This window comes from Panthera onca, chromosome X (genome assembly GCF_046562875.1).
Source record: "Panthera onca isolate mPanOnc1 chromosome X, mPanOnc1 haplotype 2, whole genome shotgun sequence".
NCBI lineage: Eukaryota > Metazoa > Chordata > Mammalia > Carnivora > Felidae > Panthera > Panthera onca.
Genome location: NC_138357.1, coordinates 130,416,203 through 130,485,385, shown reverse-complemented (window position 1 = coordinate 130,485,385; position 69,183 = coordinate 130,416,203). Strand labels below are relative to the sequence as shown.

Below are 69,183 nucleotides of genomic sequence, written 5' to 3'. Positions count from 1 at the left end.
CCATCAGCAAGGAAATGGCACCCAGGACTCACGGCCCGTGGGGGCGTCACTGGCGACACCGGGTCGAGATCCCAAGCTCGCCCATTTTCTTTGAGACAGACGCACGACAGCTCAACTCAATTCCAACCGTGCCCGACGTGGTCACACTGGCTCGGGGGGAGGGGGGGGGGGCACAGGACAGTTCCTGCCAGTACAGTAACACCACCTCAGACGTTCCTGTTCCTTTCAATCCCCCACCCCCGTTCGGACACAGCAACCAGGCCTCCCCTGCCTCTTCGGGCTACGTGTCCCTACGTGTCCCCTCCTTCGTTGTGCATGTTAGCATGACGAGCTGCACCATCATCGAAATATCGGAAAGGCCGTGGCTTTCCGCAGACCCTTAAAAAGGAACATTTCCATTAAACCTGCTCTTCTGTGAAAACAAGAACCCCCTAGTGACAGCCGGGATCCATGTGACGACCCTTTCGACACCACGCATTCTGAATTTCTCCTGGAGAACATACTGATAACAGTCTGAACAGGAGGGGCCCTCCCTTCCAACAGCCCACCTCTCACCCTCCTGGGCCCACTGGCCTCTGCACCCATTTCCCACACCACATTCGCCAGCCAGCTTCTGATCCCCAAGCGGGTCCTGGGACCCCCAGGGACACACCCAGGCTAGCAGCACAGACTTCAGAATCCCCACCCGCCCCCGGCCGTCACCAGGCCAAATTCAGACGCCCAAGCAGCCCTGGGGAAGAAGCCCAAGGTCAGCACCACGTGCCCAAGGCAGAGTATGGGACCCATGCGACTGAACACGAACCCCCGTAGCAGTGTACGACCTGAGTTCATGGACTCAGACATGCCAGGCAACGTTTGAGTCTCCTCCGAACTGGCGATGACTCCCAACGCAGCGTCTGGGGCCCCTGAGGCCGAGTTGCAGACCCCCAGTGATGGGATGAGACTCTCAAAGCTCCGCCTGGACCCCCAGGGCAGGATGTGGAACCCCGGAATGGGCTTGAACCCCAAGGCAGGATGTGGAACCCCCAGGATGGGCCCGGACCCCCAAGGCAGGATGTGGAACCCCCAGGATGGGCCCGGACCCCCAGGGAAGAATGTGGGACTCCCGGAATGGGCCCAGACCCCCAGGGCAGGATGCGGGACCCCTGGGATGGGCTTGGACCCCCAAAGCAGGATGTGGGACCCCTAGGATGGGCCCTGAACCCCAGGGCAGGATGTGGGACCCCCAGAATGGGCCCAGACCCCCAGGGCAGGATGCGGGACCCCTGGGATGGGCTTGGACCCCCAAGGCAAGATATGGGACTCCCCGGGTGGGCTTGGATCCCCAAGGCAGGATGTGGGACCCCCAGGATGGGCCCGGACCCCCAAGGCAGGATGTGGAACCCCCAGGATGGGCCCGGACCCCCAGGGAAGAATGTGGGACTCCCGGAATGGGCCCAGACCCCCAGGGCAGGATGCGGGACCCCTGGGATGGGCTTGGACCCCCAAAGCAGGATGTGGGACCCCTGGGATGGGCCCTGAACCCCAGGGCAGGATGTGGGACCCCCAGAATGGGCCCAGACCCCCAGGGCAGGATGCGGGACCCCTGGGATGGGCTTGGACCCCCAAGGCAAGATATGGGACTCCCCGGGTGGGCTTGGATCCCCAAGGCAGGATGTGGGACCCCCAGGATGGGCCCGGACCCCCAAGGCAGGATGTGGAACCCCCAGGATGGGCCCGGACCCCCAGGGAAGAATGTGGGACTCCCGGAATGGGCCCAGACCCCCAGGGCAGGATGCGGGACCCCTGGGATGGGCTTGGACCCCCAAAGCAGGATGTGGGACCCCTGGGATGGGCCCTGAACCCCAGGGCAGGATGTGGGACCCCCAGAATGGGCCCAGACCCCCAGGGCAGGATGCGGGACCCCTGGGATGGGCTTGGACCCCCAAGGCAAGATATGGGACTCCCCGGGTGGGCTTGGATCCCCAAGGCAGGATGTGGGACCCCCAGGATGGGCCCGGACCCCCAAGGCAGGATGTGGAACCCCCAGGATGGGCCCGGACCCCCAGGGAAGAATGTGGGACTCCCGGAATGGGCCCAGACCCCCAGGGCAGGATGCGGGACCCCTGGGATGGGCTTGGACCCCCAAAGCAGGATGTGGGACCCCTGGGATGGGCCCTGAACCCCAGGGCAGGATGTGGGACCCCCAGAATGGGCCCAGACCCCCAGGGCAGGATGCGGGACCCCTGGGATGGGCTTGGACCCCCAAGGCAAGATATGGGACTCCCCGGGTGGGCTTGGATCCCCAAGGCAGGATGTGGGACCCCCAGGATGGGCCCGGACCCCCAGGGTAGGATGCAGGCCCCCCAGAATGGGCCCAGACCCCCAAGGCAGGATGTGGGACTCCCAGGGTGGGCTTGGACCCCCAAGGCAGGATATGAGACCCCCAAGGAAGCACTCTGGCCCCCAAGGCAGGATGTGGGACCCCCAGGATGAGCTCAGACCCCCAAGGCAGGATGTGGGACTCCCAGGGTGGGCTTGGACCCCCAAGGCAGGATATGAGACCCCCAAGGAAGCACTCTGACCCCCAAGGCAGGATGTGGGACCCCCAGGATGAGCTCGGACCCCCAAGGCAGGATGTGGAACCCCCGGATGGGCCTGGACCCCCAGGGAAGGATGCAGGACCCCCGGAATGGGCCCAGACCCCCAAGGCAGGATGTGGGACCCCCGAGATGGGCTTGGATCCCCAAGGCAGGATGTGGGACCCCCGAGATGGGCTTGGATCCCCAAGGCAGGATGTGAGACCCCAGGGAAGCACTCGGATCCCCAAGGCAGGATTGGGACTCCCATGGCCACACTCGAACTCCCAAGGAAGGATGTGGGATGCCTAGGGGAGCACTTAGACCCCCAAGGCAGGATGTGGGAACCCTCCTGGAGGAGGACTCAGACCATCAAGTCATGCTGTGGGACCCCCCGAGGGAACTCCAACCCGCAAGGCAGGATTGTGTTCCCTGCAGCTGCATTTAGACCCCCAAGGCAGGATGTGGGGCCCCTTTCTGGGGAGCACTCAGACCCCAGGTCAGGATGTGGGACCCCCTTCCAGGGAGCACTCAGACCCCCAAGACAGGATGTAAGGCCCCCTAGGGCAGTACTAGACCTGCAAGGCAGAGTTCAGGCCCCCCGAGATGGGCTCAGACCCACAAGGCAGGATGTGGGACCCCCGGGATGGGCTCAGACATTCATGGCAGAATGTTAGGACCCCTGAGACGGGCTCGAACCCCCAAGGCAGGATGTGGGACCCCGAGGACACGCCTGGACCCCAAGGCAGGATGTGGGACCCCCCGGGATGGGCTCAGACATCCATGGCAGGATGTTAGGACCCCTGAAATGGGCTCAGACATCCACGGCAGGATGTTAGGACCCCTGAGACGGGCTCAAACCCCCAAGGCAGGATGTGAAATCCCCGGGATGGGCTCAGACCCCAAGGCAGGATGTGGGACCCCCGGGATGGGCTCAGACATCCACGGCAGAATGTTAGGACCCCTGAGACGGGCTCAAACCCCCAAGGCAGGATGTGGGACCCCGAGGACACGCCTGGACCCCAAGGCAGGATGTGGGACCCCCAGGATGGGCTCAGACATCCATGGCAGGATGTTAGGACCCCTGAGACGGGCTCAAACCCCCAAGGCAGGATGTGGGACCCTGGGGGAGCGCTCAGACCCCAAGGCAGGATGTGGGACCCCCGGGATGGGCTCAGACATTCATGGCAGAATGTTAGGACCCCTGAGATGGGCTCGAACCCCCAAGGCAGAATGTGGGACCCCGAGGACACACCTGGACCCCAAGGCAGGATGTGGGACCCCCCGGGATGGGCTCAGACATCCATGGCAGGATGTTAGGACCCCTGAAATGGGCTCAGACATCCACGGCAGGATGTTAGGACCCCTGAGACGGGCTCAAACCCCCAAGGCAGGATGTGGGACCCTGGGGGAGCGCTCAGACCCCAAGGCAGGATGTGGGACCCCCGGGATGGGCTCAGACATTCATGGCAGAATGTTAGGACCCCTGAGATGGGCTTGAACCCCCAAGGCAGAATGTGGGACCCCGAGGACACACCTGGACCCCAAGGCAGGATGTGGGACCCCCCGGGATGGGCTCAGACATCCATGGCAGGATGTTAGGACCCCTGAAATGGGCTCAGACATCCACGGCAGGATGTTAGGACCCCTGAGACGGGCTCAAACCCCCAAGGCAGGATGTGGGACCCTGGGGGAGCGCTCAGACCCCAAGGCAGGATGTGGGACCCCTGGGATGGGCTCAGACATTCATGGCAGAATGTTAGGACCCCTGAGATGGGCTCGAACCCCCTAGGCAGGATGTGGGACCCCGAGGACACGCCTGGACCCCAAGGCAGGATGTGGGACCCCCCGGGATGGGCTCAGACATCCATGGCAGGATGTTAGGACCCCTGAAATGGGCTCAGACATCCACGGCAGGATGTTAGGACCCCTGAGACGGGCTCAAACCCCCAAGGCAGGATGTGAAATCCCCGAGATGGGCTCAGACCCCAAGGCAGGATGTGGGACCCCTGGGATGGGCTCAGACATCCACGGCAGAATGTTAGGACCCTGGGGGAGCGCTCAGACCCCCAAGGCAGGATGTGGGACCCCGAGGACACGCCTGGACCCCAAGGCAGGATGTGGGACCCCCAGGATGGGCTCAGACATTCATGGCAGGGTGTAGGACCCCTGGGGGAACACTCGGACCCCAAGGCAGGATGTGGAAGCCCCAAGGGAGCACTCTGACCCCTAAGTCATGACGTGGGACCCCCAAGGGAGCACTCAGCGCGCAGGCAGGATGTGAGACCCCCACCACCCCAAGGCAGGATGTGGGACCCTGGGGGAGCGCTCAGACCCCAAGGCAGGATTGGGACCCCCGTGGCCACATTCAAACCCCAAGGCAGGATGTGGGGACACCCCCCCACACCCCCGTGGAGGATTCAGAGAGTCAGGTCATGACGTGGGACTCCCAAGGGAGCACTCTAACCCGCAAGGCAGGATGGGGACCCATACGGCTGCACTTAGACCCCCAAGACAGGATGTGGGACCCTGGGGGAGCACTTTGACCCCCAAGGCTGGATGTGGGACCCCCAAGGCAGGATGTGGGGCCCTGGGGGAGCACTTGGACCCCCAAGGCAGGATGTGGGACCCCTGAGGGAGGACTTCGACCCCCAAGGCTGGAAGTGAAACCCCCCCCTGGGGCAGCACTCAGACCCCCAAGGCAGGATTGGGACCCCCATGGCTGCACTCGGGACCCCCAAGACTGGATGTGGGACCCCCCCCGGGTCAGCACTCAGACCCCCAAGGCAGAATGTGGGACCCTGTGGGAGCACCTAGACCCCCAAGGCAGGATGTGGGACCCCCTTCTGGGGCAGCACTAAGACCCCCAAGGCACGATGTGGGATCCCCCATGGGGAAGCACTCAGACCCCAGGACAGAATGTGGGGCCCCTGAGGGAGCAGTCTGACCCCCAAGTCATAATGTGGGACCCCCGAGGGACCACTCTGACCCGCAAGGCAGGATTGGGACCCGCACGGCTGCACTTAGACCCCCATGACAGGATGTGGGAACCTGGGGAGCACTCAGACCCCAAGGCAAGATGTGGGACCCTAGGGTCGGGTTTGGACCCACAAGACAGGATGTATGACCCCCTAGGGCAGTACTAGACCTGCAAGGCAGAGTTCAGGCCCCCCGAGATGGGCTCAGACCCACAAGGCAGGATGTGGGACCCCCGAGATGGGCTCAGACCCACAAGGCAGGATGTGGGACCCCCGAGATGGGCTCAGACCCACAAGGCAGGATGTGGGACCCCCGAGATGGGCTCAGACCCCCAAGGCGGGATGTAGGACCCCCGGGATGGGCTCAGACTCCCAAGGCAGGATGTGGGACCCCCCCCCCAGGGCAGTACTAGACCCGCAAGGCAGAATTCTGGACCCCCGAAAAGGTCTCAGACCCCCAAGGCAAGATGTGGGAAACCTGGAGGAGCACTCAGACCCCCCAGGGCAGGATGTGGGACCCCCCCCCCGCCAGGGGAAGCCTTCACACCCCTAAGGTAGGGTGTGGGAACCCTGGGGGAGCACTCAGAGCCCCAAGTCATGATGTGGGACCCCTGCGGCCTCACTCGGACCCCCAAAGCAGGATGTGGGACCCCCGAGGGAGCACTCCTATCCCCAAGGCTGGATGTGGACCCCCGAGACGGCACTCGGACCCCCAAGGCAGGATGTGGGACCCCCGCGGCCTCACTCGGACCCCCAAGGCAGGATGTGGAGGCACCCCCACCCCCGGTGCAGCCTCGGACCCCCTCGCAGGATGTGGGACCTCTGCGGGGGCACTCAGGCCCCCAGGACCAGACCAGTCGGATCTGCGGGAAGATCCCGCTCGGAAGCCGGAGAGAGACGGGTGTGGGGAAGCGCCCGCCCAGGGTCGGATGCCTGCGCCTGCCCCGCTGGCGGCACTACCCGGCGCGGGCATCCGCCCCGAGCAGGCTCCGCCGAAGCGAAGCTAGCCCCCGGCGGCGGAGTCCCAAGCTTTGCCAGCCCGGGACCGCTCGCGCCAATCAAGCGACGGCGAGCACGTGACGTCCGGCGGCCAATGGGGAGTTCGCATGGGAACACGCCCCCCCCCGAGGCCCCGCCCCATAGCGTGCCGGCCGGCGCAGGATGTGGGCCCTGCGGGCCGCCCTCCGCCCGGCGGCCTGGCTGCCTCGCGTGGTTCTCGGCCGCCGGGCTCCGAGACCCGCGCCGCCGCTGCTGGTCTGCCCCGAGCGCGCGTTCGCCGCCTTCGACCCCGGGGACCTCAAGGGGCGAGGGGGCGGAGGACGGGGCCCACCGGCTGATGGCCCGAGAAGCCGAACGGGAGAGGTGGAGGAACCGGAAGATGCCGAGGACGAGGAAGAAGAGGAGGAGGAGCTGCTGAGGAGGGACCCTTTGCTGCCGGTGGGGACCCAGCGCGTGTGCCTGGTTCACCCTGAGGTCAAGTGGGGACCCGGGAAGCCGCAGCTGACCCGAGGTGCGCAGGAACTGCGCCGTGGGCGGGGCCGGGGACTCTGAGAGGCGGGGCTTCCAGGGGGCGGAGCCTCGGGAGAATCGGGTTGGAGCTCAGTGGGGGGGGCGTGGCTGTAGGCACTTGAACTCGGGAGTGGAGGCTAGGGGGGCGGGGTTTTCGGGACTGACTGGGGGCGGAGATTGGGATGGGCGGGGCTTCCAAGTCCACAGCTCCGGGCAGGCGCTCTCGGGGCGGAGATTGGGAGGGGCGGGGCGTCGGGGGCGGAGACTCGGAGGACTGGGGCTGAGGGGGCGGGGCGCCAAGCGCAGCACTGAAACGCCCCCACCCATCTCCCTAAACCTGCTGGAGGCAGCCCCAGCCCCCTGCTGCCTGGCCCTGTCCCCTCTCTGCCTGCTCCCTGGTTAAGCCCTCCTCTCCCCTGCAGCGTGTGTTGTGTCCTACCCGTTCTTTCCTGTAAAGAATCTAGCAAAAGTCTAGAGCCAGCGTGCCCCGTCTGTGTGTGTTCGTGTGTGTGTGAGACGGATCCTTAAGTACCTTACTGTGCAGCATTTTCATGTATGTAACCACTGAATACTAAAGATTGCGCAAGAAGATGGTCATCGTGCATGCACTTTATACCCGGAACCGCAAACCCTTGTCTGCCTGCCCTCTCGAGGGCAGCTGCCTGGGACCGCCATCGTCCCCCCCAGTCACTAACAGCCAGTTAGCTGGAGGCTCGGGGCACAGCACGCACTCACGGCAGAGAGCCACCTCCTGGGCCCACGTGCTGCGGGTGGGCGAGAACGTGGTTCGAGGGTCTCAGCAGAGCGGTCCTGGATGGCCTGGGAAGACCAGAGCCCACAGCGGGAAGGGGCAGGCACAGAGGTGTGAGGACAGTCTCCAGAGAGGGGTCCTCCAGGGAGCACGGCCTGCGACCCCCGGCAGGCTGGCTGGGGGGCTGTGGGGAGGTGGGGGCACTTACAGTGGAGTCCCTGGGTGTCTAACACACACTGATGTGGGCTGTAAGCGCTGGGGTTGTCACAAGTACTCTGCATTGAGCAGGAGGGTGACTTGATACAGTGGGTTCTTTTAATTCCCCTCTTCCCCTTAGACCTTTATTAACATGTCATTCGTACAATTAGCCTTCTGCTGGGCACAGTTCAGTAGCATTTAGCACATTGCAGCCAGCCCTTCTGTGTGGTTCATATCACCGCAGAAGGAGGCCCTGTCCCCTTAATCCCAGCCACTTTGCATCGCATCCCCATCCGGTCCCTCACAGCCACGAATCTGCTCTCTGTTCCTGTGAACTTTCCTGTTCAAGAACATTCCATCTCAGTGCTATGTTCCTTGTTTTCTCTTTTAAAGCCTTTTAGAGTAGTGTTAGTTGCACAGGAAACTTGAGAAGACAGTACAGAGGGTTCCCTGTACCTCCTGTCCCACCTGGTTAGCCTCGTGTGTTACCAGCATCCCCACCAGAGCAGGACACGTGTTACGATCCAGGAACCTACGTGAACACGGAATCACCCAGAGTCCGCGGTTTTCAGTATGATTCACTCTCGGTGTTTCACGCTCTGTGGGTCTGGACCATGTGCAACATCACGGATCCATCATTACAGGATTCTGGAGAGGGTTTCACTGCCCCTCCTGTTCATGCTTCACCCCACCCCCTTCCTGGCAACTGCAGATGTTTTTACTATGTGCCTCGTTCTGCCTTTTCCAGAACGTCATAGGGTTAGAACCATCCACCACGCGGCCTTTTCAGACCGGCTCCTGTCGCTCAATCGCATGCATCTAAGGCTCCTGTGTGAGTTTCTGTGGCCATACAGCTCATTTGTTTCTGGTGGTGCTAAGACCCTATTGTCTGGATGGCCCCCAGTGTATTCATTCATCCACCTGCTGAGGGACATCAAGGGTGCTTCCAAGCTGCTGTAAACATCCACGTGCAGCTTTGTGTGGACCTAAGTTTCTGTTCACTCGGGTAAATACCAGGGAGCATTCTGCTGGACCCTCTGGTAAGAGCACATTTGGTTTTATAAGAAAGCACCAAACTGCTTTGCCAGCGGCTGCACCACTTTGGGGTCCCATCAGCGACGAAGGAGGGTTCTTGCTGCAGCCGTGTCACCAGTGTCAGGTGTTGTCCGCGTTCTGCGTCTGGGCCAGCCTCACAGGTGTGCGTGGCTCTCGAGGTAACGTGCATTCATTTCCACGACCGCATATGGTACAGAGCGTCTCTCCCCAGCTTCTGTGGTCAGGTGTGTGTTAGGTCTTCGGCCCAGCTTTTGTTTTTTTATATTTTTATTATGAAATTTTTTAATGTTTATTTCTCAGAGAGCGTGAGCAGGAGAGGTGAAGAGAGAGGGGGCAGAGGGTCCCAAGCCAGCTCCCACTGACAGCCCCGTGCAGAGCTCGATCTCACAAACCGTAAGATTGTGACCTGAGCCGAAGTCAGACCCTCAACCGACCGAGCCACTGAGGCGTCCCGTTTGGCCCAGCTTTTGATCAAGTTCTTTCTTTTAAATTTTTTTTTTAAACGTTTATTCATCTTTGAGAGACAGAGAGAGACAGAGCATGAGCGGCGAAGGGGCAGAGAGAGAGACACACAGAATCCAAAGCAGGCTCCAGGCTCTGAGCTCTCAGCACAGAGCCCGACATGGGGCTCGAATTCACGAACCGCGAGATCACGACCTGAGCCGAAGTCGGACGCTCGACCCACTGAGCCACCCAGGGGCCCCTTAAAATACATTTTTTAATGTTTATTCACTTTTTGAGAGACAGAGACAGAGTGTCAGCAGGGCAAGGGCAGAGGGAGAGAGAGAGACAGAATCCGAAGCAGATTCCGGGCTCTAAGCTGTCAGCGCAGAGCCCGACATGGGGCTCGAACTCATGAACCGCGAGATCATGACCTGAGCCGAAGTCGGATGCTTGACCGACTGAGCCCTCAGGCACCCCTCAAGTTCTTCTTTTACTGCTAAGTTTTAAGAGTTCTTCTGGATAACAGCCCTTTCTCAGATGTTTTTTACAAATATTTTCTTCTAGTCTGTGGCTTGACTTCTCAGTTTCTCTACGTCGTTCGCAGTCGGAATTTCTTCATCACGACTCTAGTCCTGTCTTCAAGCTTAGAGATTCATTTCTTGGCTTTGCCCAGCCCACTCATAAGCCCATCAGCGGATTCTTCCTTTCCGTTGGAGTGTTTGTGACAGCCAGCATTTCTGTTTGGCTCTTTCTTCAAATTTCCATCTGTCTGCTTACGTTGCCCATCTGTCCTTGCATGCAGGCTCCTTTATCTGTCAGAGCCCTTAGCATATGACTCATAGTTGTTGTAAGTTCCTGGTCCGATAATTCCAGCATTCCTGCCATATTCCACTGGCTCTGACGCTGCTCTGTGTCTTTACATCACGTTTGTCACCTGTCAGTATACCCTGTAATTTTCTCCTAATGGCCGGATGTGATAGATGGGGTACAAGGAAGTGGTGTTAATTGGTCTTCAGTGGTGTGGTGCTGAGGTGTGAGGCAGGGGAGGGGAGGTGTGGGGCGGGGAGGGGAGGTGTGGGGCAGGGGCTGGGGAGGTGTGGCACAGGGGTGGGGAGGTATGGGGCAGGGGAGGTGTGGGGCAGGGGTGGGGAGGTGTGGCACAGGGGTACAGAGGTGTGAGGAAGGGGAGGGGAGGGGTGGGGCAGGGGTGGGGAGGTGTGGGGCAGAGGAGGTGAGGTGTGGGGCAGGGGTGAGCAGGGGTGGGGAGATGTGGGGCAGGAGAGGGGAGATGTGGGGCAGGGGTGGGGAGGTGTGGGGGAGGGGAGGCGTGGGGAGGGGAGGGGTGGGGCAGGGGTGGGCAAGGGAGGGGAGGGGTGGGGCAGGGGTGGGCAAGGGAGGGGAGGGGTGGGGCAGGGGTGGGCAAGGGAGGGGAGGGGTGGGGCAGGGGTGGGCAAGAGAGGGGAGGGGTGGGGCAGTGGTGGGGAGGGGGTGGGGAGGTGTGGGGCAGGGTAGGGAGGTATGGGGCGGGGAGGGGAGGGATGGGGCAGAGGAGGTGAGGTGTGGGGCAGGGGTGGGGAGGTGTGGGGCAGGAGAGGGGAGATGTGGGGCAGGGGTGGGGAGGTGTGGGGCAGGGGTGGGAAGGGGAGGGGAGTGGAGGGGGGAGGGGAGGGGTGCTGAGATGTGGGTCAGGGGAGGGGAGGTGTGGGGTGGGGGCTGAGGAGGTGTGGGGCAGGGGTGGGCAAGGGAGGGGAGGTGTGGGGCAGGGTGGAGGTGTGGAGTGAAGAGGTATGTGGCAGGGGTGGGGAGGTATGGGGAGGGGAGGTGTAGGGGAGGGGAGGTGTAGGGGAGGGGAGGTGTGGGGAGGGGGTGGCGAGGTATGGGGAGGGGATGTATGGGGCAGGATAGGGAGGTGTGGGGCAGGGGTGGGGAGGTGTGGTGCAGGGGTGTGGAGGTGAGGGGTGGGGGAACCTCCCTTGTCCTGCGAGCAGGGCCCAGTTGTGAGTGAGCCCGTGCATGTGAAGTGTGAATACACAAGTGTCCTGAGGTTTCATCCCCACCTGGTGGATCCCCGAGCATTAGCGTCGGGGGTCCCACGTGGCACTTCGACCAGACCCCCAGGCCGGTGGCTGTGGGAGTGGCCACAGGAGCAGGACCGCCAGGGGGGTTGTGGGAAGCTGCAGGGTGATCCACGGTTGAGTGGGGACGTGGCCCCCCACGGAGGTCAGGAAAGACCGCGTCTGTGGGGGTTGCCGATGCCCCACGTGTGACGGTTAAGGAGGCGAGTCGGGGGGCCCCACCCAGAGGGGCGGAGGTGAGGAGGACCAGCGAGGTCCCTCAGGGGAACCTGAGGACACTGTGCTCCAAGGCGGCCGCCGGGAGAGGGCGGACCGCGCTGGGGCACAGCGGGCGCTTAGTACAAGGCTCACAGGGGTGGGGCCCAGCACGCTGGCCTCCGTGTCACAGAGCCCTGAGCCCCCCTCGGCCCTGTCGGCAGCAGTCAGGACTCCAAGCCCCAGGACCCACCGGCACCAGCGCCCCACTCCCTGCCTGAGCGGGGGCTCACAGCCCACCCTGCAGGCAACGAAGGGAGCCAGTTCCTGGGCTCCGTCACGAGACCCGCTGTCCACTGGGTCACGACAGACCGCGGGGGCCTCACCGAGCCCACGTCCCGTTATCTGCCCAGCCCCCGGCGTCCAGCGCGAGCGGAGGCTGCAACGGTCTGGGCCTGGAGGCACACAGCTGTGTTTCGGAACAGGTGCCTCCCTGGGTGCCGCGTCCGGACCTCTGTGCCGCCGTGCGGGCAGCCATCCGAGCTGGGGAGCCCGGGGCCCCGGGGCCGACCTCGCAGGGGTGTGTCCCTCACCCTGGCCCTGTGTCTCCCCGAAGCTGACCGGCAGGTGGCGGAGGCGGAATCTCTGGTCCACACGCTGGACCGCTGGTCGGTGGTGGAAAGGATGGTGGTGCCCGCCAGAACACCCGACGGGAAGGTCACGTTCGGCAGAGGGACCCTGCGGCACCTGACAGGTGGGCCCTGCTCCTTGGCTCTCTTCCTCCTGGAGCAGGAACGGTGGGGCTCTCGCCGTCTGGGCCGAGTAGAGGCGTCCTCACGGGAACTTGGATCAGACGTCCAAAACGCCTCCGTGCCCCGATCGCAACCTGAACTGTGCCCAGTGGGGCCGTCGGGGCAATTCAGAGTCCGGTGGAAACCGGCCCCGGGACCCCAGCCCGGCCCTCCCCGCAGACAGGGTGCTGTGTGTGAACCCTGCCTTCCAGGGACCCCCGGGGGTGTCACACTTGAGCGCGGCGAGCCCTGCGGATACGCCGAGGGGGTGCTCACCGCCCGGCTCTGTCACCGCAGGTCATGGAGCCATTCAGACCCCGTGGGGTCGTGTCACCTGCGTGTGCAAGACCCACGACCCCCGAAGGGACCCCGGTCCTCCCCTCCCCTGCCTCACACACCCGACTTCCCACATACGCACTCAGGGAGTCGAGGGGTACCCGGTGACCACAGCCAGCCTGAGCCCAGGGTCGGCCCCACGACAGACCCCATGGAGCCCTGACGTCCGACCGAACCTTCTCTTTTCCTCAGAGAAAATCAGAGCGTTGCCAGAAATCACCGCGGTCTTTCTGAATGTGGAGAGGATGGCCCCGCCCACCAAGGTACGCGGGAGTCTCAGGGCGCTTCCCACGCCCCGGGCCGAGGGAATGGGGTCGGACGGAGGAGGCCCCGGGATCGCCAACGCCATCTCAGCGGCCCCCTTCACCCGAGACACCGCTGCAGATGCCCTCACTCCCTCCCTCCGTTTCCAGAAAGAACTCGAGGCCGCCTGGGGCGTGCAGGTGTTTGACCGATTCACCGTTGTTCTTTCCATTTTCCGCTGCAACGCCCGGACGAAGGAGGCCCGGCTGCAGGTGGCGCTGGCTGAGCTCCCCCTTCTCAGGTTCGGGGCACACCCCAGCTCTCGCGGCTCGCGTAGTCGCGTGTCCGACCCTTTGCCTGGGGTGCGGTGAAGACGGAAGGCAGGGCTGGCCGTGCCCTCCCGGACGAGGCCTGTCAGGCTCCTGTCCAAGCAGCGTGCCTACCCGGACAGGTCACCCTGCTGTGGGGCCCCCCCTTCGGTGACGGTGAAGATCCAGGCAGGAGGAACGGCCCCCTGCCTCGCTCTCTCCACCCAGAGTTCTCATCTCACCCTCGCGTCTGTGTGCTGTCACCTGGTGCGCTCCCCCTAGATGGGCACGGACGTCTCACCCTGTCTACTGAGACGCCCCCTTTCCACGGCAGGTCCCACCTGAGCAGCACCACCCGCCTGGATGGACGGGGAGGAGGCTCACGCTACATCATGGGGTCAGGTAACGTGAGGTCTTGTCACCGCGTGCTCAGAAGGGGGTATGCCACGGCAGCCACCCTTAGGAAGGGGACAGCAGCGCTGAAAGATCCCAGTGGGGCTGCATGTGACCCCGTACATGGTCCCATTCACACAAACTAGGATATCTACGTGGTCTGCTGGGGTGGCTGCAATGAAGGACCACAAGCCAGAGCCTTAAAACCTCAGGAATCTACTCTCTCAGCTCTGGAGACCAGAAGTCTGAGATCTGGGGGGTGGGGTGGGGGCAGGGCCGCTGAGATCGGGTCGGGGGAGGGCAGAGCCACTGAGACCCAAGTGGGCAGGGCTGTGCTCCCTCCAGAGGCTCCAGGGGAGGGTCCTTCCTGCCTCTTGCAGCTTCTGGGGCTCCAGGCGTCCCTGGGCTCGTGGCTGCGTCCGTCCCACATGGGTCTTCACGTCTTCACACGGCTTCTCCTCTGTCTTCTCTTCTGTTATGCAGACGTTTGTCTTTGGATTTAGGGCACACTGATCCAGGATGACCCCCTCAGATCACTGTCCAGTTACATGCGCCCAGACCATATTCCAAAATGAGTTCCCGTTCACAGGTCCCAGGGGTCAGGATGTAGATGTGTCTTTGGGGCACCGCTCAGGTGGCTCTGGATATCATGGGGGCTGTCCTTGTGAGGCTCTCCCTTACTCCCAAATAAAGGGGAGCCCAGGTGACCTCAGAGGGCAGAAGTCCGGAGGCGAGGCCACCCTCCACTGGGTGAAGCCATCTGTCAGACAGGAAGGTGCTGGGGCAGTGTGGAAGAGCAGGCCGGCGGGGGGCGGGGGGTCCCAGCGGCAGAATGCCTGTCCACAACGCACACAGGGACCCGCGTGGCTCACTCTGCTCTTACGTCTTTGTGAGTGTGCTCACCGACTCGCCGTGTTGGGTGTGTGTAGGAGAATCGCTCGTGCAGGTGCAACGGCGCCTGCTGAAGGACGAGGAGCTGAAGATTCGGAAGGCCCTGGACAGACTTCGGGAGAAAAGGCGTCTCCTGGGAAGGCAGCGCAGACGGCGGGAGTTTCCTGTGGTCTCCATGGTGGGATACACAAACTGCGGTGAGAGAAGTTCTGGGGGCTCCTGGGGGGGGGGGGTCCACCGTCCCCCCACCACCCTGCTAGTGCATTTGGGGAGAAACCGCTCGCAAACGCAACAAGGCCCTGGGATTCAGAGGGCCGACGGATGATGAGAACAGGTGGAAAGCGTGGCTCATGTGCCCGGGGCACTTGCAGGGCCCAGGGCGGGTGCCCCGTCAGGTCAGCAGCGTGGTCATCGAGTGCTGGACAGCAGACTGCACTCCCCTCTCTTACAGGTGTGTTGAGACTCAGAGGGAGACAGAAGGGTGACGGTGTTAAGACCATGCATGGTGGGCAGGCCCGTAGAAGGATAAAAGCGGTTCAGACTGTGCGCAGTAGGACCTCACCACAGGGCTCGTGGTTTAGCTTAACGTGTGCGCTCAGCGCGATCGTCTGCAGGACACGGAACCTCGGGTCTCCTTCATCCCGAAGCCCTGAGCTCACGGCTGTGCTCGGTAAAGGGAGACAACGGCAGGTGCGACTTCCTCACCGTCGGGGTCCGGTCCGCCTGCGGGTGCCGGGCTGCGCGAGGTCCAGCCCCCTGCCAGCGTGAGGTCCCCACCAGCCTCACGCCACCAGCTCCCTGTCCTCAAGGAGGGAGGGAACTCCCCACAAAACCTGGAACGGAAAGTGCGGGGGCACCGCAGCTGCAGAGAATCCCGCTTGGGTAGATACAGGCTCTCACCTTGTGGGACACGGCGAGTGCGCCCGCACGGCGGCGTCAGCACCGCGCTTCCGGAGCTCCGCCCAGGCAACCGAACTCAGCACTGCTAGGTTACGCCCGCGGCCCGAGGCTCACCAGCACAGAGGAGTCCGTGCCCCGGGACCTGTGCGGTGAGGGCACCTGTGTGTCCAGGTGGGGCCGCCCTCCCGGGTCATCTCCTCATTCACCTGTGGGGCGGGCTGAAGCCAGTGGCCACCAGTAACGCCCACGAGCTGGCGTGGTGCTGGCGTGGCCCCGAACACGGGGGCCGGGCGCACACACGGGCGCATTCTGGCAGGAAGGCTGAGTGGAGGGGACGTCCTCTGGGGCCATCGCAGACACACACAGCTCCTGCCTGTCTACACCGCCACACTCCATTAACGCTGTCACCCCCGTCCACCCCCCCCCCCACACACACACCGATTTCACCACCACCCCGTCTACACAGACGCCCAGCCTATGCCACACACGCTGTACCCGCCCCACTCCATCATCACTCCGTCTACACCGACATCCCGTCCGCCTTATACCTCAACTCCACCACCGGCACTCTGTCTACACAGGCACCCAGCCCACCTCACAGACAACACACATGTACAAACGTGACCGCCGGGTCTGTACTATCCTCGTGTGCACGGGTGCCCTCACCCCCTCGGCCGTCACCACCCCGTCCGCACCACCGCCGTCCTGCATACGGGCACTCGTACCCTGGGCCCTGGCCCTCTGGGCCGCAAGCGTGACGGAGAACGCCAGGTTCTCTGACCACACAGGGCGGAGACTAGGAGCTCAGAGACCTCACGACGCGTGGCCGCCGCCTCGGCCAGATGCACGTGGGTTCGACTGCGGCCAAGGTGGGACACGTGTGGTGAGGGGGCCTCTCACACAGCGCGTCCCCTGTGGCCCACCTTCCAGGAAAAACCACGCTGATCAAGGCCCTGACGGGTGACGACGCCATCCGGCCCCAGGATCGGCTGTTCGCGACACTGGACGTCACAGCCCACGCGGGGTGGCTGCCCTCCCGCATGGCCGTCATCTACATGGACACCGTCGGCTTCCTCTCCCAGCTGCCCCACAGCCTGATCGAGTCCTTCTCCGCCACCCTGGGAGACGTGGCTCATTCAGTGAGTGTGGGATGATCCCAGGGGCCAAATTACCTAACACAGCTGTGTAACCTGGGGCCCGGTCCCCTCACACGACACAGCCTTGGGGACCGGGTCCCCTCACACGTGACGCAACATAGGGATCTGGTACCTTCACACACGACATAACCCTGGGTAGCAGGTCCCCTCATACATGACACAACTTGGGGGCAGGATTCCCTCATGCACAGTACAACGTGGGGGCGAAGTCCCTCAGACGTGACACAGCGTGGGGGCCGGGTCCCCTCACACACGACACAACCCGGGGGCCGGGTCCCCTCACACGACACAACCCGGGGGCCAGGTCTCCGGACACACACCCCCTCAGGAAGGTGGCGCCTAAGCCACCCTGAGACTGAGCCCTGTCCGGTGACCCCTTTGAAGACTAATTCGCAGGAGGTGGAGCCGCTGTCCAGGGCGACCAGGCGCCTGCCCCTCAGCCCTCAGGTCACCTGTGTGAGCAGCTGTGGCCGCGGGGACTCGGGGCACGCTCTCTGTGGTCTTGCCCCCAAACCCCGAACCGTGGTGTAGACAGGAGAATGAACCAGGCCGACCTCAGCTACAGGGCGTCCCACAAAATGCCCGCACGGTGCTCAACGTGGTCGGGGCTCAGAGGGGCCAAGGACAGGTGACCGGCAATGTGACAAGTGTCCTGGGTGGTGTCCAGGACGGAAAAGGACAGGCCAGTGACTCGGGACAGAGCCTTGAGGGTCGTCACAAGTGCGCCCCGGGGTCACCCCGGCTTGTGGCACACACCATGACTAACGTTGGCTGCGGCAGCAAGGTGAGGGCCACGTGCCCACGCTGCCATATTTCCAGAAAATCTGGAACGTTTCTGAAGTAAAACATTTTTTTTTTTTTTTAATTTTAAGCGCGTCTAAAACCCGGAAGTGAACATTCTGGAATGTGGGCGGTGCCTGTTCCCAGGGGCGGAATTACAGGCAGCTCTTTCTTCTTGCTGCATTTTCCAAATTCTTTTTCATTTATCTTGGGAAAGAGGGAGAGAGAGAGGATCCCAAGCGGGCTCCACGCTGTCGGCCGGAGCCCGAGGTGGGGCTTGAACCCACCAACCGTGAGGTCATGACCCCAGCCAAAACGGCTGCACCAGTCAGATGCCTGCGTTTTCCCAATTGTGCATCGGTCACCTACCTGTAAAGATACTTAAACATAGGAAGAGGCGTCCTTTAAAATTTGGAGTAACGCCGACTCAGGGTTCCGCGGATGATTAACAAGGCACCCGGTGGGGGTCGGGGGCCTACCTGAGCCCGAAGGTGCGTGCCTGCTGCCTTTGGTGCGGGAGCCGCCCAGGGCCCCCGGCCACGTGGAGGGCGGCGGCCTGGCCGGGGCTGGACCCCCGAGCAGGGAGCACTGGGTGGGCCCCGGGCCCGCTCTGGTCTCGGGGAGCCTCCCACCGCGACCCGGGCAGGGGACCGCCAGGGGGCCGGGCCGGCTTCCGCTCCCACCCCACCCCACCGTGCGGCCGGCGCGGGTCCTCCGGTGAGCCCCCGGAACCCCGTCCCCAGCACGGGGCCCGTCTGCTCCCCAGGATCTGGTCGTGCACGTGAGAGACGTGAGCCACCCCGAGACGGAGCTGCAGAAAGCCACCGTCCTGGCCGCCCTGCGGGGCCTGCGTCTGCCCGCCCCGCTGCTGGACTCCGTGCTGGAAGTTCATAACAAGGTCGACCTGGTGCCCGGGTGAGTGGACCCCGGCCTGCCCGCCTCCGCCCGGACCTCATTCCCGCAGGTACTGGTGACGCGGCCAGGTGACCTGTGGCCGCCCCTCGCCGCCTGCCCCACGGCTTTCCGCGGAGCGCCCCCTGCTGGTCCCGGGAGGGAAAGGGGCGGTCCCAGCGCCCTTGTCCCGGATGTGTCACCGCAGCCTTATGGTCTTCTCCGTCCCCGTGTCCCTGTCCAGCGGGGCCGCGTCCTCTCCTGGGACCGTCTGACACAGTCACAGTTCAGGCCCCGTGGGCGGGGGCGGGGGGTGCTTCTTGGGGACCCGCGCTCGGTGTTCCCCGGGCTGAGTGGGGTCTGCCCGCCGCCCCGACGCAGGTACAGCCCGTCAGGATCCCAGGCCGTGGCCGTGTCCGCCCTCCTGGGTCACGGGCTCCCGGAGCTGAGAGCCCGGCTGGAGGACGCCGTCCTGAGAGCCACAGGGAGACAGGTCCTCACGCTCCGAGTCCGGCTGGCGGGGGCACAGCTGAGGTGCGTGGGGCTGGCCAAGCAGGTGTACGAAGGGCCGGGCGGAGCACCAGCACGCGGGGCAGGTGCGGGGTGTCTGACGCGCCTGCAGCGAGCCTGGGTTGATGACTTGGCCTGCGGGGCAAGCGGCCTCCTTGAGCTGACAGGCATGCGGCCGGGCGGGGGAGTTCGTTGCCAGTAGGTCCCCCACCAGTGACGGCAAGGCGGTGTGCGGTGGGGGGACAGGGCTCCAGGGGTAGCGTTCTGTGGGACGGCGCTCTGCCTGGGACCAGTTCCTGGGAACATAGCCCTTTGGGGTCCTCGCCCGCCTCACAGACGTGTCCCTTGCTCACTTCCTCAGCTGGCTGCACCAGGAGGCGACGGTGCAGGACGTGGACGTGATCCCCGAGGCCGGGGCGGCCGACGTCAGGGTCGTCATCAGCAGCTCTGCCTACAGCAAGTTCCGGAAGCTCTTCCCGGAGTCAGCCAGCCAGTGAGGGAGCGGAGGCTGTGTGGCCTCAGCACCGCCGCGGGGCGTCCTGCCCGCCCCCTCAGGCGCCTTGCTCCCTGCTGGGCCCGAAAGGCTGGTGGCCGCCCCACTGCGCCCAGAAGTCAAAGGTCAGGTCTCAGGGGGACTCCGCGGGGACGTGCTTGTGACCTGAGCGCGGGTTGCCTTCCACGCTGTTCCAGCTACAGGATATTAAAAGCTCTGCTCTTGTGTCTGTAAACCAGCCTTGCTGAGTCTTCCAAGGGCCGGCCGCCAGGCACACGGTCCTGCCAGTGTGGCGGGGGTGGGAGGAGCCACTTGGGGCTTCCCGGGTGCTGGTCCCCATAGACTCGGGGCTGCCAGACCTCCCTGTTCCCCACCGCAGCGTCCCGGCAATGAGGACTGTCTCCCGACGACCCTGAGGCCTCTGCGGGCACACACAGGTCGAGGAGAAACAAGGGGACGGGGCAGAGGTGTGGACAGGGCAGCCCAGCCCAGCCTGAAGCCAAGAGACTGGCCAACCCCGAAGAGACCACAGTGGGCAGGGGAGTGTGCTGCGTGGGCCGCCCCCAGCCCCCAAGGTCCCGCCCGGTCTGCCTGCCCCCCGGTGTGTGCCCACTGTTCCCTGAGGCCCCGCCGCCTGGCTCTCTGCCTGGGACCCACACCAGGGCCGCCCCCTTCCAGCCCCCGACTCTGTTCTCACCACCGCAGCACCTCCCCGTGCAGGAGACACAAGGAGGGGGTGCGGGTGGGTCAGACCCTCACTCTCCTCCTCACAGCCACCCCCCTCAGTGTCCACACCCCAGTGTCCCGGAGGCCCCACCCCAAGGCCCAGAGCCACAGGGTCATGACGCCCAATTGCGTGCTTACAAGCACGATGAGGAGGTGGCTGGCACTCAGGGGGGCCTGTGAGAGAGGGTTGGGGGGGGTGGCTCGGGGGCCTGCCTGGGAGGGTTGGGGGAGGGGCTCGGGGGCCCAGGAGGGAGGATCAGGGACATGGGGGGGAGGGACCTCGGACAGAGGGCGTTGGTCTTCCCACTGAGGGGACCAGGTACAAGACCGCCCCCCCTGCCCCACGAACACCCAGGCTTCCCCAGGACCCCTCTGTCCACGGATGGGCCTCTCCCCTCCCAAGGCCCGGTTCACTGTGCCGCGAGCAGCCGGGCCCTGAGGACACGCCCATGTGCTGGGAGGCAGGCAGTCACCCCAAGAAGGGGGCCCGGGCACGGCCGACCCCCGAGGTGCCCACACCCCGATTCTGACATGGGAAGGGCCAAGTACGGGTTTGAGTGACCCAGAGACACCGTCACCTGATGGTACTTCACTCCGCCAACGTTTATTCAGCAGCCACGGGGCAGTGCACGCACCCGAACCACACGGCCTCCTTTCCCGTGGGCTCGTGGTCCGCACACGCAGCCACCACAGCACCTGCCAGGCACATGCTTCTGACAGAGTGCGTCCCTCAAATACACAAGGCTCAGACACTCATCTTTAAGTATGGGCAGGGGACGCCTCCGTGGCTCAGTCACGTATCTGACTTCGGCTTGGGTCATGATCTCACGACTCGTGGGTTCGAGCCCCAGGTCAGCTCTGCTGACAGCTCGGAGCCTGGAGCCTGCTTCAGATAAATAAGCATTTTTAAAAATTTAGATAAATTAGGGGCGCCTAGGTGGCTCAGTCGGTTCAGTGTCCAACTTCGGCTCAGGTCACGATCTTGCGGCTTTGAGTTTGAGCCCCGCGTCAGGCTCTGTGCCGACAGCTGGGAGCCTGGAGCCCGCTTCGGATTCTGTGTCTCCCTCTCTCTCTGCCCCTCCCCCGTTTGCATTCTGTCTCTCAGTCAAAATAAACATTAAGAATTTTATTTTTTTTATTTAATTTTTTTTTAACGTTTATTTTTGAGACAGAGAGAGACAGAGCATGAACAGGGGAGGGTCAGAGAGAGGGAGACAGAATCCGAAACAGGCTCCAGGCTCTGAGCAGTCAGCACAGAGCCCGACACGGGGCTCGAACTCACGGACCGCGAGATCGTGACCTGAGCCGAAGCCGGACGCTTAGAAGTCGGACGCTTAACCGACTGAGTCACCCAGGCGCCCCAAGAACTTTAAATAAATTTAAATAAATTAAATAAAATTAAATATGGGTGGGGAGGGGGGCATCTGGCTGGCTGCGGATGGACCATGTAACTATTGATCTCGGGTTCCTAGGTTCGAGCCCCATGTGGTCTGTAGATATCATTCAAAAATAACATCTTTTTTATTTTTTAAATTTAAGTTTATTTATTCATTTTGAGGGAGCGGGCGGGGGAAGGGCAGAGAGAGAGAAAGAATCCAAACCAGGCTTCGCGTCTCAGTGCAAGATCATGACCTGAGCGAAACTCAAGAGTCGGACGCTTAACCGACTGAGCCACCCAGTCGCCCCTTTTCTTTGTTATTTATAGAGACCCACCAGCTTTCTTTGGGTTAGTATTTTCTATTTACTTTCACCCTTCTGTGTCTTTCTTTCTCTCTCTCTCTTTTTTTTTTCTTTTTTCTTTCTTTCTCTCTTTTTTCTTTCTCTCTCTCTCTCTTTCTTCCTTTCTTTCTGGGAGAGAGAGAGAGAGAGGGAGAGAGAGAGAGGGAGAACACAAGCCAGGGAGGGGGCAGAGAGAGAATCTCAAGCACGGTCCACTCTCCGTGCGGAGACCAACACAAGGTCAGTCCCACAATCCTGGGATCATGACCTGAGCCAAAATCAAAAGTCTGATGCTTAACTGAGCCACCCAGGAGCCCCAAAATAACATCTTAAAAAAAAAATAAAGTACGAGGGGCGCCTGGGTGGCTTAGTCTGTTGAGCGTCCGACTTCGGCTCAGGTCATGATCTCATGGTTCCTGAGTTGGAGCCCCTCATCAGGTTCTGTGCTGACAGCTCTCGGAGCCTGGAGCCTGCTTGGGATTCTGTGTCTCCCTCTCTCTCTGCCTCTCCCCCACTCACGCTCTCTCTCTCTCTCTCTCTCTCAAAAATAAATGTAAAGAAAAAAATTTTTTTAAAGACTGTAAAACAAAATAAATAAAATAAAAAAATAACAAAATGAAGTAAAATAAAATTAAATGAAGTTACATTAAATTAAATGAAAATTAAATAGGGACGCCTGGGTGGCTCAGTTGGTTAAGCAGCTGACTTTGGCTGGGGTCATGATCTCATGATTCGTGGGTTCGAGCCCCACGTCGGGCTCTGTGCAGACAGCTCAGAGCCTGGAGCCTGCTTCAGATTCTGTGTCTCCCTCTCTCTCTGCCTCTCCCCCGCTCACGCTCTGTGTCTCTCTCTCAAAAATAAATAAGTGTAAAGAAACAAATTTTTTAAAAGACTGTAGAACAAAATAAATAAAAAATAACAAAATGAAGTAAAATAAAATTAAATGAAGTTACATTAAATTAAAATTAAATAGGGACGCCTGGGTGGCTCAGTCGGTTAAGCAGCTGACTTCAGCTGGGGTCATGATCTCACGGTTCGTGGGTTTGAGCCCCACGTCGGGCTCTGTGCAGACAGCTCGGAGCCTGGAGCCTGTTTCAGATTCTGTGTCTCCCTCTCTCTCTGACCCTCCCCCGCTCATGCTCTGTCTCTCTCTGTCTCAAAAATAAATAAACGTTAAAAAAATGAATAAAGTACAGAACCTTTGCTTCATGTCCACATGAAGAGACTTAAAATACCAGAAAACTGAAAGGTTTGACCCAGGATTTTAAGTTATAAAGCAACAATAAAGTGCGGCCCAGCGAGGCAGGTGAAGAAACCTCCCCGTGACCCGGGGAACCTGCTCCTTCAACACCGGGCCCTCCACACCGTGTTGCCCAGATGTGTCCGTCACCTGAATGACAGAAACAGAAATCCACGAACGAGGCGGATTTCGTGGGATTGAACAGTCGCGAGGAGCGTTCCGGACACAAACGGAAGGTACTCGTGGGCCGGACGTGGCCAGGAACTATGGCCACGGGGTGTTCCAAGGACGCAGCATCATGTCGGGCGCCGTCCCCTGCGGGCTTCGAGCTTCCAGTTCCTGGGCCTCGGGCCGCGCCTGAAATGATGGCATCCGCATACCGAAAACATAAGCGGATGTTCTGGAAAATGACCCCTTGCACCTGAAGGGACCACACTCCAACACGGAGGAAAGCGTCCTCTTCAAGACTACCCTGAGAAAGCCTAATGTCCTCCTCCATCGGAGGCAGAATGCTCCAGAACACGAGACACACAGGAACCCCAGGGAGCCCTTCTTGGGGAGAGGAACACCCACCCAGCATCGGGGTTCACCGTTGGGCTGAGAAGCTGAAAGGGCCAGCACCGTCAAGGTCGTGTGCGCAACGCGGGACTCGTGACGTTGCGTCCACGCGGCTGGATCCCCGGGTACCGGGGAAGCGGAGCAATGCTGTCCTGCCCCTTACGGGGAGCACGGCCTCATGCACGCCCTCGGGGGGGTTTTCACTCCTGGAGGCGGCCAGCCGCCAGGAGAATTTACTAAGCACGGTGCCCCAGAGGGTGGGGTGTGCTGCCCCTGGGCCGCAAGGAAAACCCGTTTGGGGCAGAAATTTGCATGAGGCCATGCATGGGAAAGGCAGACGTGACAGCGGGACACCGGCGCCCTCCCCCCGCCCCCCGTGGTTCTTCCTAGACACCGCATGCTGCACAAACCTAAAGTGCCCTGCCAGGCTGCCGGCCCCACTTTTCCAACCACATCCCCTCACGTCCTGTGTCTGCGCCCCAGGTTGGTCATTCTCGCCGTTTCCCACGTTTTCGTTATGACCGTGTCGGTTAAGGTGATCTCTGCCCGGTGGCGGGGACTCACTGACAGCTCAGGGGATGGTTAGCATTTTTTTTTTTTTTTGAGGGATACGGTATGTTTCAGTTAAGGCACGAGCACTGGTTTTCTGGACACCACGCGATCGGTGCGTGGTTAATAGACTACAGCGTCAACACACAACTTTTGTATGTCCCGGGAAACCCAACAATCCGTCTGACGCACTTTATTGCACTTCCGCTGGACCGAAACCCACAGTATCTCCAGCGCATGCCCGTGTCGGCTCAGGGGTCGGCTCGAAGCCCAGGCATGTGGGCTTGGCGAGCGCAGGCTGGATGATGGCGTTGCTTTGCTCGCATACAGCGTGTGCTCCCGAGCCCGTGGTTGCCGTCTCTGATTAGGAATCCGCTAGCCCTGAGTGGGGGAGCCGCAAGGCCCCCAGACGCCAGAGCGCCACGAACAGAGAAAAGAACAAAATAGAGTTCGCATCTTGGGCAAATAGAGACAGACGGACAGACCCTAAGAAACCACAGAACAAGGATGTTGGAAAACTGACCACTGCCCAACGTGGACCTGGGAGAGGAGTGGCACGTGTGTCAGAGAGGGGAAACCCCAGCACCACTTGGCCTAATTTCCGGGGACGCCTGAAGGTGGCCTCCCGGCGGGCCCCGGGATGCCACGGCAGCGCCCAGGGTGGGCACCCAGCTGCCCGTCACGCGTGCGGGCCCACACTGGCTCGAAGAGAGCGCCAGGGAGGCGTCTGGAAAGTGAGGGAGTGAGTGCCAAACACCTCCTTCGAGGGCCCTCTGCTCCTTCCATCCCTGTCGGAAAAGCCAGAATAGAAGCAGCCCCAGGAACCGTGGCCTGGGGACAAGCAAATGTGCGGTGGTTTCATCGGAAACAACAGTATCTCTTCCCCGTTTTAGTGGTTTTCTCTGTGGATCGGACATGCCCAGTCCTACCCCACAGACACGGTACTTTCGGGCTTTATGCAGCTCTGGGAAAGTGTCATAGGTCATCCTGCTGCTGCCACAGCCCCAGGCGAGGGGATGCCCCACGGCAGCCACGGCACCCGCCCACAGCAGCCACGGCTGCAGCTAAACCTGAAGAAGCAGATCCCAGGTTCCGGGTCCTTCTTCCTCTGAGGATTCGAGCACACGTCTCTGCTGATCACCAGCGTGTGCTTTCCACTGCCGCCTCCAGGAGCCGCGAGGCTGGGTGTCACCAGCGGGGGCGCTCCGTGGATGGGGGAAGGTGGACCCTGCCCCGCGTCCCCCACCACCACCTGCGCCCGTGCTCCGTGTCAGCATCGCAGCAGCTTGTCGTTGAGCCTGATGACGTCGCTGACAAACGTGTCCGTCCCGATGAAGTCCCCCGCGATGATGTTGGTGCACCGCACGCCCGGCCCAGGGCACTGCTCACGCACCCACGCGCGCAGGTACGGCAGGTTGGGGAGCGTCATCTTCTCCAAGGACTCGGACGGGTGCGCCAGGATGTACGTCAGGTTCTCTGTGAGGTTGATGCCAGCCACGAACAGCCCGCCTGGAACAGGAAGGAGAGGAAGCTGGTGCCACGGCAGTCAGGTTCCCCCACCCTCGTGTCCACACGCTTCTGAGCACAGACTCTCAGAGCCGCGTGCAGATTAGGGTTCCGACGGCAGGGACACACGTGTCCACATCAGTGCCAGACTCCTGCCACCCAGCATGGGGACAGATAACGTCCGCAGGGACGTGCATGTCTTGATTCCCGTGTGGTGGACGGAATAACGTCCCCAGAGATGACCATGCCCCGACCCCCCACATGACGGGCACACTCATGTCCCCACAGACGTCCACCCCTTGACCCTGAGCGGCGGACACACGAATGTCCCCAGAGATGTCCCACGTGCTGGACGGAATAGTGTCCCCAGCGACGTGCACGTCCCACCCGTGTGCTGGACACAATAACCACTATTTGTCACAGCGGCAAATGGACACTCACACACCGCGTGTCAGACAGTAGATTTCGGGGGGGGGGGGTGGCCCAGAACCCTCAGACACATCGCAGAATCTCTGGGAGGGGCTCAGCCCCTGTGTGGGTGGGAACCCCTGGACAAAGGTGTGGGAGCCCCCACCCCCACCACAGGCGGCTTGGCAGGCGGCCACGGTCAGACGTTCGGTGTCTCCGCCGACGGTTTTCCTTCTAACCCTCAGAGCGCACGCTTGTCAACCGGAGAAACACGAGAGCGCGAGCTACCACGTCCCAACCTGCTTCTCGGGTGGCCTTGGGGCCGGGCCTTATGTCCGTCGCTCGGGTTACAACATGGCTTCTGAAACAGGGTTGTGAGCACACAGAGGCGTGACGGTGCGAGCAGGAGGCATGCTCGGAGTGTGTGGGTGGAGCCTGTGTGTGTGTAGAGGGCGCGTGGGTGCGTGTAGAGCGCGTGTGGGTGCGTGTGCAACGCATGTGGGTGTGTGTGAAGGGCGTGTGGGTGCGTGTAGACCTCGCGGGGTGCACGCAGAGCGTGTGAGTGCGTGTGGATGCTTGTGGAGCGCATGTGTCTGGCCCAGGCCAGCAAACTCCCTTGCGATAATTGTGTAGACAGGCGTCCTCCCGGTGGCACCCAGGCCGTCCTAGCAAAGGGGACGCTGACCCTGTCTGTTCCTCGTCAAATAGACGCAGGGGCTTCTCCCGAAGTCATTTCCCGGGATAACGGCCGCGATCATCGGAGCCAGCTGTGGTTAGTCTGCCTCGGGACGGGGACTTTCTGGAATGTTCCCAAGCAGCTGTGAAAACAGCACGCGTCCACTGTGGTGGAAAACCCCACGGGGTCTGCTCATCTGTCCGAGCCTACGAGGCTTAGAGTCCATCGGGAACCCCTTTCCCTGCCTTCTGGGGCGTCTCTCCTCTTTTGCCTCTGCTCCTTATTCTGCACCACCATGGGTGGTCCAGTTCCTGGCCCACCTCGGAGCCCGGGCTCCCCCTCCCCTCCCGCAAGGAGCAAACACCAGCCCCGGACTCACAGCGCCCACTTCAGAGATCCCTGCTCGACAGTGGGGAACAAGCTGATTGACTTTCAAATGGACACAAACGGAATATAATTCGGTATTTAAACGAATTTAAATTTGTCCGTGTACTTAAGATGCACCTGTCTTTAGACTCATGAGCCTTAAATACCACGCTGCTATTCTATTCGGGCTCACTAAAGGTGAGGTCAGGTCGTGTTATCTCTGTCGCAACTGGTCAGCAAAAAGACGACCTAAAAGGATGCTTGATTTCTGTCTCCGTTTTCACGGGTGTTGTTTACATAGCTTGCAAAGTCTGTGGTGACCCGAGACTTTTAAAGCTTTGCTGCGATGACAAATTGGACTGTTGGACATCCAGACCTTTCCCTAATAGGACGTGGCCCTGAAGCATGGATTGATTACTGAACGTAGGTTTGTGGTTTTTTGGCTTCTTATTGCAGAGAAACTCAGGGCATTTAAATCTGCTGGAAAACATGCTTTGTGCTTAAATGTTTTCATTTAATTTGTGCTTTAAATTTTAGATTCATAAATCTGCCATCTAGAGACTTCTGGCTGAACAGTTTGCAATTGGTTACCAGTTAATTTCCACTGGAGACTGAGGTTTCTAACACGAAAAATTCTGCTAAATGGGGCGCCCGGGGGGCTCAGTCGGTTAAGCGTCTGGCTTCGGCTCAGGTCATGATCGCGTGGTTCGTGGGTTCAAGCCCCACATCGGGCTCACGGCTCTCAGCACAGAGCCTGGAGCCGGCTTCACATCCTCTGTCTTCCTCTCTCTCTGTCCCTCCCCCACTCACAGTCCTTCTCAAAAATAAATAAACATTTTTGAAAATGCTGCTAAATGTAATTAACCCTGATGGAAATAAGGGAAACAACACTGGATGAAAAAAAAGGTGTAGAGGGTTTAAGAAGGGAAATCTTTGGAAAGGAATTTTGTGTGTGGTCAGGACTAAAGTTGAAATCCATGGATTTTTCTTATGTGTATTTATTTTGATGGGGCGCCTGGGTGGCTCAGTCGGTTGAGCGTCCGACTTCAGCTCAGGTCACGATCTCGCGGTCCGTGGGTTCGAGCCCCGCGTCGGGCTCTGGGCTGATGGCTCGGAGCCTGGAGCCTGCTTCCGATTCTGTGTCTCCCTCTGTCTCTGCCCCTCCCCCGTTCATGCTGTGTCTCTCTGTCTCAAAAATAAATAAACGTTAAAAAAAATATTTTGAGAGAGAGAGAGACGCCCCACACTGTCAGCACAGAGCCCGATGTGGGGCTCAAACTCACAAACTGTGAGATCGTGACGTGAGTTGAAACCAAGAGCGGGATTCTCAACCAACTGAGCCACCCAGGCGCCCCATAATGAGGGGATTTTAAAAGTACACTGGTATAAGTTTGAAATTCTGATTTCTCTGTTATAAAAAAGGACTTTTTTTGGATTGTTAGCCTGCTTTTGATAAGAACATGTAAACAAAGGTTTGTTTTTTTTTTTCTGTTACCTGCTAAGAAAGCCAGTTTCTACATTTTCTGTTTATCAGGTCTTTGATTACTTAAATCTCAATGTTAAAAGAGCTAAGTTTTGCTAATAACTGCATAACCCTACACACTTGCCTTTGCAATCTTTTATTGCCTCCTTGGTTAAATAAATAACTTTGTGATGGTAGGTAATCCTATTAAGGCGTGTGCTTTGTAACTTCTTTAAGGCTTTTTAAACAAACTTCCCCAAGATTTAAATTGTAAATAAAGTCTTTCTGACCAATTAGATTTGCTTCTTTGGTACCTTAGGTGACTCAGGAAGCATCATTAAATAAAGAATAGGTCTTAGGGCAAATGCTAGAACTATTCTGGAGACTATGCAATTCCTAAAGTGGTTTTTTTTTTTTTTTTTTTTTTTAAGTTTATTTGCTTTTTGCACCAGCGAGCTTGAGCAGGGGAGGGTCGAAATCAAGAGTCGACACTCATCCCACTCATCCGACCGAAATGACTTAGCCACCCAGGTGCCCTGAAATTCCTAAAGTTTTAATGTTTTGTTGTGAGGCCATTGCTTGATATTCTGATTACTGATGTGTTCGGTGTCACAGAAATAGCCGAATTTCCCTGCCAGCTACGTTGTAATCTCTCATCAGATCTTTAACCGTGTCCCTTTCCGAGTCTTTCCTCATTTATCGTTATTCTCTTGTGACAATGGGTTTCATCTGCAAGGGAATTCGTAAAAAGGCTTTTGACAAATACAGGTTTTTGACATGGGTAAAATCCTAAAACTGAAATTGGTAAAAATTCCCAGAACTAACCAAAAACGTTTGCTCTTCCAGATTAAGGAAACTTTCTCCTGAGAGATCTATGAGTTACAGGAATATGATAAAGTTTTAATTTGTGAACAGACTAAAGCTTCTAACTTTTCTCTCTCCCTGAACCCTCTGAAATTCACAAACCCTCAGTGAGTCTTCTTTCTTTCCTGGCAATGAGAATCATTTACATAAGTTCGATAAGAACCCGTTCTTGTCCCAGGACGCCATTGGGACCACTGGTTATTTTACAAAGGCTTTGACCGGAATGTCCTATTTGCGAGTGACCTGTGTAAACTCACGTAGGACCAGACAGCTCTAAGGAACTAAGGTTGACTTTACGAAACACGGAGCCATCGAGCCCCTTGGAAACGTTGGCCGAGTACCTGCTCCCAGAGCTCCCAGCAGCCTCACCAGGCGAGTACAGGTCACTTCCTGGCAGGTGCAGGAACCTCAGGATATTTGGGGACCTCGTGACCAGGAGTTGGCCCCATTCTACAGGTACAGCAGGCAGGTCTGACGGAAGTACTTGCCTTGGCTTCTGGCCTGGAGAAGCTATGCTTGGTTCAGTTGAGAGATTGCTTACGAAATTCGCAAAGCAAATTTTGAAAAATCTGTATGGCTTATCACTATTCCTGCTGAGGTGATGTAAATAATTAGGCCAAGTTTATTAGCACTGGATTCGGTTTACAAACAGATGAGTCTTGACTTGGCTACTTCTCCAAATGAGGGTAATTGCAGGGAAAAATTATGTTTGAACAACACGTCTTTGTAAATACTAATGTTTTTTTTTTTTTTTTAGTTTTTTGGTTTTGTTTGTTTGTTTCTATTTTTACGTCTAGATTGAGAGAGAGAGTTGGGGGGGGGGGGGCCACAGGGAGAGAGACTGAGAATCCCCTCAGTCGGTGAGTTCGAGCCCCGCGTCTGGCTCTGTGCTGTGCCGACAGCTCAGAGCCTGGAGCCTGTTTCGGATTCTGTGTCTCCCTCCCTCTGACCCTCCCCCATTCATGCTCTGTCTCTCTCGGTCTCAAAAATAAACGTTTAAAAAAAAAAACAACCCAAAGATCTAAGTGTCAACATTGTTCAGGGGGGAAAGATGTGGGAAACAAAGGCAGAAATGCGGATTAAATGTCCTTATAACCTGCGGCCATGGGCGAACTCTTGACAGCCTCAGAGTGAAACATCTCTCCAGCAACTCCCTACCCTCTTAAAGTTCATGCGTTGCTAGAGGGCAAATGACCTTAGCTCGACAATAGCCAGGCCTCCAGCCTCCCGAGTCCTCGTTAGCATATGAAAGTCCTCCTGGAACTTCCTTCCCTTCACCTCCCCCACCTCCCAAGTATCAGTCACCCCTCACAACCCCGTTCCGCCCACAGTCCTGTCCCCCCGCGGTAATAAAAGCACCTGTTTGCACCCAAGACAGCGCAACAATCCGTTCTTTCTTGGCCGTCGGCTCAGAGCCCCAACACTTCAAACCGCGTCGTGTGTATGGACTTATCTGTACCTCTGAGCATCCGTGCACACATGTACACGTACCCACGTACAGACACGTGCGCACACAGCCACACACGTGTCCATATATGTTACGCGCGCGCACACACACGCTACATGACTTCTAAAGTTCTTCCCTAAGAGCCGAAAGCAAACCTGTGAGTGATAACGTGTGTGTGAGCCCTGCAGGTGCCATGTGTGACCGGCCCACACTGCTCACCTGGGCGGCCACACCTCTTCATGTGCTCCAGGTAGTGGATGAGCTCCTGGGGTTTCACCTGGTCCCCCCACCAGTAGGGGATCCCAGGCCACAGCTCCCTGTGCCGGCTCACGACACTCGCCTCCTCGTAGGACAGAATGACCTGCTGGCCGCGTGTCCACAGCTGGTTCAATGTCGGCACCTCCTGGAGAGGAAGGAGGAGTAGCGGGCACCTGAGAGAGACTGGTCGGGGAGTGTGAGAGACTGATGGTGGAGGATGGGGGTGAGAGACTGATGGTGGAAGATGAGGGTGTCTGAGAGAGACTGATGGTGGAGAGAGGGTGAGAAAGACTGACGGTGGAAGATGGGGGTAAGAGACTGATGGTGGAGGATGGGGGTGAGAGACTGATGGTGGAGGATGAGGGTGTCTGAGAGAGACTGATGGTGGAGAGAGAGTGAGAAAGACTGATGGTGGAAGATGGGGGTGAGAGACTGATGGTGGAGGATGGGGGTGAGAGACTGATGGTGGAGGATGAGGGTGTCTGAGAGAGATTGATGGTGGAGAGAGGGTGAGAAAGACTGATGGTGGAAGATGGGGGTGAGAGACTGATGGTGGAGGATGGGGGAGTGTGAGAGACTGATGGTGGAGGATCGGGGAGTGAAACAGACTGATGGTGGAGGATGGGGGTGAGAGAGACTGATGGTGGAGGATCGGGTGTGTGAGAGACCTGATGGTGGAGGATGGGGGTGAGAGACTGATGGTGGACGATGGGGGAGTGTGAGAGACTGATGGTGGAGGATTGGAGAGTGAAACAGACTGATGGTGGAGGATCGGGGTGTCTGGGAGCAACGGTGGTCGGTTATCAGGGTGTCTGAGAGACGCAGGGATGTGGCATCATTTGGGTGCCTGTAGTAGGGACATGGCGGGGGGGGGGGGGCAGGCAGTATCTACAACTGCTCCTTGGCCTCTGGAATGTCTGTGACCCAGACAGAAGTGTTACCAACAGCACCCTGAGCTCACGCTGTCCCCCCAGAGGCCCCGCCCGTCAAATAGCCAGGTGTGTCAGGAAGGTCAAGCACGTGTTACTACAAGGACCAGGGCTCGAAGGACCAGTGATTTTGCACGTGGACCTCCCACCCTCTTCCGTCTCCCCTCTGTGACGTTCCCTCTGGAGACTCAGCCTGGCGGCCTGTCCCCTAACAGCTGCTCCTGCCACCTTCCCTCAGAAGCCCCCAGCACCTGGGTGCCCTGGGTCACAGCAGCCCCACTGTCTTGTTTTGGCCCCAGACCAGGCTCATGGGACGAACTTGGAGAAACGCCCAACAGAGTGATGTAAAATGGACCCCAAATGGATATGGAGTTAACTTTTTAGCTTCCCGGAGACCCAGGGAGGGTCACTCCAGCCGTCGCCAGCAAATGGCACCAATTATCTGGATCACAAAGACCAGGTGTGTTGTGGGCTCGACCGTGTCCCCTCTGAATTCTTAAGTTGAAGTCCTCACCCCGATACCCCAGAACGTGACTGTATTTGGAGATGGGGTCTTGAAGTAGATAATGAAGGTAAAATCAGATCATTAGGATGAGCCCTGATCCAATAGGACTGGAGAAGGGCGGATGAAGACACAGACGTGCCGAGAGGGACGACCACGTGAGGACACAGGGGGAAGACGGGTCTACACGCCCAGGAGACAGGCCTCGGCCCTGCCTGGACCTCAGACTCCCAGCCTCGTCCCCGCCTGGACCTCGCACTCCCAGGCTGTGTACGTGGCACAGTGGTGCAAGGGGCACTCTGTGGGCGGGGGGTGGGCAGTGGTCTTTCTCCTTGGGCGCATCACAGAGACCACTCCAGCAGCGCCCCCACCCCCAGCACCGGAATTATCTCACCATCATGCACAGCAGAAGCAAGCACGCAGGGGAGTCTACAATCATACTCCTGCCCCCCACCTGCGCCAAAGGGGGCCTTCGTGTCCCCAAGGATGTTGTTGATGAATCATACTCCTGCCCCCCACCTGCGCCAAAGGAGCCCTTCCTACCCCTCGGGGACACAGCGTGTCCCCAAGGATGTTGTTGATGAATCGTACTCCTGCCCCCCACCTGCGCCAAAGGAGCCCTTCCTACCCCTCAGGGACACAGCATGTCCCCAAGGATGTTGTTGATGAATCGTACTCCTGCCCCCCACCTGCGCCAAAGGAGCCCTTCCTACCCCTCGGGGACACAGCGTGTCCCCAAGGATGTTGTTGGATGAATCGTACTCCTGCCCCCCACCTGCGCCAAAGGAGCCCTTCCTACCCCTCGGGGACACAGCGTGTCCCCAAGGATGTTGTTGATGAATCGTACTCCTGCCCCCCACCTGCTCCAAAGGGGCCCTTCCTACCCCTCGGGGACACAGCATGTCCCCAAGGATGTTGTTGATGAATCGTATTCCTGCCCCCCAACCTGCGCCAAAGGGGCCCTTCCTACCCCTCGGGGACACAGTGTGTCCCCAAAGATGTTGTTGATACAGGCCACTAGGTACTCATGCAGGTTGTCCGTCAGGCCGTCGAAGTCCCTGCAGGCCAGGATGACCACCTCCTGGGGGTGGCTCTCCAGCCACTCTGAGATCTCCGTGAGGGTGTCCTGCAGAAGAGAGAGAGGGGCTCAGTCGGACCGTCCCGAGGGGGGCCAGGAAGCTGAGGACACTCCCACAGGCCCAAGGGCTTTCCGCAAACAGAACCCACTGGGCAAACGGGCCTGGGTCCTGGGCCAACAAATAGCCAATGCAGCCTCACCAACGACCGCCGGGCCGCCAGCCATTATTCTCGGGGAGAAGCATATGCTTGCGTGTGTGTGTGTGTGTGTGTGTGTGTGTGTGTGGTCATGTGTGTGCACCCTCACTGCACAGGGCACCGTGTGTGCAAAGGTGTGAAGTCTGCAAGTGCAGGGAACACGCAAAGCCCGGCAAATGGCATGTGGAGTGAGGTCCCCGGAATGGTGTCACCCGGGCCCAGGCGTCCTGGACGGCAGGAGGGAGTCAGGCTGAGCGGGACGGTGACTCCTCATATTCGGACTTCAGAGCCACGCAGGTTGTGGCGGAGGAGACAGTGCAAGACGCCCCAGGCCCCAAACAAAGGCAGGAAGACAAGCGGCCCCAGGTTTGCAAAACCCAGGAGGTCAAGAGTCGTAACCTCCGGACTGCTGGACCCCACAAGGGTGCGCATCACCGCGTGCAGGCCTCCCAGCGGCAGCCCTCCAGCACCCCAGCCCCTCCCTGCGCCAGCCGCCCCGCCCCCCCTCCGCGACCTCGCACTCCTCCCCTCCCCCCTTCTCCCGCGCCCCCCCTCCTCAACCCCGTGACCCCCTGCACCCCCCACACCTCCACCAGCGCAGTTGAGTACACCATCCCCCTCCCCCGCCCCCCCACCTCCCCCGCCCCCTCCGCCCCTCCCCCCGCCCCCATCCCCCTGCCCCTCCCCCCTCCCACCCAGCCCCCACCCCCCCCCGCACCTCCCCCAGCGCAGTCGTGTATACCATCCCCCTCCCCCGCACCACCCACCCCGCCCCCATCCCCCCTGCACCTCCCCCCTCCCCCCGCCCCCCCCCCCCCCCCCCGCACCTCCACCAGCGCAGTCGTGTACACCATGTGCACAAAGTGCAGGTTCTTCTCCGAACCCTCCGGCATGTGCGCGACCCGCAGGTCCAGGTACCGCACCCCGGCGTCCAGCTGCTCCGTGACACCCAGCACCTGCGGACAGAGCTCCGTCGTCGCTGCTGGGGGCCGTGGGGCTCCCGCCTCGGCTCGCCGCCCCCGTCCAGGGCTCGCGGTCCGGCCGCAGATGCCCCCCTCTGGGCCACGCTGTCTGAGGTCGAATCGAGAGCTGTTCCAGGTGCCGGCTGCGGTCCGGACGCCGCGCACGCCTGGCACTCGGGCACATGCTTTCGGGTGACACTGGCCACGGTGAGCCACAGACGGAGCCTGGGGAGGCCCTGTCCTGCCGTCCACGCCCCCTCGGCGCTGCCCTGCAGGGTCCCGCCTCCCCCGGGAAGGAACGCTCTCTGGGCCTCAGCAGCCCTGAGCCAGGCCCCCAGGGCCGCACCCGCACCCTTGGCGGTCAGGATGCGCGGAGGAGGGTCAGCGGAGGTGGGCACCGTCCCCACGCCACAAACAGCAGGAGGGCAGGCAGGAAGGAATCCCATCCAGAGAGGGTAAAGGAGGGAAAGGCCGTACCCTCCCACACAACGTGACAATGGAAAAAGCGAGAGTTAACGTGAAAGTAATTTGTACATCCTTGCGGCCCTGCAGGGAGCCAGGGTCCCTCCTGTGAGCCCCCCTGTGGAAACATGCAGCACTCGGGTTCAGGAGGCTACCTAGAGGCTTGCGTGTCCCCTACTGTGTGTGCGTGGGGCGGGGGGGTGAGGTCCAGCCAGGTGCGCCCCCCTCTCCCTCCACCGTGCAGAACCACCTGCGAGGGGCCTTGATGCCCAGGTCGGCCCTCGCTCAGGGACCCCAAGCTCTCTGCAGGAGCGGACTCCGGGGAGAGGAAAGCACCCAGCTGGCTACTCCCCGGGGCACAGGCTTGTGCCTCAGGTGGGCTGAGGTCGTGGACGGACAGGACTGAGAAGTGAACATGTTCTCCCGTGAAACACCCCTTCCCACGTGTATGGTGTCTTTTCAGAACGTAAACTAGGTGCTCGTGGTGTCAGCATTAGTAAAGCCGTGGGATCTGAGGAGGTCGTCACAGGACGCACGCGCGGTCTGACCGCCCAGGGCGGATCCCTGCCTACACCTGGGGACGCAAGGAGGGGGCTGCGGCCGAGAACCTCCCTGGAGCTGGATGGGGCGTTCCTGCCCCTTCCCCTCGGTGTGTGAGCTACAAACTTAACATGATGCCCTCCCCGGTGCTTCTTCCCTGAACGGTGTGCATTGGCGATGACACCGTGTGACCTGGGGCGTTCTGCAGAAACTCAGGGTGTGCACACCTTCCCGGCAGTGGATGCACCCCATATGCTTTCCTGTGGCCGGTGCTTATGAACCAGCGGTTCTGGTTATTTCCTCAACCGACTCCCTGGAGGCACCCAGACTTTACAACAGCATACCCCCCACCCAGACCTCCTCATGGCCCCCAGCACCATGAGACCCCAGCACCACGGGGACCCAGCACCACGAGACCCCAGCGCTATAAGGCCCAGCACAAGGAGACCCCAGCACTGACAGACCCAGCACTGTGGGGACCCAGCACTGTGGGACCCCAGCACCGTCCAGGACCCCAGCACTGCTGGGACCCACCACCACTCAGGACCCCAGCATCACAGGCCCCCAGCACCATGGGACCCAGGACCACGAGACCCCAGCACTATAGGGCCCAGCACAAGGAGACCCCAGCACTGAGAGACCCAGCCCTGTGGGGACCCAGCACTGTCCAGGACCCCAGCACTGCTGGGACCAATCACCACTCAGGACCCTAGCACCACGGGACCCCACCACCACGTAGGACCCAGCACCACGAGACCCCAGCACTGAGAAACCAACACTTTGGGGACCCCAGAACCGTGGGACACGGCACTGTGGGGACCCAGCACCCAGGATGCTAGCACTGTGGGGACCCAGCACCCAGGACCCCAGCACTGCGTGCCCCCAGCACTGTGGGACCCCAGCACCGTCCAGGACCCCAGCACTGCTGGGACCCATCACCACTCAGGACCCTAGCACCACAGGACCCCACCACCACGTAGGACCCAGCACCATGGGGACCCAGCACCATGAGACCCCAGCACTGAGAAACCAACACTTTGGGGACCCCAGAACCATGGGACACGGCACTGTGGGGACCCAGCACCCCAGCACTGTGTGCCCCCAGCACCGCCCAGGACCCCAGCACTGCTGGGACCCATCACCACTCAGGACCCCAGCATCACAGGCCCCCAGCACCAGGGGACCCAGAACCACCCAGGACCCCAGCGCTGCGGGGACCCAGCTCGGTGGGACCCCAGCATCTTGGGACCCCAGCACCGCGGGACCCCATCTCCGGGACGGCAGCGAACCCGCTGACCCCTCCCGCAGGGCTCTGTGGTGACATTTCAGGCTGGCCAGTGCAAGCACCTCACACAAGTAGGGAATCTGGTTTCTCCACATTCCAGACAGGCAGGTCCCCAGAGGGATTCCTGCTGCCCTCGTGACTTGAATTCCTGCTGCGCAGCGATTACAAAGCACAGAGCCCGGGACTGGGGCCTCCGGGAACCCGGAGTTTCCAATGCACACGTCCAGGGAGCAGAGAATTCGGACCCCTGAGCCCTCCACAAGCGGCGGTGGGGGGCTGGGCTGCTCCCCAGGTGGGTCCTGCGTTGCTGCCAGAACCTGGAACCATCACGTGCCTCTCCTCCCTCACTGACACTGTGCAGTGACGGCCATACAGCCAGCTGCCTGCCCCTCCCCCACCGGGATGCCCCAGGTCACCCTGGGTCTGCTCTCCCCACCCCCCCACCGGGACCCTCCGGGTCACCCCACCCCCCACCAGGGTGCCCTGGGTCTCCCTGAGGCTGCTCTCCCCATTCCCCAGCAGGACGCCCCGGGTCACCCTGGGTCTGCTCTCCCCACCCCCCACCGGGAACCTCCAGGTCACCCTGGGTCTGCTCTCCCCACCCCCCCACCGGGACCCTCCGGGTCACCCCACCCCCCACCAGGGTGCCCTGGGTCTCCCTGAGTCTGCTCTCCCTACTCCCCACCAGGACGCCACGGGTCACCCTAGGTCTGCTCTCCCTACCCTCCACCGGGACCCTCCGGGTCACCCCACCCCCCACCGAGACGCCCCAGGTCACCCTGGGTCTGCTCTCCCCGCCCCCCCACCGGGAACCTCCAGGTCACTCTGGGTCTGCTCTCCCCACCCCCCCACCGGGACCCTCCGGGTCACCCCACCTCCCACCAGGGTGCCCTGGGTCTCCCTGAGTCTGCTCTCCCCACCCCCCACCAGGACGCCCCGGGTCACCCTGGGTCTGCTCTCCCCACCCCTCCACCGGGACCCTCCAGGTCACCCCACTCCCCACCAGGGTGCCCTGGGTCTCCCTAAGTCTGCTCTCCCCCTCCCACCAGGACGCCCCAGGTCACCCTGGGTCTGCTCTCCCCATTCCCCACCAGGACGCCATGGGTCACCCTGGGTCTGCTCTCCCCACCCTCCCACCAGGACCCTCCAGGTCACCCCACCCCCCACCAGGGTGCCCTGGGTCTCCCTGAGTCTGCTCTCCCCACCCCCCACCAGGACGCCCTGGGTCACCCTGGGTCTGCTCTCCCCACCCCCCCCCACCGGGACCCTCCAGGTCACCCCACCCCCCACCAGGGTGACCTGGGTCTCCCTGAGTCTGCTCTCCCCACCCCCCACCAGGACGCCCCAGGTCACCCTGGGTCTGCTCTCCCCACCCCCCACCAGGACCCTCAGGGTCACGCCACCCCCCACCAGGGTGCCCTGGGTCTCCCTGAGTCTGCTCTCCCTACTCCCCACCAGGATGCCCCGGGTCACTCTGGGTCTGCTCTCCCCACCCCCCACCGGGACCCTCTGGGTCACCCCACCCCACACCAGGATGCCCTGGGTCTCCCTGAGTCTGCTCTCCCTACTCCCCACCAGGACGCCACGGGTCACCCTAGGTCTGCTCTCCCTACCCTCCACCGGGACCCTCTGGGTCACACCACCCCCCTCCGGGACGCCCCAGGTGACCCTCAGACTGCACATCACCCGGACCTTCCTCTCCATGTACACCCTACCCCAGGACGACCCCCCCACCCCAGTGCTCACAATGCCCTCGGACCCCCAGGAACAGAGGCCTCGGCAGGGAGTTTGAGCAAACCCCAATCAGACAGGAGAGACTGACCCCTCCCAGGACGTGGGGACCCGGCCCCGCCTGCCCTGTCCCTCCCTGAGCATTCAGGGCAGAAACCTGTCATTGTGAGTTCTTTCTCCTCCTTTTCAAACGTATGCACGTCTCTAAACAGGCCTCTGGACGACGGCACGGCCCAGAGGAGGTTCCCCAGGACTGGGGGCTCTGAAGTGGGATCCCGTGCGGGCCTGCCTCCAGCCGGCAAAACACCTCACAAAGACACGGGGACGTGCGTTGTTTGTGGCTGCTGGGCTGGGTTGGCCGGACGTCTGTTTTCAATAGTGTTTCCCCTGCCAGGGAGGGCACCCACCCGGCAGATGGCACTGATCGGCCGGCCCCAGGGCCCCGCGCCCCTCACCTGGGTGGTGGACCACTTGAGCACGAAGGGGCGTGTGATGCAGGGGAGGACCTTGCCCAGCAGCTGCAGCAGCCGGGACTGGCTCTGTGCAATGGGCGACTTCTTGTCCAAGCAGTACGTCATGGTGTCGTGACTCCCTGCAAGCAAACCCGAGGGGACTTTGTACCCGGGAGCCCCCTCCGCCGGGCGCCCCGGGAGCCCCCTCCACCAGGCGCCCCGTGCCCGGCAGTGGGTACTGCTCCAAACTCAGGCCCACCGTGCCGATGGGACAGGGTCGTCCAGGACCAGGGTGGCCCTAAACCTGGGTGTCCTTGTAAGGGACACAAGAGGAGAGACACAGACACAGAGGAGATGCCACAGGACACCACGCGGTTCCTCGCGGGGAACACCGCCCCTGGTTTCGGGGACCTTCCCGTGCCAAGCGATCCTCATCCAGCAGAGCCACCAACGTGCCCCCCTGACCTGGAGAAACACCCCCATGTCCGTCTGCACTGACGTCCGTGAAGGTTTTCCAGAAACTCTTGAAGAAGAAAGGGGCACGTTTACTGGGTGCGAACGTTCGCATGTTGTACAGGGACGTCCGTATAAATAAGCACAAATACGTATAAATAAGCGAAGCTGTCAGAATCGCTGAGACCCGGTGCTGCCGATTCCACAGATCAACGCATCAGAGCGCTGACTTCAAAGACGGACGCAGTTTTGCGCATCTAAGGTGTTATAACGGAGGCGTTCTGCTCGCTGGACAAAGTCAGTGAGCACCGAGATCGGGAGAGATTCCTGGGCCCTGTGTCCCATCCAGCGGAACCCACGATGTTTACAGGCTTAGCTGGAAAAACGAAGCCATCCTGCTCTGTCGGAATGTGCCAGGAAATCTTTCTGAGGACAATCGCAAACGTATGAAAGGAGAAGACAGAGGCTGGAGGCAGCAGAGAAAAGAGAAAGGGATTCCCCCTGGGGCTTCCGGAAGGAGCTGGGCCTGTGGGCACTGAAAGGTCACACCCGTGCAGATTTCTGGCCCCAGAGCTGTGAGTTCACACAGCTGTTTGGAACCACACAGATTGTGGCCCTTTGTTACAGCGGCCCCAGGACACTTTCACAGCCACCTGGACACGGCGCCTTGGGGACTAGGGGCCCTTTCCCCTGTGGTGCTGGGGCGTCCCCTACCGCCCACAGCTGCCCCGGATCCCCAGATCTGACCTCTAAGGGAGCTACTCTCCCACACGCTCCCCAGAGGCCACCTGCTTCTGCGGGGCACGGAGGGGAGGGGACGGGCCTGAAGAAGGGCATGCCCTGGGCCCTTGGTGGCTGTTCGTCCCAGAAGAGTTCCCTGCAGATCCCCTGGAACCACCCGGAAACCGCCTCCCACAAGGAAATTGGCCCCAGGGCAAACTGGAAACCCTGTGATTCGGATCACCAGGGAGTGAGAGCAGTGACACCTCTCTCCTCGAGTGGGTGTGGCCAGGGGGTCCTGACACCGATGACGGGGGCGTGGCCATAGGGCATGACATGAAGGCAGAGGGCAGTGGGAGGGCTCCCCTCCCACCACCTGGTCAAGAGTCCAAGACTCAGGATGCGCCTGGAGAAGCTTGCGATGGGGAAGTGGACGGTCCCCAAGCCCAGTGACAGTCCTCACTTACATACACTCCTATACGAATGTCAGCGGAGGGCACACAGCCAGTAAGACGATACTGTGGCTCCATATTTGCTGATACAGAAAATGCAGACAATATTATGCTCAGTGAAAACGTAGATCAAAAATTGTACCGTTGGGCCTTCTTTTCGTTTATAGTATATATCTTTATATATAAAAATGGATTATCCCTATATGTAAATGGATTCACATATATATTATAATATAGAACTATAAACTGCAGGCAAATCTATATACGTCACAGACAATGTAATTTTTTTTAACTTACACGTTTGCATTTGTCTGCAATTATTATGTATTGGCTATATGAGTTTTTTGTGGCTCCCTTAACAAAGTGGGAGGCTTCAAAGAACAAAAATTAATTGTATCCCAGCTCTGGCGGCCAGAAGTCTGATATCCAGGCAGGGCAGGACCACTGAGATCCAAGGGGGCGGGACCAAAGTCCCTCCAGAGGCTCCGGTCCTTCCTGCCTCTTCCAGCTTCTGGGGCTCCAGGGGTCCCTGGGCTCGTGGGCCCGTCCTCCTCATCTCTGCCTCTGTCTTCACGTGGCTTCTCCTCTGTGTCTGTGTCTCCCCTTCTGTCTCCTACAAGGACACCTGCCATGGGATTCAGGGCCACCCTGACCCAGGATGGGCTCATCTCAGAGCCTTCACTTACTCACATCGGCAAACACCCTATTTCCACATAAGGCCCCGTTCTGAGGCTATGCGGGACGTGAATTTGTGGGCACTGGTCAGTGCCTAGAATCGGGTTTGTGTGGTCACCCCTCGGGCCCAGCGGGGACACAGCCTGACCCCCAGGGACTCTCTCTCGTCTGTGAAGTCATTCGGGCGTTGGGACTCGGGCCACTGTGGGAGTCCAGCTGACAAACAACAGACAGCCATCTGGGAAATAACCACACTGGGTCCTGCCCCATCAAGAGAAACTGCATTCGAATCAAGGATTTAAACGTTTTTGAGAAGTCCTCGTAAAATCCCAAAGGAAAGCACTAGGACAGGGTGAAAACGTGGCTCAATCTGAAAAACTACAAAAATGTACCCAGGTGAGAAACCTGCTTATTTTTGAGGGAGGATCTCCAGCTACCGCACGTGCACGGACGTGGAGACACGGAGTGGGTCCACTACAGCCCTTCGTTTTTGCAAAAACGAAAGGCTGGTAATGCCCACATGCTCATCAGTGGGGAGCGGCGGCCACTGGTCCCGGGGCCACTGGAGCCGCAAGGGCCCAGACGGAGCCCAGCAGGACTCAGGGCCACCAGGTAGTGGCCCGCGCAGGCCTGGCAGGTGTCCCGGAGAGAGGGGTTCTGTCCCCAGGAGGGGGGGTTCTGTCCCCAGAGGGGGGATTCTGTTCTCAGAAGGGAGGGTTCTGTCCCCAGAGGGGGGGTTCTGTCCCTGCTGCCCCTCTGCCCTCAGCCCCTCTCTCCCTCCCCTGCACTCCCAGCCCTCCTAGACTGGGCCTGACCTGCCAGCCAGCTGCTCTGGCCGCACCAGACCTAGGGTCCCACAGGTCCTGTGATAGGGACGGCTCACGGCCAGCTGGCGGCTTGAGGTGCCCCGCAGGAACGCAGTGCTCGGTCCTTACAGCTGAAGGGCTAGCGGGTCCCTACACAGAGGGACAGACTGGCGGGGGAGCAGTACCCCAAATCCCTATGCCATCACATCTCCCCTCAGCCACACTCCCTGGGACTGTGCACGTGCCTGTTGGGCCACATCAGAATGAAGGAGACGGAGAAGGGAAGACGGTCATTTGGTGCATGTGTGTGCATGTGGTGTGTGTGTGCCTGTGTGTCTGTGTGTACATGCATGTGCATGCGTATGTGTGCCTGTATCATGTGTATGTGTGTGTGTATCACATCCATGCGTGTGTGCCTGTATTGTGTGCACGTGTGTGTATATGTGTGACTGCATTGTGTGCGTGTGTGCACACATGCGTGTCTGTATTGTGTGCGTGTGTGTGCCTGTACTATGTGCATGCATGTGTACACGTGTCTGTCTTATGTGCATGTGTGTCTGTATCGTGTTCTCGCATGCATGTGCCTGTACTGTCTGCGTGTGTGTGCACGCATGTGTGTCCGTATTATGTGCATGCGTGCGTGTCTGTGTACGTGTGTGTGCACGTGTGCACACGCGTGCCTGTTTCTGTGTGCATGTGTATGTGTCGGTCTTGTGTCCATACGTGTGTGCGTGCGTGTGTGCATGTGTATGTGTGCTGTATTGTGTGCATGCGTGTGTGCCTATACTGTGTGCATGTGTGTGCACGCATGAGTGTCTGTGTTGTGTGCGTGCGTGTGCCTATATTGCATGCATGCGTGCATGGTTCCTGCGGTTTCCGTGCACTCAGGCCCCACCCCATGGCTGGCCGCGCCCCTGGGGGACGCAGAAGCCCTCACCTGGGATGGACAGGTGGTGCAGAGGCACGTCCCAGAGCAGGGGGCACAGCGCCGACATCCAGTCTGCATTTGTGCCGCAGCTCTGGAAGTTGCCAGAAGCGCTTACCTGTCCGCCCATCAGGGGCCACTCGCTGCGACCTGAGGAAGGAAACAAAGTTTTGCTGACGTAAACCAAAGGGCCCAGAGCCACTCTCCTGGGGGGCGCTGGTGAAGCGTGCATCCTACCCCCTGCTGGTGCCCCCTGCTCCAGTCTTGCGCTAATCCCTCCACCACCACCACCCCTGCCGCGCAGAGGGGCTCACACGCCAGTCGGCCAGGTCTGTGGGTGCAGGGCTTCAATCCTGGGGGTGGTGGTGCCTTGGGGGCCCAGGTCAGCACCCTGCCCTCTGCCTCCCTGGGTTGGGGTGCTGGGCTGTGGTGCAGGGAATCTGAGATCTGTTCCCACGGAAGCCAGCGCTCCCTTAGAAAGCAATGGGGAGACGTCTGGGGCTAGGGGAGAGGAGGGGGTATCTCCTGGTCCTTAACCTACGGCCCTGGCCACTGTCTTCCCAGCATCTGCCAGGTGAGGAACACGCATGGGGTGTAATTTACTCTCAGGATAAGCTGATGAGGTAGGCACAGGACATTGCCTGCCCAGAAAAGGAGCCCCAAAGACAGGAGCCCATCCTGGGTTGAGCTGTGACCCGCGACCAGATTCCCACGTGGCCCCTTCCCCCAGCACGTCTCCAGCCGTGGAAGCTCTGTATGTACAGTGAGGGGGTCAGACTTGGCTTCCCTGGAAATAAGCCACTTCACCCTAAGGGTTATTTTGAGCGGAAGGAGACTGAAGAAAAGCAGAAACAAGAAAAACTCTCCTCCCTCCTCGTCTAACCCTAACCCTAACCCTAACCCTCGCCTGCAAGCAGGCATAAATTTCCCTCTGTGCAGCCGTCCCCTTCCATCCCCTGTACCTGGAAGGGGAGGACACCCCCCCTAGGTCTGCACAGCTAGCCTCAAGGAGTAACACTGACCCTGCCCTTAGCCTCCCCCAGCCGGCTACCTTCTCGGGACTTAGGGTCCCTACGACCCCCAGCCCGTTCACTCTGGCTTGTCAATTCCACATAGATTCATCAACCTTTGGTGAAATGGCAGATAAGGCCTAACGTCCAACTGTCTCCCTGGGTCCACTCCTCTTCTGGGAAGGCCTCTACAAACATCCAGAATAAACCCTGTCCCCTGTCCATCTGTCTTCTGGCATCTCACTTATTTATTTATTTATAACGTAAGCTGTGCACCCGACATGGGGCTTGAACCAACGACTCCGGGGTCCAGGGGGCATGCTCCACTGACTGAGCCAGCCAGATGCTCCCCTCTGTGGTCATCTTATCTAATTTTATTTTTAACTTTATTTAATTTATTTTGAGAGAGAAAGAGAGAGAGAGAGAGAGAGAGAGAGAGAGAGAGAATCACAAGCAGGATTCACACTGTCAGCGCAGAGCCTGATGCGAGGGTCAAACTCACAAACCAGGAAATTGTGACATAAGCTGATGCTCAATCGACTGAGCCACACAGGGGCCCCTCTTTGTCATTTTAAAATATATTTTTTTAAGTTTTTATTTATTTTTGATACAGAGGGAGACAGAGCATGAGCAGGGGAGGGGCAGAGAGAGAGGGAGACACAGAATCTGAAGCAAGCTCCAGGCTCTGAGCTGTCAGCTCAGAGCCTGACGCGGGGCTTGAACTCACAGACTGAGATCATGACCTGAGCTGAAGTCGGATGCTTAACCGACTGAGCCACCCAGGCACCCCCCCTCTTTGTCATTTTAATTTGCAGGTCTTGGTCCAAGAATCTAAGAGTTTAGAAAAAAATTTGTTCCTTGTCTACACTGTGTCGAGTGCACCAACAGCCAACAGTAGAGTATTGATTCTCATTCTGCCTCGGCAGACAAAAGCCCAATCCCTAACCCTAACCCTACCCCTGTCCATAAGAGGGTCCTAGAGCTAGCACCCCTGCCATCCATCTTCCCTCATGGTGGGTCCCAGGGCTCTCCCAGCTCACACCCAGTCCCTGCAGGAGTGTCCCTGCAGGAGTGAGTGTGGGACCCCGGCCCTCCTGGAGGGGCAGCAAACATCCAGGTGGTCTGGGGCTGGCCTATGCACACAGGAGACATTCCTCAAGGCACTGTGCCATCCAGGGGCAGATGGGCCACCGCCTGCCCTCCGGCCATGCAGGTGTCTGGAAAGTGGGCAGATCAGGGGCCGTGTAGCCCCAGCCTCAGGACCCCCTATATGTGTCAGTGGACCTCATCTGGGAGTGTGGTCAGCCCCAGCTAGGACACACAGAGCAGGGGCTGTGGCTATGCCTCTCCCAGCTGCTGCCCAGGGGGCCTTGTCCCGCCCAACTGAGCCCTCCCCAGTCCCATCCCAGCAGGGCCCACGTCTCAATGGCCCCAGGAAGAGGCCTTGGGTGAACCCTGAGATCTGCCAGGGGCTCACCATTTTGCTTCCAAGGAAAACCACTCTGTGAGTTTCAGCTGACAGGTAACAAAACACCCCCCCCCCAAGAATGTGCCCCTGGGGCATTAGGGTTCCTACCAGCTGGAGGGAGCAACAGACCCCAGAGAAACTGCCCAACGGGGCACTAGTTTGTCTGCGTGAAGGCAGTTTCCATGTAGACGTGAAATGTCCACCTGAAGAGATGCCTCTGCCCCCGCACCTGGGAGAGCTCCTCAGCGCCCCAGCCCCCCGAGCCCCTCTGCCGAGCCCAGCCCCTGGGGAAGGTCGTGGGAGCACCAGCACCCCGAGTCCTCTCTGGAGCCCAGCCCCAGGGGAAGGTCCTGGGAGCACCAGAACTCCCAGTCTCCTCCGCCAAGCCTACCCCTGCGAGAGTTCCTGGGAGCACCAGCACTCCAAGTCCCCTCAGCCGAGCCCAGCCCCTGGGAAGGTCCCCTCGACAGCTGGACAGCCTCCACCCTCTCTGATCACATCAAGGCAGGGCTCAGGCGAGCCCTGGGAAGGAGGGGGTTGATTGCACAAAACCGGGTGAGGGCAGGTTTGCAGGCTCCCGGCCAAAGCAGGTGAGACACAGCAGCCTCCCACTCGTGAGCCTTCGGGGAGGTGGCTCCGTGTCCCCGCGGCGCATCCGGAGGTGGTGGCTGGCGACAGTCACACTCAGGAAATAGCTCTTAGGTGAATAAAAGGACGGACGTGCCGCCGGCAAACCCGCTGTGACATTCTGTCCCGTTCACGGGCCCCCAACGCTCCCCGACCCGCCTGCGCGCACGCAGGCTCTGCCCCAGCCCCAAGGACCCGCGATGACACCTGGGGCGCTAAGTCCTGCGCCAGCGGCAGAGCAGGGTCTGAGGACGCACCGGCATCCGCCGCCCTCACCACCGCGGAGCGGGTCAGCGCTGACCACGGCGAGTTCCCGCGGCCGCGGAGCCCGGAGTCGAGCCTGTGGCGGCCCCTCCTGATAACCCTTCCCGTCCGGTCCGGAGGACGTGCCGTGCCCCTCTCCCGCCCCAGGCCGGGACCCCACCCCCGCTGTCCCCACCTGTCCCCAATGTCCCCGCAGGGACCCGCGACCCGCCCGGAGGCGCTCACCGCGCGCCGCAGACTCTCCAGCGGACTTTCCGGCGAGGCCTGAGCCCAGGACGCGCCCCGCCCGGGCCCCAGGCCGGGACCCCCCGCCCCCGTCCCCACCTGTCCCCACTGTCCCCGCAGGGACCCGCGACCCGCCCGGAGGCGCTCACCGCGCGCCGCAGACTCTCCAGCGGACTTTCCGGCGAGGCCTGAGTACAAGACGCGCCCCGCCCGAGCCCCAGGCCGGGACCCCCCACCCCGTCCGCACCTGTCCCCACTGTCCCCGCAGGGACCCGCGACCCGCCCGGAGGCACTCACCGCGCGCCGCAGACTCGCCAGCGGACTTTCCGGCGAGGCGCCCTCCCCCAGCCGCGGAGTCAAGCACTTCCTAAAATGCTCTGGCCTCGCCATTGGACGCCGGGAACCCCCGCCCCCGCGAGGAGGAGGGGCCGCCTCCAGACAGTCACGCCCAACCCCACACGGGCCCCAGGCTGCAGCCCCCACGTCCTAGCAGGACCCGTGCGGGGAGAGCACGGCGTGGTGGGAGGGGGGAGTGCCCCACACGTCCTGGGCAGCCCCACCTGCAGGGTCCAGACCCTCCCAGAGGACGGGAAGGTGTCCCGAGGGGACCCGCGGGGTCAGCGGTCAGCGGTCAGGGACAGGAGGGTGTCCTGAGTGTGACCACGGGGTCAGGGTCAGGGGACAGGGGCAGGAGGGTGTCCTGAGTGTGACCACGGGGTCAGGGTCAGGGGACAGGGACAGGAGGGTGTCCTGAGTGTGACCACGGGGTCAGGGTCAGGGGCAGGAGGGTGTCCTGAGTGTGACCACGGGGTCAGGGTCAGGGGACAGGATGGGAGGACATCCTGAGAGCCTGGCCGTGCTTTGGCTGCCGTCCGTTCCGGTCAGTCTGGACCCCAGGCCCAGAGCAAACAGGACTTTCATCAGAGCTCGGATGGCCTCATGTCCTCGGCGCCTGTGATCTCTGAGGACGTGGGTCTGCAATCCGACCGCGGCCTTTACTGAAGTGTGTGGCCCTCCGGCCTGAGTGGCTCTGGTCCCCGTCCTGGCCGGGCCAGGGCGTGTGGCCTCCGTCCGCGTCGGCGGAGGCGCATTCCAGGGCACGTGCACACCTGCACAGCCACCCACCCTGACGCTGACCCCGGTGACCCGGAGCCTCGTCCCGTCGGCTCCAGGGCGCGGGGCGCTCCGCACGTGCGCCTGGTGTGGGCTCTGCCCTGCCTGCCCGAGGCCAGCCGGGACCCAGAGCGCGCACAGGACAGCCCAACGTGTGCGGCGGAACCCCGCGCGACTGCCCCCCGCGCCCTCCGCCCGCAGCGCAGTCCGGCTACTGGGGCCGGGGGGAGGGGGGGGGCCGGGCACTGCCTCAGGGGCTCCCCGCCCAGCAGCCCCGCGGCGCCTCTTTCCGCGCCCTACCCCCGCGGTCCCTGCCTCCTCCTCCTGCCCCCTCCCCCTTCTTTCCCCTCCTCCCTCCGCCCTCTCTTCTCCCCTCCCCTCCCTCCCCCTCCCTCCCTTCGCCTCCCTCATCTTCCCCTCCCCCCTCCTCTCTCTCCTCTCCCCTCCTCCTCCCTTCCCCTCCTCCACTTTCTCCCTTCCTCCCTCCTTGGAGACCCTGCTCCTTGCCGGCAGCTCCCTGACTGGCCCCCTGTGCCCCGCCCTCCACAGCCCGGGGGGGCCCCCCCCCCCGTACAGCCCGTGAAATGGGGCTCTGAGCTCCTGGGGCCTGGGCAGCGGCCGCCACTGGGGACCCCCGCTGCCTGCGGAACAGACCCTCCCTCCCCGTGTGTCCGGGCTTCCTGAGGCCGGCCTCCACGCGCCTTCCTGCCTCAGGTGGGGAGACCCAGGGCCCCGAAGTTGTCCAGATCCCCAGAACCTGTGACTGTCAGGCTCCACTGCGGACGGGACTCCAGGTCTCTGCACAGCTGAGCTCAAAGCAGGGGGCGGGTGTGCGTGCAGTCCCAGGGGCTGTGCTGGGCCGCGGGCCCAGGACTGGGCGGGACCCTCGACAAGCACTCCAGCCTGGCTGGCTTTGCCTGAGTAGGGGGGGGGGGGAGTTGCACCCCAGTGTGGACGTGCCTACTATCTGAGCCTGGACCCCACTGTGGACGTCCCTGCACCCGGATCCCCCCCCCCCCCGACCTCCCCCCCCCACCCCACTTGGACGTCCCTGCGCCTGGGTCCCCCCACCCCACCCCACTTGCACGTCCCTGCGCCCAGGTCCCCTCCCGGACCCCACTGTGGACGTCCCTGCACCCGGGTCCCCCCGCTCCCCCCACCCCCGACTCCACTGTGGACGTCCCTGCGCCCGGGTCCCCCCCCCGACCCCCCCCACCCGACCCCACTTGGACGTCCCTGCGCCCGGGTCCCCCCACCTCACCCCACTTGGATGTCCCTGCGCCCAGGTCCCCTCCCGGACCCCACTGTGGACGTCCCTGCACCCGGGTCCCCCCGCCTCCCCCCCGGACTCCACTGTGGACGTCCCTGCTCCCGGGTCCCCCCCCACCCCACTTGGACATCCCTGTGCCCGGGTCCCTCTCCCCACCCCACTTGGACGTCCCTGCGCCCAGGTCCCCTCCCGGACCTCACTGTGGACATCCCTGCGCCCCGGTCCCGAGTTCCCCCCCCCCCACCCCACTTGGATGTCCCTGCACTGGGGTCCCCCCCCACCCCACTGTGGACGTCCCTGCACCCTGATTTCCTATAGCCAGACAGGCCAGGGGGACATTCATCACTGGAATAGGCGCCCCCCTCCCCACGTCCCTATGTCCAAAAAAGATCCCTTCCACAGACTCTGGGGGTCAGGACATGGCCACGTCTCTGTGGGGACACTGCCAGCGAGAGGCTACTAGGGGAGGGTGTGCTCCCAACACAAGAGCAGCGGTGAGTGATGCTGGGCTGGGTGTCAGCCAACACTATGGGTAGATGCACCAAGGCCCCTCGGAGGGGACACAGGCAGGGCCACCCCAAGAGTGCTGCCCATTGGGGATGCAGCACCTTGTGCTCTGTCAAGTTGGGGTCACCCCCTCCCCCAGAGGCCACCCCCCCACACACACCTGTGCTCAGCCAGGTTGGGGTCACCCCCTCCCCCAAAGGCCACCCCCACCCTCACACCTGTGCTCAGCCAGGACCCGCAGTCCCCGTCCCCTGTGTCTGCACCCTCCCTAACACCCTCAAACAATGTCTGGGACCCACACCTGCCACAAGGTGAAGAACAGAGTATGTGCTGGGGCAGCTGCTGTGGGCTGGTGGCCACAGGGTCCTCGTGTGCAGCCCCGTCCACCTCCAGACGCAGAGGACGGCAGCGTGGGCCACACCCCATGTCTACAGTGGCTGTGTGTGCACGGGGCGGCGGGGGGGGGGGGGGGGGAGGCTCAGGTGTTCCCTGCGGGGAGCTCCTGCTGGACAGCCTCTGGGGCACCAGCACTGACCACCTGTCCCCACAGGAAACACCAGAACACCTGAAAGGGACAGTATCAGAACCTGTCCGGACTCCCTTCTCGCACTGTTGTGCACACACACGTGTTCACATGCGCGTGCGCACACACATGCGTTCACGCCCATTTCAGTTTCTACCTCCTGTTTGACCAGAACTGGAAGTTTCACACGGTTAGTAAAATACACACAACCTAAAATTTACCACCCGTGACATTTACACATTCATTGTTGTGCAGTGACCACCTGTGCAGTTCTAGAAGGTTCTCAGTCACCGGAGGACACCCCACGCATCAGTGTCCCTGCCCATCTCCCCACTTCCGTGACCCCCCAGCCCCGTGACCCCAGGCCCTTGGTGACCCAGCCCTGTGACACCCACCATGTGACCTCTGCCCCCTAACCCCCACTCAATGACCCCCAGCCTCATGATACCCCCGGCCCGATGCGCCCCATCGTGGGACATGTCCCCCCGTCCCGAGACCCCAGCCCCCAGCGCTGTAGCCCCTCTCCCCCTCCGTCTGCTCTGTGGGTAGGATTTTCATAAAGACCATGTTGTGCACACAGCCGACCTTCCCAGCGGTTAAACCCATGGATATAAGACGCGTCTCTGGCGCCAGGTCACCGCGGTCTTTTCCCTCGGGTACTTTTCCTGACGCGCACACACTTTCTAGCAAGAACATACGGTAAAGACACAAGTTACAACACTTGTAAACCGGTGTTTGCTCATTTGACGGATTTCTCGGCATTCTTCCGTACTAATCCTTCAGGTATCGACTTATTCTTGAATCCCTGCAAATGACACTCACGGGCTGTGTTCCAGGACGTCCGCCCAATGGCAGGGGCCCCGTTCCCAGTATTCCAGGAATTCCAGACTGTCCACCGGGAGGTACAGGAAGTTCCTCATGCCCTCCTCACCCTGCCTCCTGTCCCCTGTCCCCCCCCCCCACCCCAATGCTCTCTGGAGTCTGTCCCCTGTCCTCCCCGCTCTGGGGTCTGTCCCATGTCCTCCCCCCTATGGGGTCTGTCCCTGTCCCCCTCTTTGAGGTCTGTCCCCTGTCCTCCCTGCTCTGGGGTCTGTCCCTGTGCCCCTCTCTCTGGGGTCTGTCCCCTGGCCCCCCTCTCTTTGGGGTCTGTCCCCTGTCTTCCCCCCTATGGGGTCTGTCCCCTGGCCCCCATCTCTTTAGGGTCTGTCCCCTGTCCTCCCCATTCTGGGGTCTGTCCCTGTCCCCCTCTCTCCGGGGTCTGTCCCCTGTGCCCCTCTCTCCAGGCTCTGTCCCCTGTCCTCCCCCCTATGGGGTCTGTCCCCTGTCCTCCCCGCTCTGGGGTCTGTCCCTGTCCCCCTCTGTCTGGGGTCTGTCCCTTGGCCCTCCTGTGTCTCCCAGTCACTGTCCCATATTGCTACCTTTCCTCCACACCTTTTCAGCGTGTCATCTGTCGTATTAAAGGCTCCTGCTCAGGTCACTTCTTCCGGCCGTCAACGTCCTTCGTCTGCCCGTGAGGTGAGAACTTCAGTCACCCCGTGCTTGTGCTCCTGTCCCGGGTCTGGGTCCTCATCTGTTTGTGTCTTGGGCTCAGCAGAGCACCGAGACCGAGAGCTGAGTCCCCTAGGAGCCTGTTGACAGAGTGTATCACTGTCCATCCTGGGGCTCGCTGTGGTTGCTGTTCTCCCATGTGTGGATCTCACACGGCGACCCCCAACCAGCCCTGCTGGGGCCAGGCTGCTGTGGTTCCCACACCCGGATGGGCTCCCAGATTCTGGACAAAGAACAGTGAGATCAGTTTGCTTGGTTTCGAAATGGCTTCATGCAAAATATCTGAGATCCAATCATTAATTTATTGTTTTAATATTTATTTTTTACTTTTGAGAGAGACAGAGAGGGAGAGAGAGAGAGGGAGGAAGAGAGAATGAGTGGGGGAGGGGCAAAGAGAGAGGGAGACGCAGAATCCCAAGCAGGCTCCAGGCTCCAAGCGGTCAGCACAGAGGCCCATGCGGGGCTCGAACCCATGAACCGCGAGATCATGCCCTGAGCCAAAGTCAGACGTTTGACAGACTGAGCCACCCAGGCGCCCCGTTTATTTATTTGTTTGTTTGTTTGTTTGTTTGTTTGTTTGTTTTCATCATTTTTTTTAAGAGAGAGAGAGGTCGTGAGTGGGGGAGGGACAGAGACAGAGAATTCCAAGCAGGCTCCACAGTGAGCTCAAAGCCTGCACTCGTGAACCTTGAGGTTATGACTTGAGCCGAAATCAAGAGTCAGACACTTAACCCATCGAGCAACGCAGGTGCCCCAGTATTTTTTATTTTTTTAGAAACCAATTAGTTTATTTTTAAAAAATTTTTTTAATGTTTGTTTATTTTTGAGAGAGAGCGTGAGCGGGGGAGGAGCAGAGGGGGAGACACAGAATCCGAAGGAGGCTCCGGGCTCCCAGCTGTCAGCGCAGAGCCTGATGCAGGGGTTGACCCCACGAACCTTGAGATCGTGACTGGAAGCGAAGTCGGACACTCCAGCGGCTGAGTCCCCAGGCGCCCCGAGACCAGGTGCTTTAACCCCTCCTCACAGAGCATGTGGGGGCTCCAGGTATGCATATTTCACAGTCTGAAGGACAAGCTCGTCTCTCCTTGTGCTCGAGACCGGTCCAACTCCAGCCACCGGCCCCAGGAATTGTCCTCCCCACCGAGGGCAGAGCCTGCCTCATCCTGTCTCCTCGCTGCCCGGATGGATGGGTGCCCACAGGTCTCTCCCTGTTGGTGTCTGTCTCTGTCTCTCTTCTCTCTGTGTGTCTCTGTCTCATCTGTATCTCTCTGTCTCTGGCACACGCTCCTACAGCTGCACAACCAGAAACAGGACTCACCCCATCCCCCACTCCTGGGTCATGATCCCGGGTCTTCAGATCCGGACGGGCCCCAGTCTTCAGGGATGGCAGCCCTCCAGCACCACCTGTGATCCAAACCCAGGACTCTGGGACTGCAAGAGTTGAGCAGAGAGGGAACAGGCTTGGGGCAGAAGCCACGAGCACCCCAGCAGTGTGGGAAGTCACCTCAGCCTGTGCTCCTGGGAAACCACAGTGATTAAACAAATCTGCAGATGAAAGACCTAAATGGAGACAGGAAACCATCCAAACCCCAGAGTAGAGAGCAGGAAAAGACCTCTCTGACCTCAGCCACAGCAATTTCTTCCTTGACACATCCCCAAAGGCAAGGGAATTAAAAGCAAAAATGAACTATTGGGGCCTCATGAAGATAAAAAGCTTTTGCACTGCAAAGGAAACAATCAACAAAACTCAAAGGCAACCGACGGAATGGGAAAAGATACTTGCAAATGACATATCAGATAAAGGGCTAGTATCCAAAATCTACAAAGAACTTATCAAAAAACTCAATCCCCAAAAAACAAATAACCCAGTGAAGAAATGGGCAGAAAACATGAATAGACACTTCTCTAAAGAAGACATCCGGATGGCCAACAGGCACATGAAAGGATGTTCCACGTCGCTCCTTATCAGGGAAATCCAAATCAAAACCACACTCAGATACCACCTCACGCCAGTCAGAGTGACCAAAATGAACAAACAGGAGACTATAGATGCTGGAGAGGATGTGGAGAAACGGGAACCCTCTTGCACCGTTGGTGGGAATGCAAACTGGTGCAGCCGCTCTGGAAAGCAGTGTGGAGGTTCCTCCGAAAATTAAAAATAGATCTACCCTCTGACCCAGCAATAACACTGCTAGGAATTCACCCAAGGAATACAGGAGTCCCTGATGCATAGGGGCACTTGTACCCCAGTGTTTAGAGCAGCACTCTCAACAGTAGCCAAATTGTGGAAAGAGCCTAAATGTCCGTCAACTGATGAATGGATAAAGAAAGTGTGGTTTATATACACAATGGAGTACTACGTGGCCATGAGAAAGAATGAAATATGGCCATTATTTGTAGCAGCGTGGACGGAACTGGAGAGTGTGAGGCTAAGTGAAATAAGTCATACAGAGAAAGACAAATACCAATGTTTTCACTCTTATGTGGATCCTGAGAAACTTAACAGAAGACCATGGGGGAGGGGAAGAAAAAAAAAGGTTGAGAGGGAGGGAGCCAAACCATAAGAGACTCTTAAAGACTGAGAATAAACTGAGGGTTGATGGGGGGTTAGAGGAGAGGGTAGGTGACGGGCATGGAAGAGGGCACCTGCTGGGATGAGCCCTGGGTGTTGTATGGAAACCAAGCTGACAATAAATTATATTCATAAAAGAAAAAAAAAGGAATCTCCAGAAAACATCTTTACTGTGGGTGGAAAGGACGCTGGAGTCTGAAAACCCAGGACTTTGCACCGTGACCTTACGTGGAGACAGGGTCTGCACAGAGGCAATCACGTGAAGTGAGGTCATTAGGTTGGACCATAATTCAACAGCACTGGTGTCCCTATAGAAAGGGATTTCGCACGCACACACACACTCAGACACACGTAGAACGTCGTGTGAAGATTTGACTGAACCCACAGCAGTGCAGTTGTCTCCCCGAAGGGAGGACACCCGTGACTGGAATGGCCACAAGCCAAGTTCCAAAAGCTGGGACAGACGCCTGGAGCCACCCGTTCAAAGGGGACCCAGACTTGCAACCCCAGAACAGGCCACCACTTGGGCATAAGTTCTCTGCCCTCCTAATCTGCCTAAAAGCAGGGTACACATTTCCCTTTGTGAGGTTGGTGTGGACGTCCGCACCCTGTCCTGTGCTGGGACGAGGAGAGAGACCCTTATCACACAGAGGGGCCACTGACACCGAGAGGACACTGCATAAAGGGACCTCACTAGAATAACCTGTACCTGCCATTGAGTTCCCCATTTCCTAGTCACGTCCCCACAATCTATCTCTCCTTAAAGCCCAAACCCTGTTTTCTTTGTTAAAAGGATACATAAACCCCTGAGTGTAACTACTTCTTTGAGTATCAGTTCTCGTCTGTGGAGACCTCTCTGCATGTCAGTATTCATACAAATTGCGTATTTTTTCCTCTTAATCTTTTTTTTTTTTTTTACTTTAATTCACAGGCCTCCATGACAGAACATAACAGGGCAGAAGGAAAGTCTTTCCTCTCCAATATGTCCACAAAGCATTGAGAGGGAGTCAGGCCCTGCCGACGACTTGATGTGGGACTCCTGGCCCCTGGAACTGAGGGACGACAGACACATTTCTGATGTTTCAGCTACCTGTTTGTGTTTATTAATTTTGGCAGCCTCAGTAAAGTCACACCACTGTCCTCAAAGACTCAGATGAGACCCCTGAAGACGCTGTTTCCTCGGACAACGCTGCTGGGCCCTCCGCTTCTCTCCTCCGTCCCATCGGTGGCCCGCTGAAGTGTCCGTCCCCAGTGATCCTTCGGGATAAGTGCTAGTCAGCTTGCCTCCTGTCATTGGGCCTCTGGACTTTGCCTGCATCCACCTGAGCCCCCAGACGGCCCTCCTGTGGGCCCATCCGGAGAGCCGGCTATAGGCAAGGACAGACGTTCCCTGGCCGGCTGTCGGGCGCACGGCACACTCTCCCCACCCAGGCGGTCCAGCCCTTTTGCTCCTAACGCTGGAGACGCCTGCAGACCAGCGGCCCCAGTGTGCTGCCTGTCCCGCCGTTCTGCATGTACTGGATGGACCTTCACACGTCAAACCTCACCGCACTGATCTCATCCCTGTGTCATCCATTCAAACACCCAGGAAATCACAGCGAGGCTCTGTGGCTCGTTCTGAGGGACCGCCGGGTGCACAGCCAGATGGTCACCCGCCTGGGTCACGTCACCTGCCTGGATCACGTCCCTCGCCTGGATCACGCCACCCGCCTGGATCATGGTCACTCACCTGGAACTTAATCCCATCTGCAGAGACCCTTTTCCAAATAAGGTCCTGAACCACAGCTTCCAGAATTAGTAGGTGCACACATATTTCGGGGTGTGGGGTCACTGTTCAAGACACTTCAACACCTAAAAAGGTGCGTATTTTACTTCCTGTGACTTGTGAAAGGATTTATGGTTTATGTAATCTTTTGGAACTTACTTTTCCCTTGAAGTTGCCTTCCTAAGATTCATCCTTTTTTTTTTTTTTTAAGTTTATTTATTTATTTTGAGAGAGAGAGAGAGAGCAAGGAGGGGGGGGGCAGAGAGAGAGGGAGGCAGAGAATCCCAAGCAGACTCCACACTGGCAGCACAGAGCTCGACGAAGGGCTTGATCGCATGAACTGTGAGATCATGACCTGACTCGAAATCGAGAGTCAGATGCTTAACCAGCCGAGCCCCCCAGGTGCCCCCTCAGATTCGTCCTTATTGTGAGGCATCAGCAGGGCATTCGCTCTGGCTGGGGTACACTCGCCATGCGACCCGCCTGCCAGGTCTCCACATTACCAAAAAAAAAAAAAAAAAAATTCCTGGGCTCTCGGGTAGCTAAGTCTTCAAGTGACTGACTCTTCATTTCAGCTCAGGTCATGATGTCATGGTTCGTGAGGTCGAGCCCCGCATCAGGCTCTGCACTGGCAGCATGGAATCTGCTTGGGATTATCTCTCTGCCCTTTCCCCGCTTGTGCACGAACCCCCCCCTCAAAATACATAAATAAACTTAAAACACAACTGATTAAAAAAAAATTCTCCACTCAACGTACAAAATATAGAGATCCATATTTTCTTCATTTTTGGATTATATATATATATTTCTGTATTGTACGTGTGTATATACAATATACAATGTACGTGTATACTATATATATATTTCTGCATTGTATGTGTCTATTTACAATATACAATGCATGTATGCTTATATATATGTTTCTGTATTGTACATGTGTGTATATACAATGCATGTATACATATATATATTTCTGTATTGTACGTGTGTGTATATACAATAAACAATGCATGTATATATATATATATATATATATATATATATATATATATTTCTATGTTGTACGTGTCTGTATGTACAATATACAATGTATGTATACATACATATATTTCTGAATTATATGTGTGTGTATATACAAAATACAATGCAGGTATATATATATTTCTGTATTGTACATGTGTGTATATACAATATACAATGCGTGTATACATACATATATTTCTGCATTGTACGTGTGCATATATACAATATACAATGCATGTATATATATATATATATTTCTGTATTGTACGTGTGTGTATATATAATATACAATGCATGTATATATATATATATTTCTGTATTGTATGTGTGTATATACAAAATACAATGCATGTATATATATATTTCTGTATTGTACATGTGTGTATATGCAATATACAATGCATGTATACATATATATGTTTCTGTATTGTACATGTGTGTATATACAATATACAATGCATGTATACATACATATATTTCTGTATTGTACGTGTGTGTATATACAATATACAATGCATGTATATATATATATTTCTGTATTGTACGTGTGTATATACAAAATACAATGCATGTATATATATATTTCTGTATTGTACATGTGTGTATATGCAATATACAATGCATGTATACATACATATATTTCTGTATTGTACGTGTGTGTATATACAATATACAATGCATGTATATATATATATTTCTGTATTGTATGTGTGTATATACAAAATACAATGCATGTATATATATATTTCTGTATTGTACATGTGTGTATATGCAATATACAATGCATGTATATATATATTTCTGTATTGTACATGTGTGTATATGCAATATACAATGCATGTATACATACATATATTTCTGTATTGTACGTGTGTGTATATACAATATACAATGCATGTATATATATATATTTCTGTATTGTACGTGTGTGTATATACAATATACAATGCATGTATATATATACATCTATATATTTCTGAATTATATGTGTGTGTATATACAATATACAATGCATGTATACATACATATATATATACACATATATATTTCTGTATTGTACGTGTGTATACCCAATCTCTACCTTGTCGGCACTTAATTCCTGTGGAGCTGATTTCGCCAAAGAGGGAGCTGGAGAAGTCCACTTTGATCCTCCTTTTTATGAATAATATGCTGCCTCTCCCTCCCCCTGTTACACAATTAACACCTTTATTGTTTGTAGCAGTTTTAGGTTTGAATAAAAATTGGACAGGAAGCCCACAGAGTTCCTGTGACGTCCCCAACCGTCCCAGTGACGTCCCAACCGCACCCTTCTCAGCCCCGGGATCCCAAACATCACAATCCGGCAGAGCCTTTGTTACACCCTATAAGGTGATGTTGCTACGATGTTATTAACTGGACTCCACCCAGTGTAGGCGGGCTCATCCTGGTGGGTTTACACACATTTACAAGGACGGGACTCTGCCACCACAGGACAGAGCAGAGCAGGGTCTCTGTTCTGCCTCCCCTCTGCCTCCCACCCTGGCCCCGCCATGACAGCTCTGTCCCTTCCATGGTCATTTGTGCATTTGACAGTGGGTCATGTGGCCGGGGCCACACGGGGGTGGGGTGGGGGGGGGGGGGGAGCAGCCTTCCAGAGTAGTTTCCTCCTATTCTGTTTCCACTTGAAATTTTATTTTCATTCCTCACCGCTCAGAGAATGTTAGATACTCTCTTTTTCCTGCACTTTTATGCCTAAAAGTCTTTTATTGGTCATGCCAGCATCCCCATGCTTACAAATGGTTAAAAATTTCTTGTATGTATTACAACCATAAAGCTCTAAGAGCTACCTTTTCCCCTGAATTAGCATCATAATTATGAGTAGTTGCAACATGTTAACATAGTAGTAAATATGTTTTGGTATGTCATATACTGTTTATACCAGTAGATAAAATGTATCTGAACTGCATCTTTGTATAGAACGAATGAAACGCGCCCTTTCTTCCCACATGTATATGAAGGACAACCACAATTTATTGCTAGAAATAGAAAAGGTGTGGGGGCACCTGGCCAGCTCAGTCACAGGAGCATGTGACTCCTGATCTCAAGTATGTGAGTTCAAGCCCCACGTGGGGGTATAGATTTCTTCAATGAATAAATAAAACTTAAAAAAAAAAAAAAACATGGGGTGCCTAGGTGGCTGAGTCGCTTGAGTATCTGACTCTTTTTTTTTTTTGTCTGCCTCACTTTTTTCTTTTTTCTTTTTTTCAATATATGAAATTTATTGTCAAATTGGTTTCCATACAACACCCAGTGCTCATCCCAAAAGGTGCCCTCCTCAATCCCCATCACCCACCCTCCCCAAGTATCTGACTCTTGATTTCAGGTCAGGTCACGATCCCGGGGTTGTGGGATCGAGTCCCGCACCGGGTTCCATACTCAGTGTGCATGCAGCCTGCTTGGGATTCTCTCTTTCCCTCTGTCCCTCCCTCGCTCTCTCTTTTCAAAAAAAAAAAAAAAAAAAAAAAAAAACCACAACAAAAAACAAAAAAAAAACTTGAAAAAAACAGAAAAGATTCAATAATAGATATATTCATACTTTTTATTTATTTAAAGTTTATTTATTTTGAGAGAGAGAGACAGACAGACCCAGAGGGCGCAGGGGAGGGGCAGAGACGGAAGGAGAGAGAATCCCAAGCAGACCATGCGATGCCAGCATGGACGCCGGGCTGGATCTCAGGAACCATAACCGTGGGACCATGACCTGAGCTGAAATCAAGTCGGCGGCAGCCGCGCAGGTGCCTCCCCAGTTTCTACTTTTAGCCATTAGCATTGAGCCCTGTGTTTACAGGAGAGTAGAAGTTTTGTTACAAAAGTATCAGTTACTCTTTCAAGTCTGCCCTACTGACAAGCCCAAGTGTTACACAAAAGGTTGGGTAATCAGTCCGCTGAGTGATCTGCTTCTCTGCCAGTTGTGTTGAAAGTAAACAATGGCAAACGTTCAAAAGGATGTGGGATTCACTCACGAGAAGGGTCCCCTTTCCGAGGGTCTGGGAAGCCGGCCAGCGGGCTTCCTCAGTGCTTAGCAACAGAGAAGCTGGATTTTGCCAGCCAGTCTAGGACCTAGACATTCTTTTGTGTGTGCGATCTTTAATAATAATCTCTACACCCACGGTGGGGCTCGAGCTCCCAACCCTGAGGTCGAGTCACCAGCCAGGAGCCCCTAGAAATGCTTGTGTCCTGATGTGTTCAAAAGACTCGGGAGATTGGGGTACGGTTATTCTGCCTTTGCTCCTGTGGTACTTTACTTTAATGAAGGCTCCTACCGGTGAGATCTGAGATCCACGTGTCTGGGTCATTCTGCTTCTGGAAAATCGGTGTATCCGCCCCTCCCTCCCAGCCCCTGCAACCAGCCCGGTCAGGCCCCCTGACAGCCACAGGCCCGTTTCAGTTTTCGCTGCAAGAAAAGTGTGTGCTATTGTGGCAAAGGCAAGCTCACGGCACCAAGAGAGGCGACCTTCAGGGCAGTTTCTAGAAGCCCGCCGGCGAATCCAAAGGGGAGAAAACGAGTATCAGAATAACTCTCTGCATGTGCAATGCTGCCTCACTAACTGAAACTCCTTTAACGGCAACTTCCGAGCGCACTTCAAGCCCGCGGCTTGATACGTGTTGAAATGTGCGCACACCGGGCAACGGTTCCTGCCATCGAGATAAGGACCCACCCCTCATCCGGAGACAAGCCTCCAGCTCCTGCCCTCGCTCATCTGCAGACAACTGCTTTCTCCCAGATGCCTGCGCATCTCGTAAATGCATATCGCTTACCAGTGTGTCTGGAGCTGGGCTTTTCAGAGTCCGGGATAAGTGATAAGAACACCTAGCAATTACAAACGTTTTCACCGGGTTTATCATAGCCTTTAACGCAACAGAAGCTGTGCCCTGGGGGTGAGGGCAGGGACGGCCTGGAGCAGCAGACAGAATATTCTGTATTTACCAGGAAACGTGCTGACACCGTGTTAATAGGAAAAGCAGGAACACTTTGCAAGATTCTGTGAGGCTCAGCTACACCCGGATCGGCATTTTAGGGCAGGAGTAGGTCCGAGAAGCTCTGCCCCAACAAAGCTGGTCTGTCGGCCAGGGGCACAGCAAGCTCACCGTCACTCTGACACTCCCTGCAGCCCCGTGGGTGTGACCGTTGACAGCCCGTTTCCCTCCCGACCCTCTCGAGGCTCCTTCCTTCCAGCTCAGGAAGCACACGAAGATGAGTGGTGTAGGAAGCCGAACAGAATCGCTGTGTTTAAGGCTGTGAAATGCTGCACGGCTGAGACACACTTCGGACGTGCTGCTCACGTGGGCTCTTGCCCGGACACAGTGATTCCTGGTGTTGCCGGAGGGTGGACGCCGTCTTGGGTCCCACCGACAGCTGAGTTCATGATGAACCACGAACACCACCTGCTCTCGTTTTTGTTTTAATGTTTATTTATTTTTGAGAGAGAGAGAGACAGACAGTGTGCCCGAGGGGGCAGGGCAAGAGCGAAAAGGGGACGCAGGGTCCCAAGCAGGCTCTGCGCTGACAGCCGAGAGCCTGACGTGGGGCTCAAACCCACAAACCACGAGATCGCTGAGCCCCCCACGCGTCTCTCTGCTCTAGCCCTTAACAGAAACTGGCCCAGGCTGGGTAAGGCAGGAAACCTTTTCTTATGGACTGAATTGTGTCCCCTGAATGTCCGTATGTTCAAGTCCTCAGCCCCAGGACCCCAGAAGGTCCTTGAAAGAGATAACTTAGCTTAAATAGTCAGTAGGGGGTCCCCAACCCAACATGACTTGGGTGCTTCGTTCCGAATAATTCACGATGATCACACTTTCTGCCTCGTGGAGAAAAGATGAATTATTTCTCTTACTAATTATAAGGGAGCGGGAACACACGGAAGGAAACAATTACAGTAAACGTAAAGAGAGAGAGTATCGAGAAGAACAGAGAAGGGTTAATCCACCATATCGGGTGCTCACGACATCCAACCTCTCGGCTGGGGAAGCCCCACAGTGAACAGCCAGCTGGAGTCCCGATTCGGCGTCCTGGCAGCCTGTCCCCCCTCGGATGAGGCCTCCCACTACCTCTTGCCGCCAGGGCAACACATACACCCGGCTTGTGTGACCCACGGTCAGTCATTAAGTCGGCCTCGGTGCGGTCCCTAGCGAGCTGGTTTTTCTGTCTCTCGAATGGTACTCACGATCTTAGGGACGGGCGTCTGCACAGTCCTCTCCCCTCCCTGATCCATCCCAGGGGGCCAGCCTGGTCTGGCTCAAGGAGGAACGTGAGTCGCTTTAATGCCTCTTGGTGTCAGGAACAGAAGGGCCATTCTGATCGTGAGGCCAGAGACGGAGCACAAGCCAGCTAAGCCCCCGTGAGGGTGTGTGGGCGGCTCGGGGCAGAAATGCATAACAGGTCACACGAACAAGTTCTACACAGAGCATCCTTATAAGCAGATCAGGACACAGACGCGCGCAGAGGGCCAGCCACATGAGGACACAGGGAGAAGACGGGGTCTCCTTGGCCACTCGGCGTGTGGGGCTTTGTTTGTTATAGTGCAGCCCGAGCAGAGACATCTTGCATTGATGGCATCTTGAGGACTTCAAGTCTGTAGGGAAGAGGGCTGCATGGGGGGTTTGCTCTGCAAATCAGCTGCCAGGCAGGCCACTTTCAGGAGCACCCAAGAATTGGAGGGTCTGCGCAGGGATTCCCTCCAAATCACTACCCTCTCCTGCGCCTTGGACAGAGGACACGGGAGTCCCAGTTTGGAGACCTCTGGTCCCAGCTGCGTTCTCTACATGGAATTGTAGATTCTGGGTCCACACCAAAGTTGGGTGTTCTGCTCGTGAACCACACTGGTGCCCTGAGCTGCCAGGCATCCTGGGGTAGAGCCCTGTGCTCGAGAGCGCTGTCGAGCTCACCTTTCCTGGGAAAGGACCAGCACACAATTCTGGGCAACAAATTAACTTTGATCTACTGATGAACACACATGATTTCTGAACGGCTTTAAGATGCGCTTAATTTTGCAGGTATGTAACCACGGTGTGATTCTAGGAACGGTTGTTCTCATTTTTATTCAGAACCTTATTGAGAACATTTTGGAAAATCATGTCTCCAGTGATTACGTGGCTCGGAGGTTTTGAATTGCCAGTGAATGCACCAGGATTGCTGTAACCATGGTGATTTAGATTGTATACAGACATGCCCATTTGTCCTTGTTTAAAAGTATCATAAAGGTTGATGGGGCACCTGGGTGGCTCAGTCGGTTGAGCGTCTGACTCTTGGTTTCGGCTCAGGTCAGGGTCTCTCGGTTCCTGGGATCAAGTCCCGACTTGGGCTCTGCACTGACAGCATAGAGCCTGCTTGGGGTTCTCTCTCTCTCTGCCCCTTCCCGGCTCGTAGGCTCACTCTCTCTCAGATAAATAAACATAAAAAAAATGTTGAATCGAGTTGAATCCTATCTCTTTTCTTAAGTTTAAGCATGTGATTGATTACTGGTTATGTCTTTAGTGTAGCGGAGGGCAAGCTCTGACATACTAAATTACAGGTTATTTTATTAAAATGTATTTACCTTTCATTCTCCTTTATAGTATAATTATAGCTACATAATAGACACACATTATAAGGGAGTTACACATGCAGAGACACTATGTTACCTCTACATTTGATTTCAGAAAGGGAGGGGAGGGTTACAAAATATTTGATACAAAGGGGATGCGAATCTGTTGACAGACTCACAACGAGACACGCCTCACGCCCACCGAGGAATCGAAACACAGGCAATAACCAGGTGCGAAATGGAACCTCCAAACAAGGCTGGTGGGGAAGCAAAATGGTATAGCCATTTTGGAAAACCGTCTGGAAGTCCCTCCAGACGCCAAGCAGGGAGCCACCCCGTGGACCAGCGATTCCAGTCTCCCGTACGTGTCCCGCTTGTTCACGGCACCACGGTTCACGAGCACCAGTGAAAACCGCCCACATGACCATCAACGGGTGAATGGATAACAAACAGAACGTGGTGTCTGCACACTGGAATATCACTCAGCCACAAACGGGAGAGAAGCGTTGACACCTGGTGCCACGTGGATGGACCTTGAAAGTGCGCTCGGTGAGACAAGCCAGATGAGGAGACCCTTCCCATGGAGGAAGTCACACGATTCCCTTTACACAAAATGTCCAGATCAGGAAAATCTAGAGCGACAGTGGAAACCAGCGGGTGCCGAGGGCCGGGGGAAGGAGGTATGGGAGGACGCTGTTTAATGGGCACAGGTCTCCTTCTGGGGTGAAGGCGATGTTCTAAAACGGACCCTGGGGATGGTGGTTGCGACTCCTACCGATGTTGTGACCACACTGACAACCACTGTCTCGTACCCTGGGTGGTCTGCATGGTGTGTGAATGCATCTCAATAAAGCTGTTTGCAAGAAGAGAATCTGGTGGGTAGAGAAGCACGGCCTCAGGTGGTCCTAGGAATTCTAGCTCCTGTGCCAGAATTGGGTTTGGCCGCCATCTTGGCGTGGAGACATTCTGCGGGGACCCCCACGGGAAGGGTTTCCACGGAGAAATTAAGATTCACAGGAGGTTCGGACTTTGCTGTGCTACAACATGAGGCTGCTAATATAGATTATCACACGGATGTATGATCACATAAATACATATAAATATCAATGTATTAATACATTGGCCAACACAGACACTGGTTTAGAAATATTGTATCGTGTGAAAGAAAAAAGGTTCACAGGAGGAAACAGACTGAACAAGCATCAGTGGTGTCCACGGTGTGTGATGCCTGGAGCTGCAGCAGCCACTTAGGGACCCTGAGGAGACTAGGCTGGAATAAAGCTCCACTGACCAAAGAAGGAAGACAAAAGACGGAAGGAGCCTGAGCCTTCCGAACTGTTATCCAGAGGACAGGCTAACAGCGGCTTTCACACCTGCCGCGTCTCTGTACAGAGAGCCAGGAAAGTCCCATCTTTTGTCACTGGCAGCCCCAAAGTAAGGCCCATGTCATTTGAGAGGATGTGTACGCCTGGAAAAGGAGACTCGGAGGTGAGCCCCCTGGACGACTCCACTGTTCATCACAGAGCAGGTGCCTGGCGGGGGGGGGGGGGGGGGGGGGGGGGGGACGGGCCACAGAGCGGCCTCAGGAGCTGGTGTTGTCCCACCAGCCCCCGCCCCCTGCCCCTCACCCCACCTGTCCCTGACGCGGGCTCAGTCCCCCCCCTCAGTCCCCACCCCACCTACCCCTGACCCCCCCCTCAGTCCCCACCCCCACCTGGCTCCCCCCCCCCCCCCGCTCCAGTCCCCACCCCCACCTGGTCTCTGACCCCCCGCCAACCCCCCCCCCCCCCCCCCCCCCGCTCAGTCCCCACCCCCACCTGGTCCCTGACCCCACCCCCCTCAGTCCCCACCCCCACCTGGTCCCTGACTCCACCCCGCTCAGTCCCCACCCCCACCTGGTCCCTGATTTCGCCCCCATCAGGGCTCAGCCTCACCCCGCCCCCACCTCCCCAACGTTGCCCCCTCCTTCCCCCCCCCCCCCACCGCCCCCAGGCCGTCCTGCCCGGGCCTCCAGGTGTGGTCTTTGGGCCCCCCCCAGGAAGCTAACCCCACCAGCCAGGGACGGCTCCCTACCCAGATCAGAGTCAGAAACTCTTGTAACCAGCAGAGGAGCTGTGCTGACACTGTTTGCAACCGAACCCTGTGGTTCGGCCAAGACATCCGCGTTCCTCCTGGCTCCGGGAGACCACCGGGGTGGGGGGGGGGGGGGCGCAAGCAGCGTGCCCAAGTGACCAGCCCCCAGCCCAGGTTCCGCGTCTCTGAGGGGGGGGAAGCCCACCTGTTTTCACCCTTCCTTGCGGGGGGAGGGGCAGGCTCTGCGAGACCCCGGGGGAAGGAGGGAGCATTAGGGCACCAGCACCCGGATTCCTCCCGGTCCCAAAGTCGGATCCGGCACGCGTCCGCGGCGCGCACTGACTCACGCATGCAGCCCTCTACCGAGTCCTGAGATCCTGCCAGCACGGTTCCGCCGGGGGTGGGGGTGGGGATGGGGGGGGGGGGGGTGTTGTGTGACCTCGGGGACCCCCGCACGCCTCCCCTCTCTCTGCTAGATGCAGGAACCACTTCCCCTTGCCGTCTGGGGAGCATTTCCAGTGTTTGAAGGCTGAGCCCCTGTCTCGATGCCCCGCACCCAGAGACATGCAAACCATCCAGAACTGGTTGGTCCCCAGGCCTGGAATTCTTCCCTTCCCCATGTCCTAAGGAAGGAACTGGAAGTTTGCACAGCAGAGGTCTCAGCAGTCGGCTCCGCTCTCCCCACGCGGTCACGTCTGCCATGGAAAACACGCTTGTGAGCTCTCCCGGCCCCCTCTGCCCCCTGTGTGGACCGCCCTTCCCACGTGCCGGCCGCAGGCCCCCGCTGCTGAAGGGCACTGGGTTCCGGGGCTGGTCCACGCAACGCCCCCACGGGGTGGCTGAGGCCTCACAAAGGCACACACTGAGCCACGGCTCCGCGCCCGAGAGCTAAAACGGGGAGAAGAGACGGGGCTTTGGAAGCAGCACGTTGGCCACAATGGGCCCCCTGGCCCGTGTCCTGGCGTCGCTGTTCACGACACACGGTTCCTCGTCGTCTCTTCCCACACAGGACGTCCCCCATCCTGCGCCTCGCCCTGGCCAGCCCCAGGCGTCAGGGACGCCATAGGCTGCGAAGGAGGCCTACCCGTGGTGGAGGCCCGGCTGGTCGCCCCGCTCCCAGGAGCCCAGACACAGCGCACGAGGGGGGCCGCGCAGTGAGGTCCTGAGGGTTCCAGGTCCGGGACGCTCACGCCAGCAAAATCTGCCACTGCTCACTGGAGTCTCACCCAGTGCGAGACCCGGCACCCACACTGCAGCTGAGGCCTGCAGGAGACGCCCCGCTGTGGTTCCTGAAAAGTCTGCTCAGCACTCGTTTCGGCCCTGTGCTCAGCAAGGGACAGTTGCCAATGCCCGCCATCACGGCCCCACGCCCAGGCTGGGAGACACTAATAACCCGGACGCAGCACACAGCAGGGCCTTGGTGCGGTTCGCACCTGGGGGCTGGGGGCTGGCGGGAGTGGGCCGGCCCTCTGCGCCCCTCCCCACCCCCTCTGAGTGCCCCTTGGCAAAACCTGACTGTCAGGACTTCCGTTGCAAACACCTTCCCTTGGGGCGTCTGGGTGGCTCTGTTGGTTACCGATTTTGGCTGAGGTCATGATCTCACCGCTGGTGGGTTCAAGCCCAGCGTCAGGCTCTCTGCCGTCACCACAGGGCCTGCTTTGGATCTTCTGTCCCCTCTCTCTGTCCGTCCCGGGCTTGCGCTGTCTCCCTCTCAAAATAAATAAACATGAAAAAAAAGAAAAAGAAAAAAGCCTTCCTTCAATGGGACTGGGTGTCCAATCCTACCGCCGGGGTCGCCCTGCAGCAGGTTCTGTATTTCCCATCACCAGGAGCTGCTCTGGGGCACGACTCGGGGAGGCCCCGCCGGCCCGCCGCAAGGCCCCCAGCTGCTCCTGGATGAGTCCGCCACGGCCGCGGTGCAGAGGGCTTTGCACTGTGTGGCTTTCCTCCTCCCGCAGGTGCACAGACCTATGCTGCATAGAGAGGGGCCGCTCTGGGCTGCCGTGCCTGCTGCCCCCAAGGCTCCGGGGCGTGTGACTCTGCCCACCACCCCTCCTCCCCTCTTCCTTACTCCTCGTGAGGACCGGGTCTTCTCGAAGCGCCCTGTGACTCACCAGCTGGTTGAAATGATTCAGAAAACGAACCAGAGACGCCTCCCCACTCTGTCCTGATGCCCCACACCTGTTCCTGGCTGGGGCAGGAAGGCCCATGTCTCCGCCTGCGACCCCTGATTGGCCTACCGGGGCGGTGAGAATTGGAGAATTGGCCTACGGGGCAGCCTCCCCCAGCCGAGACAGCCTTCCTGGGAGTGGGGCGCAGGTGTCCCTGCAAAAGAGGTTTGTATAAATACCCCCTTCAAAGTAAGGGCACCTGTAGGCACGCCCGATCTGGCCGGTGGCTTCAGGGCTGGGCTGCTGGGAGAGAACAAGGGGTCACGGCCTGGCAGTTTGCCTGGTCTGAGTGGCCTTTGCTGGAATCTTCTATCAAATTGCTGGGTTGCGGCCTGCCAAGGAAGAGACTGTGTGGCACGACCCACTGTGTGAAATTCACGCCAGGTAGAGGTGAGGAAGCAGGAAAATAAGGCCCTGGGGTGAGGAAGGAGGGGCCGACTCGGGTAAATCGAAAGCTTGCAGAAGAGCGTGTGCAAGAAACCAGGCCCTGTGGCCTCAAGGTGCCAAACTAGGCTGGCTTGCTTGTGTTTACTGGTTTGGTTTTGTGTGACTTTTTGGTTACGTGTTTCCCCATATTTAAGGTTGTTGCACGTATCGGTGTGGTGTGGCCTGCAGAGTGGGAGCTGTGGCTGGGCAGACGGCCCCTGGTGGGGCCCAGCAGCTTTCCGGTGGGGACGCTCCCTGCATGGGTGCCTGCTGGCCTCACATGAGGAAGTCCCCTCCCTCACGCCGTTTGTCCACCTCCGATCGGCTTCTGACAGTGTGGCAGGTGTCCCAATGGGGTTTTTGTCACTGGGACGACCGGACTCTTGGTTACCACTGAGAACGGGGGCATGGAAGGTGTTGAACCAGGAGATTGTCTGCGATGCTTCTGACCCCACACGTACAGGGCGCCAAAACCTCGGGAGGCCAGTAGGCAGTCTGCACACTTAGGGGCTCAGGGCTCCAGACTTGACCCTTCCGCAGTCTGGTGTCCAGCCCCTGCTGTGGACCTGTGGGGACCCACGGCTGACTCCGCGGGTTCCATAGTCCATCTGCCTTTTAGGGGACCCATGC

The 69,183-nt window shown here is 58.6% G+C and overlaps 2 protein-coding genes across 7 annotated transcripts; one reads left to right on the top strand and one right to left on the bottom strand.

The window, feature by feature from the left end:
- The first annotated feature begins 6,662 nt into the window (after positions 1 to 6,662).
- On the top strand, positions 6,663 to 19,692 carry LOC145714308 (putative GTP-binding protein 6). 2 transcript variants are annotated; one of them, XM_081793720.1, is made up of 10 exons: positions 6,663 to 7,046; positions 12,381 to 12,518; positions 13,084 to 13,154; positions 13,777 to 13,844; positions 14,765 to 14,923; positions 15,098 to 15,177; positions 16,557 to 16,765; positions 18,330 to 18,478; positions 18,836 to 18,988; positions 19,326 to 19,692. In XM_081793720.1, exons 1-10 carry the CDS (start codon positions 6,698 to 6,700, stop codon positions 19,459 to 19,461), a joined length of 1,512 nt encoding a protein of 503 aa, XP_081649846.1. In that variant the 5' UTR covers positions 6,663 to 6,697; the 3' UTR covers positions 19,462 to 19,692. The 2 variants fall into 2 exon arrangements, with proteins under 2 accessions (XP_081649846.1, XP_081649845.1); XM_081793719.1 differs by lacking the exon at positions 15,098 to 15,177 and adding an exon at positions 13,305 to 13,435 and having other exon boundaries at positions 6,666 to 7,046.
- Positions 19,693 to 24,216: 4,524 nt separating this feature from the next.
- Positions 24,217 to 47,482, bottom strand: LOC145714525 (PI-PLC X domain-containing protein 1-like). 5 transcript variants are annotated; one of them, XM_081794086.1, is made up of 7 exons: positions 47,293 to 47,482; positions 43,418 to 43,555; positions 39,378 to 39,514; positions 34,770 to 34,898; positions 33,638 to 33,793; positions 31,198 to 31,381; positions 24,217 to 25,758 (listed from the first exon to the last, which is right to left on the bottom strand). In XM_081794086.1, exons 1-7 carry the CDS (start codon positions 47,387 to 47,389, stop codon positions 25,520 to 25,522), a joined length of 1,080 nt encoding a protein of 359 aa, XP_081650212.1. In that variant the 5' UTR covers positions 47,390 to 47,482; the 3' UTR covers positions 24,217 to 25,519. The 5 variants fall into 5 exon arrangements, with proteins under 5 accessions (XP_081650212.1, XP_081650211.1, XP_081650208.1 ...); XM_081794082.1 differs by having other exon boundaries at positions 24,219 to 25,758; positions 47,297 to 47,373; XM_081794083.1 differs by lacking the exon at positions 47,293 to 47,482 and adding an exon at positions 47,099 to 47,170 and having other exon boundaries at positions 24,219 to 25,758.
- Between the last annotated feature and the right edge of the window lie 21,701 nt (positions 47,483 to 69,183).

What these genes read in the sequence shown, in the direction of transcription:
- LOC145714308 (XM_081793719.1), top strand. Translation starts at nt 6,698, where the DNA reads ATGTGGGCCCTGCGGGCCGCCCTCCGCCCGGCGGCCTGGCTGCCTCGC. An exon ending in GCTGAGCTCCCCCTTCTCAG is followed by an intron (nt 13,436 to 13,776) that starts GTTCGGGGCACA and finishes TTTCCACGGCAG; the next exon opens with GTCCCACCTGAGCAGCACCA. An exon ending in GGTGGGATACACAAACTGCG is followed by an intron (nt 14,924 to 16,556) that starts GTGAGAGAAGTT and finishes CCCACCTTCCAG; the next exon opens with GAAAAACCACGCTGATCAAG.
- LOC145714525 (XM_081794086.1), bottom strand. Translation starts at nt 47,389, where the DNA reads ATGGCGAGGCCAGAGCATTTTAGGAAGTGCTTGACTCCGCGGCTGGGG. An exon ending in TCAAGTGGTCCACCACCCAG is followed by an intron (nt 34,899 to 39,377) that starts GTGAGGGGCGCG and finishes CTCTGTCCGCAG; the next exon opens with GTGCTGGGTGTCACGGAGCA. An exon ending in ACACGACTGCGCTGGTGGAG is followed by an intron (nt 33,794 to 34,769) that starts GTGCGGGGGGGG and finishes TCTCTTCTGCAG; the next exon opens with GACACCCTCACGGAGATCTC.